Raw genomic sequence first — 72,089 nt, 5'->3', positions numbered from 1 at the left:
ATGTTTGTTTGCTGCCTTGAGCATTCTCTGGGAAATGTGGGATAGAAGCAGATGAAGCCACTTAAATGAGGCCAATCACATTGGGATGGCCTTTTGTAGCTGTGCTTTTTATGGCTACTTGATCTGCAGGAATGGGCAGGTGATGTTTATCTCCATGTTGTGAAGTTTCACCTGCTAATTCCTGCAGATCAAGTGGGAGAAAATGTTATCTGCTGAAATTTTGCCTTTAGCCAGGTGCTAAAGAATACTGGAACCCTGTTGAAAAAGGTTAGTACCCCCAATTCATGCAAAAACCTCTCAATCTATGGAAAGTTTGCAAAAGAGAGAGAAAAAAATTAGGCTTCAGTCCTCAGGTTGCTGGGAAAGGTGTTCCAGGAAATGTAGGACTAGGGGCTCCTCCACACTGAGCTTTTATCCTGTGATTGAGATTGCTCCTTCACGGATGTTTGCGGGCTCTTTACATGATGGTGTGATTATTCGAGGCGTCTCGTGCACTAAATGACCTTTACTTCATTTTTAAATAGATCGCAGGTAATGAGCTATCAAAATACCCCACTGTGTTCCGCTTCAGTTTCCTCAGTGAAAAGAGGAAAAGCAGCAAGAAGAGGAGCGAGAATAATGAAAGATAATGGAAGACTTCGATACGGGGAGAAGGAGGGGGAAGGGGGTGGTGGAGAAGGAAGCTCGTGAAAAAGGGAGTCGTTGTGATCCTGCATTTAAAATGGAAGCAGAAAGCCCCATGTTAAATGCAGGATTTTAGGCTGGTGTAGAGATGCCCTAGATCTCCCTCCAGAGGGAGGTGCACAGGCAGAGAGGGAGATCTGTTCTCACAAGCCTCCCTGTTGTGTGTGTGGAAACCTCTTCTGCCCTTGCTGCTCTGCTGTTGGTGCTCTGCCATTGGTAATGGCAAAACGGGAGTTTTCCAGGGGTGGATTGGGGGAAGCTTTGAATCCAACAAATCCAAAGCCCTTCCATTCCCCTGACATGCCCCTGAAACTGGGAGAACGTACACCAGCTAAAGAACCTTATTTTCTCTCCTGCTGCTCCCCACTTCCACCCTTCTGGTGCGAGCCTAGCAGGTTTTGGATTCCATGGATTCCTCCACCACGGATTCTCCCTCATTCCCACTAGACTGTTCCATAAGGGCTTAATCCAGTGACATAGTGCCCCACTATCTGAAGTGAGGTGGGTGGCTATCAGAGAGGGGGACTTCTCAGTAGTGGTGGCCCAGTTCTGGAATTCTGTACTCTGGTGCATACCATTTTTTGGTGCCAGGCCAAGACCGTTTTATTTTTACATTATTTGATTTTGGTCTTGCTGGTTGTTTTATGCCACTTTTGTGATTTTGTGGTGTGTGTGTGTGGTAATCTTTAGGTTAGATTACTGCAACGTGTTGTAAATTTGAAGATGGTTCAGGAACTGCAACTAGCGCAAAATTTGGCAGCCATGTTGTTGACTGGAGCTAGGCAATGTGAACATTCAGGATAGTATCCAATGTTAGTCCTATGTAGAGTAGACCCATTGAAATGAATGGGACCTAAGTTAGTCATGGCTAGCATTTTTCATTCCTTTCAATGGGTCTACTCTGTGTAGGCGTAACATTGGACACTACCCATAAGTCCGGTCCTGCCTTGCCTGCACTGGTTGCCAATTTGTTTCTGGGCCAAATTCAATATGCTGGTTTTAACCTATAAAGACCTACATGGCTTGGGGCCCCAGTACCTCAACGGCTGCCTCTCCCTGTTTGAACCTACCTGGTCCCTGAGGTTGGCTTCAGAGGCCGTTCTCTATGTGCCCCTGAGAGACTCTCGTGTGGTGGGGAGGTCCAGTTTGGGAACAGGTCTTTTCTGTGATAGCTCCATGTTTATGGAATGCTCTTTCTAAGGAAGCTTACCTGGAGTCAACACTGCCATCTTCTTGGCGCTAGGCAAAGACATACTTATTTTCCCAGTTGTTGTGGGTTGCATTTGTGGTGTTCATTCTATGTGGGGAGTAGGCGGGAGCGGGGGAGATTTTATGTATTGTGGATTAACACTTTTCATATTGTATTGTCTTTGGATTATGTTTTCATGGTGTTTATTTTTATTTGTATTATTGTGTTGATTATGGTTTATATAAATTTTTCTTTTTAACAGTAATTATGGATTTCTGTATTTGTGTGTATGTCATTTCAAGACTGCTTTCTGTGGTGGGAAGCGACACATAAATTGAATATATAATAACAACTAATAATAATAAAGGTGCTATTGCTGATTTTCTGACCTTCTGTACACATATGAAGCCCAAGGTGCGGTATTGGACTGGAAACCATCCATACCTTTCATCCTGCTTGTTCTACCTGTGCTGGATGGGAAAATTATTACGAAGTTATTATAAAGATCTTTATGAAGGGAAACAGATAGAAATAAAGCAGATTTTGGAATATCAAGACAAAACCATAATACCCTCACTAAAAGAAGAACAGAAGCAGTTATTAGAAGCTGAGATAGGAAAAGAGGAGATTACTGAATTAAAAGAATTAAAAAATAATAAATCACCAGGCTGCGATGGGTTTACGGGTGAATTTTATAGAGCATTTGTGGATGTGTTGGTGCCACAACTCAAGAAACTATATCGAGAAATACAAGAGGTGCCCCCACTCAAATTAATACCCAAATTAAACAAAGATAAATGTAACCTGGACTCCTACAGACCAATATCTCTACTGAATGTGGATTATTAGATATTTACTAAAATATGGGCAAAATGCCTAAAAGAAGTTATTAATGACTGTATAGGTTCAGATCAAAAAGGTTGTTTTAAAAATAGGCTTATTGCAGATCCATTTAGAAAAGTATTTAGTATGATCAATATTTGGAAGACAAGAAATATCCCAGTTGTAATAATGACACTTGATCTTTACAAGGCATTTGATACAGTTAACCCAAAATTTATATGGAGGGAGCAATCCTATGGCCGCTAGACAGAGGCTAGACAGCCATAGGATATGGTGTTTTCTGGGAACCGATCTCCCCCACTTCCACGCTGCCTTGGAGAAGATTGCGGAATGGCCAAAAAGTGGTGTGGCTGGGGGCGTTCCGGGGCGGGGAGGGTGGAAATGCCTGTATGTGTGTCGTACAGCAGCCTCCTTCCCCACTCCATCCTTCTGTGGCTAGACAGCCACAATCGGTTGTCTAGCCAGAAATGCAGAGCAGGAGAAATGTGGAGGGAATGATCCCCTCTGTGCTTCTCCTGCCCTGCTTTGGATAGGTGGTCACCTCTGAGTTTGGAGGTGGCCGCCTATTTGGATAGGATTGCGCCCTAAGTCTGCTAAGTAAGTATAATTTGGGGAATAAGTTTAAACATATAATAGAGGTGATATACATACAAACAACAGCAAAAATAAGGTACAATGGATTAGAGACAGAAGAAATAAGGCTTAATTCAGGGACAAGGCAGGGGTGCCCCCTTTCACCACTTTTGTTTACAATGGTAATTGCATTTCTGGCTGACAGAATCAGGGGAAATAAAGATATTAAAGAGATATTAAATATATTAATACAGACATTAAAGGGATACTCATAGGCAAGAGAGAATTTAAACTAAACCTATATGCGGATGACATTTTATTTACATTAGGAAATTCAGAAAAGGGAATACAGGAATTGATAAGAGAATTAATTTCAACAGGTGGCAGGACTGAAGCTAAATACAAAGAAATCTGATTTGATGTGTCTGAATATAGGACCACAGGAACAAATAGAAATTTCAAAAATGACAGCTATTCTCTTAGTAACAAAAGTATTTAGAGTGCAATCCTATGGCTGCTAGTCAGTGGCTAGACGGACATAGGATAGGTCAGTTCCCAGGTTCCCAGAGAACTGGTCTTTCCCCACTTCTGTGCTTCTTTGGAGGCAGCGTGGAACAGCCCCATGCTCTGTGAGAGGAGCGTGGAGTGGCTGAAATGGGACATTCCCGGGGGGCATTCTGGGGCGGGGAGGGCAGAAATGCCTGTATGACACATCCAGTGTGTTGAACGGCAGCCTCCTCCCCTGCTCTGCCCTCCTGTGGCTAGACAGCTGCAGTTGGCTGTCTAGCCGAAAGTGCAGGGCAGGTGAAGCGCAGAGGGAACAATCCCCTCTGTGCTTCTCTTGCCCTGCATTGGATAGGCGGTCGCCTCCGAGTTTGGAGGCGGCTGCCTATCTGCATAACATTGTGCCCTAAAACAACAAATAAGAAATAAAAGAAGTACAATAAAAGGATTATTAAAAGTATGGGACTTCAGGGAAGAGAAACTAATGCCAGGGGTTTCTCCATTAATACTGATTTGGGTGCACCCAGAGTTTGATATAAAAGGGAAAGCAGTGGGGAAAAATAAGTTGAAAGAAACAGGAGTGAGCCAAATGAGAAAGTTTTATGAACAGCAGAATCTTAAAATACAAGAAATATGGAACAATCGTGTACAAAGTATGGGAATGTCATGGTAAGTATGGCTGCAAATCAGTAACTTTATAAGAATTTGAAGGATAAGAAAGCAAAGTACAAGGGATTTAATAGAATGGGAAAAATTTGTAGATAATTATCAGTTAGGAGAAAAGGGTATAATAACCCCAATACATAGAATTTTGATAAAAGCAGGAGATGGGGGGAATGTAACACCAAAGCAGATATGGGAAAGAGATATTGATGAGGAGATAGAGGAAGAAGACTGGAAGCAAATTTTAGACAGATTTCCCTCTCAAGCAATATCCACCAAAATAAAAGGTGGATTGGTGCAGAAGTGGTATTTGACACCAGCGAAGTTAGCAAAAATGAATAAGAATCAATCACCTTGTGTTGGAGAGGATGTGGAATTAATTGTACTCAAATATGTGGTGGGAATGTAGGAGGATCAGAAAATTCTGGGACAAGATATTTCAAGAAATAGAGAGAAGTACTGATCAAGAGGTTTGTAAAATACCAGAATTAGCTTTATTGAATATGTTCGTAAAAGAAAATAGAGGAAAAAAAATTGGTTTCCTGTTGACAGTCATGAGGCAATTAATTGCAAGTAATTGGAAGACAGCCCGGATGCTAACAAATATCTATCTGGAAAAAGAAAATCTGGGACATAGCAATAAATGAAAAGTTTACACAGAAACTAAGAGCCCACAGAGGAATAAAGAGACACTTTCAAGAAGGATTGACAAAAATATATAGACTATATGAAAAAAGAGTCAAATGGAACAACCTTGATGGAAGCCTATAGAAATCTATGGGTCACATGAAAAGAAGAAGACAATAAAGGAATGATACAGGATGAATTAATATATTATCCTGGAACAGAAATAGAAAAAAAGGGAGAAGAAGAATCCTGAAATTGTTTGAGCTGGGGGAGGGATTTTGAATTAATATTAATGTGGCTTTTCGTTAGTTAATTTTTTATATTTTTTTTGGAAAAAAGAAGAGCCCTGCTGGATCAGACCAAGGGTCCATCTAGTCCAGCATCCTGTGGCCAACCAGCTGTCCATGGGAAACCCACAAGCAGGACATTAATGCATAGTATCATGTTATTATTTGTATGGAATGTTATTGTATTTTATAATTGGCTTTAAAGTGTTTTTATGCTGCCCTGACTGGTGTATGAGCATCAGAAAGGTGGGATATAAATAAATAAATAAATAAATATTTATTTATTTAAAACATTTTCTTTGCCTCCTTTCAGGGCAGAAGCCCTCCCAAGGCGGCTTGCAGCAATAAAATATATAAAACAGTTAAAATATTAAAAGTGATAAAAACACAAAAACAATTAAAGCCAACAAAAAAACCCAGCAACAGCAACAATGGCAGTAGCAGCAACAACAGCATTCATATCAAGAGAAGGCCATGGTAAAGTAATACGTTTCGAAGGCCTTCTTAAAAGCCTGCAGTGATGGAGCATGGTGGACTTCCGTTGGCAACTTGTTCCAATCGTGTGGGGCCACTGCAGAGAAGACCCTTTCACATGTGATCATGTGTGATTATCTGCCTTCTGACCAAATACAACAATAACAGCATTGCTATTGTGCTTCAGAGTGTTGAAAACATGCCACCCACATGAGCTCAGGAATCCTTACAACAATTCTGATAAGGTAAATCTGTATTATTATTTTCTTATTCCCACACTGTAGATACAATGCTGAGGCTGAGAGATAGTCGCTTGCCTAGGGCCATTCATGTGAGCTCATGTTCAAGGTTAAATTGGAATGAGGGATTTCAAAACTCACACTCTTAACCTACCTCCAGACAAACCTAGACTAGTGGTTCTCTCTAATGCACTGCTTGAGAACCTCCATGTATTGTGATTGCAAAGAGCTACCATAGCTCCTTCTCCTCCCTTGGCTGAATACTGCTGAACTTTGCCATCAAGGGTTATTCCATCTGTTTACCAAAGGGGCTAGCCCCTCTGGGATTTAGGGTGGAACCTTATGCACGTTTAGACAGAAAAAAGTCCAACAACTCCCAGCTGGCTTCCATGCTGGCTGGGGCATGCTGGGAGTTGTAGGGCTTTTTTCTGTCTAAACATGCATAGGATGGCATCCTTAGGCTCTCAATGAAGGTCTTCTATTGATTTATTACCTAGATTAACACATTTTTGGTGGTGGTGGCTGTAGCCTTCAAAGTTTTGGCAGTCACAGAAGGTTAATTTGGGGGTTTGTAGCCTGCCAGACCCCTAGAAACACAAATGGCAGCTAAATAATTACATTCTTGGAGGCTACAAATGGTATAGTGTGGCATAGCCTTCTGCTGGGGTAAGGCCACCTTACATGATCAGCTTGTGCTGATGAAAATAATCTTTCTATGATGGTACTTCATTGAATTATGATCTACAGGGGGTTGATTGTGCAATGTGTAGAAGACAAGAAAACCAAGGTACATCTGTTAATGAAGCTTTGTACGTTTTGCTAGGCACTTCCATCTTTTGATCCTAATATTCATAATTAATGAAGAGCACTACAGGAAATGTGTGTAGCTACTAGCTAACCCAGTCAAAATCAACTGTTGCAAGTGAAAGAAGGAAATCCACTGAAAATACCCATGTAATTTGTTAGCATCAGATATGCTTTCGCCTTGGTCTGGATAGTTGTTATATCTAAAGGGAATTACTTAAGTAAGAGACCTTTGGATTGACTCTTTTTTTTTTTTTTTTTTTTTACTATGGAGTAGTCTTCTTGGGAAGGAGAACAAACCCCATGCTTTCAGGTGCCTAAAAATAGGTCAGATGAAGCCCTTGGGACATGATCTTTTTATGGTGCAGTTTTCAGTCAATATAAGGCTGTAGTGAAGGTGGACTGAAAGAAAATAAAAGACAAGTATTTGGGGCAGTATCCAATACTGCTGTTGTGCTCATGCTGATTTCACTGTGCTCATGGGACTCACCACTTGTGCAATGAAAACTAGAGCTTCTGACAGTAATCCCAGAAACGGGCAAAAACACTATTTCCAGAACATGTCAGGTTAGCAGAACTTACAGAATGGAGATCTGCTGGACTGCCCCATCCTAGAAAACAGTGTTTTGCTCATTTCTAATTGCTGCAGCATCTGCTAGCTTCCTGTTATGCTAGCGTGTGGGCAGCATTGGATACTGCCCATTATTTTCAGTGGAGATTACCCAGCATAAATGTTTTTTGTATGTGATATCACACTAAAGCTTTAATTAGTTTACTACTGTCCACATGCTGTGATGCTCAGTTGACATGCCATGTACAATTTATTTATTTAGTTGTGACACGTGCATACTGCTAAATATAATAACCCCCCCCCAGCAGATTACATCAAATATTACGATCACATTTAAAGTACAGTATTAAAAACACAACATTAAAACACTTCCGACTACAATAAAAGCAATACAAGGAGCAGTAGATGGAGTGGTATGATTAATTTAATTATTGCCCAGGGGAAGCCTGGGTGAACAAGTGTATTTTCAGGAGGCGTTTAAAAGATGCTACATGTTCTGCCTCTCAAACTGCACAAGGGAGGGTTTTCCAAAGGCTGGGAGCCACTACTGAGAAGGCCCACCATCACGGTATTGCATGGTGACATTCCGTTAATTTCAGAGTGACCAGCAAGGCCTCCTTGGATGATCTTAATAATCATTTGGGTACGTGTCAGGGAAGGTGGTCTGCTAGATAGTACATTTGGTGCTGTGACTTGGCTGCACATTAGCTGTAAGGACCAAACTAGATATGGCCTTAATTGCATGCATACAATTTAATGTGTATGTTTTTTTTGTTAAGTAAATAAAAGCTGTGGGGGAACAGTGAGCAGCTTTGGGATTGTGCAAGTTGGGGGAAGGAGCTTAACTCTCTCTCCCTGCCATGTTCCCAACCAGAGTCACATCTTCGGAGCTATTTGCAATTCACTTGACATACCTGGCTCATTCTGCCTAGTGGTACAGTTGACCCTTTCTCTCAATCACCCCCCCCCCCTGTGGCTACCCCCCCCCCTTGCCTGCAGAGATTGGCCTTTTGATAGAAGATCTTTATGACTGTTCAGGAATAATGCCTTGTTGCAATGTCTGATGACTGCCATGCCTTGAAATTACCACACTGGGGCATAATTGGATGTAAAGTGAAGATGGCCTCAGTTGGCCTCAACTGCTGAAGAACCGCTTCAGTCTTTCAAACATTGCTGAGTGGGATTCCATTTGAAGTTCTCTGAAGTTCTTACCAGCCAGATGTAAACAACTGTTTAATAAACAGCAATTAGCCAGTCAAAGAGAGAGTTGGGGGAAATCACCCCCCCCCCCAGCCATCAAATCATGCGTGAGACATCTGCTAAGCAGAATCCAAACAGCCTCTGAGCCATATGCTGTGCATCCCTGGCACGCGAACAGCCGGATGCAACAGCACAGTGCACACTGGGAATAATACGCTTCCCAAGATCAATGCCACAATGCAAATGACTAGAGGGAAGGGAACTCTCCATTGTACCGAGCCTCACGCAGTACACATGCACATTCTCCCAGTAGGCAGGAATCTGATGTTGTTTTCAGCAGAATTTGAATGCTTCTTTATGCAAAAGCCTCCATTCAATCCTTTGGTTATACTGACACTAAAATTAATGACAGAAACTGGGGTTGCTTGTCTCACTGTTACCCTCTCACACACAGCAGGGCTACAAGTTCCTCACAGCTGGCCTAGGATAACATTAACAGTACTCAGCATCTGTAAGGTGTTTTTCCTGGGCATTCAAAGCATTTGTTCTCAGTAATCTTTACAGCAACCCTAAAAGGTAGGTCAATAGTATCCCCCCCCCCCATAACTGGAGAAATGAGAAGAATGGCCTTACCTAAAGGCACTTAGTAAATTTGTAGTCGAAGTGAGATTTGAACTGGGGCCTTCCTGGTTTATAGTTCATATTTGTAACCACTACTACACTGGAAATGATCCCTCAACATGAACAGGAAGGCATAATAGCTGAAGACATTAGTCTTTGTAGTGTATGAACACAAACTCAGAAATCTGACACATGCCATTGGTTGCTCATCGAAGCTGTTCCCACAGCTGCAAGTGTGTTAGTCTCTGCAGGAATATTATAGACACAAGATTGTTGTTGATGAGGGATCATCAAAAACACCTTACAGATGCTAAGTACTGTAAAGCCACCTTGAGTCCCAGTATTGGGAAAAAGCCGGAATAATAATAATAATAATAATAATAATAATAATAATAATAATATATTCCACTTTCTCATCACGTTGGTTCCCCACTTGGCTTTAATCAAAATAAATAAAACCGCAGCATAAAATCAGTCTGCTTGGCAAAATTTCCAATCTTACAACTAAAGCACTAGTTAAAAGACAGCATCATCATACTGAAAATCAGCAAGCTGGGAGTCTGCAGAAAGCTTTAGAGATAGCAGAGGAAGATTTAATTTGCTTTTTTCACTGCTCTGTTCTCTTCATTACCAATCTACCCAAAAAGAACATTGTGGCAGATATTTTGTTTCTCTTCCATTGTCTCTGATGGCATGTTTTCAGGGGCGGGTGTGGGTGGAGGACACATGCCACCATTTACCAAAAGATAGTTTACCACTGCCTAGTACACGTTACTACTTGGTAAACTTCTTGCCTTTTCACCGGAGATTGGCCATGTATCCTAGATTGGCAAAGGGAACATCAGGGCCTGCTCCAGTCAGACTGCACCTTGCAGCCCCAGCCCACTGGCACCAATTGCCCCCTGAGAAGGAACATCAGATACAGTCTCCTGCTCAAGTAGAGCTGGTTGTGTTGTTCAGCTTTGTTTTTTGAGCATGTGCTTCTGGCTCTGTCTGTTACATTTCATAAATATTGTAAGCCACTTTGACGACTTGAGTCAAAAAGTGGGACACAAATCTACTAAATAAACAAATGAATGGTCTACAGAGGACAGTCTATCTGAAGGGCTGTCCAGTCCAAGTGTGGTTTAGGTAGCCATCAGAACGGAGAACCTTGAGGTTGCCCATCACCTGGATAGCAGACGGAGCATGCAGGCATACAGGTCACCTGGTCACAGTCTTCCCCATCATGGTAAGATGTCTTCCACTTCTATTTAAATTATAGTAATTATTTCTACATTTGCATCTCTCTGTATAAATCAGTCCATGCACATTTTTATGCAAATCAGTATCCTGTTTTTCGGCGATGTATAAGCAGCCATCCTACCTTACCTTTGGTTGTCAAAGAGCTGCTGCCAGACTGTTGACTGGGGCTGGCTACAGGGAGCATACAACTCCCCTGCTAAAACAGCTTCACTGGCTTCCATTATGTTTCTGGGCACAATTCCAGGTGCTGGTCATGGTCTATAAAGCCCTATACGGCTTGGGTCCGGGTTATCTGAAAGACCGTATTCTCCCCTATGAGCCTGCTCATGCCCTGAGATCTTCAGGGGAGGCCCTTCTCACGGTTCCACCCCTATCACAGGCTTGCCTGATGGGAACGTGGGATAAGGCCTTCTTGGTGGCTGCCCCAAGGCTCTGGAATTCCTTTCCTAGGGAGGTGAGAGTGGCACTCTCCTTTTTTGTTCCAACAGGCCTTTGGGGATAGATAGTCTGGACCTGCAAGAATATGATGGATTGGTACTATTGTTTATATTGTTGTTTTTAAAATTCTGATATATTATAAAATTTTAATATTATTGATGATTTAAACTTTTATATATTTCTATTTATATGTTTTAACTGTATAAGTTTTGTTGTAAAGCCACCTTGAGTCCCAGTACTGGGAAAAAGGCAGAATAATAATAATAATAATAATAATAATAATAATAATAATAATAATCTGTATCATCCAGCTATGCAGGAAGGACGAATTTATCTCATGCCACATGCAGGTGCATGGTAAAATGGCTGTCTGTATGGACTATATAGGAATAGCCTGTGTGGCTATTGTCATTTGTGTGCCTTGGAATTGGCAAGATCTCAAATTCAGGAGTGGGTATTGTTGACCTACAACTTCCATCATCCCTGATTATCAGCCATGCTGGACAGGACTGATGGGATTTGGAGTCCAACAATATCTGAAGTTTTCCCACTTGTGCCCTAAAGCTTTGCACTAAGCTAGCATGATTCCGTCTGTCAACCGGGGTATGATTTCTCCCCCCATCTAAAAAGCATACAGCCAAACAACTTAGGCTGCAAAGAGGAACAAAAATGTTAAAGGAGTAAGTGAAGAATTAAGCTCATACTTGGGACCTCAGGGCAGTTCTGTGTTGCGTAAGTAACCATCATGTAACACACGTCTTAACATTCCCTGCAGGCCCAGAATGGCACACTTATTTTTTTCTTTCCTTTGTCCTGGGAATTTATAAGCCAGTTAAAATAATATTCATTCAGTATAACAGTGCACAACCATGACCAGACAGACAAGGTGGAAATAGAGGTTTGTTTATTTCTCTTGCCTGTATCTTAAAAAAAAGAAAGAAAAAAAGCCAAAGAAACAGCCCTTTCATATCAGGATTGTGCAACCAAGTGTTCCTTAAAGGAAAATGGTTTGTCATTCTACAAATGCCACTTAAGCTTTTCCTTATGGGCTACAAAGACCTGGGGGGTTGGGGGTGAATTAATAAAATTCCAAGCAAGCGCTAAAATTGCATCCACAAACATGACAGACTTGAGAAGCTGGGGGTAAACCTGGGAACAGCGAGAGCAAAAAAGAAAACAAACTTTCTCTAACCTACACTGGCCTTACAGATTTTTTTTCCTTCCCCCTTGGGAAAAATATTTCAGCAAGGGCCAAACTACAGGTTATGGCAAATGTATTACTGCATTTAACATGAGTGGTTTTTCAAACACAAACAGATGCTGGGAAAGGGCCCAGTCACTGTCAGGACTGTGGCAGGCAGGGAGAGGGTAATTCAACTCTTTCCCCCTGCTACATTCCTGATTAAGATTACTCCCCTCACCAAGCTACTAATTGCATTGAGAGGAAAGCTCCAATTGGTGCCTGTGGGAGCTTCCCTCTTGATGCAAATAGTAGCTTCCAGGGGGTGGGGAGGGGGGTTCCAGATACTTCTCTTCGTGCAGTTGCCCACCGTGGTGTGATGGGTGGCTACCAGGGAAAGAACCGTTTCTGTAGTGGCTCCCCATTTGTGGAGTGCCCTTCCCAGGGATATCTGCCTGTCATCTTCACTGTATACATTTAGATGCCAAGTTAATACCTTCCTTTTTCAGCAGGCATTTAAACTTTAACCTGATGCTCTGTTATTATCTGTAATATAATATTAACGGTTAATATTATACTACTTTGGTTATTTTGTTGGTGTTGTTTTGGTCTTTTATAATTGTAAACTGCCCCAAGTGTATTTGTCAGTTGGGTGGTGAGCAAATTTAACAGATAACTAAATCCTGGAGACTGTTGCCATCTTTCTGGGTTTAAAATAAACAACAGGTGGTGGCAATACCATCGTGGATTGAGGTACCAGCTTTAACATTGGTTAGGCTAGCCTGCTTTCAGCCTGTATAACATCATCCCAAGACTGTGCTTAACTATACACCTTCCTGCAATGAGTTCAGGGCCAAGGTGAGATTTGGACTGGTGGCTTCTCAGCTCACACTCGCAGTGCATAATGCTATGCATGTTTAGAGAGAGAGAAAAGTCCTACAACTCCCAGCATGCCCCAGCCAACACGGCTGGCTGGGGCATGCTGGGAGCTGTAGTCCTTTTCTCTCTCTTAACATGCATAAGCTTGCAACCTGAACCATTATATTACACCACAAGACAGCATATTTATTGTTACACATCAGCATTTATCCTAATGCTTAATGAGACAAATTTTGTGGAGTGGGAACTAAGTTTTTGTGCAGTTGGACAAACTGAGTTTAATAAGGAACTAGGCCATTTCTTAAAAACATGAGAACAAAAGAGGATTTAAAAAGAAATAGAAAATACAGATGACTACTATTTCTTTTCAATCTTCATAACCTTATGCTAATACTATATTAAAGGCTTCTCTTACCCCCCCCCCCATTCCTGGCAAAGTACCACCACATCCCTTTCTTCCTGACTTTTTCTTTCTCATTTCCCCATCTGGACTGAGTGGGCATGGATGTGGATGCTGAGAGATGGGCTCAGGGCCAGCTCCAGGTTTCTGGGGACCCTTGGACAAGCTCCCCTCCTCATAGGGATGGCAGAGAATTCCGCCACGGATCTTGGGGAGGCCGAATGCCAGTGCATTCGGCCTCCCAAAATCTGTGGCGGAACGGCCTGCCCCCCGCCCCCCCACGGATCCCCCCGGGACGAGACTTACCTGGGGCGGATCTTCCGGGTGGCGGCGGCTCCGGTGGCGGCTTCAGCAGCGGCGACTGCAGCAGCTGGTCTTCTGACTGGCTGCCGCCATTTGCGTTCTTTATTTTGGGCCATCTTGGTCTACATAAATAATTACGTTGACTAAGACAGTAAAAATAAGGGGAACGCAAATAGCGTCCACTACACTATTTGCGTTCCCCTTATTTTCGCCATCTTAGTCTACGTAATTATTTACATAGATTAAGATGTTAAAAATAAGGAACGCAAATGGCGGCGGCCGTAGCTGCTTCCATTTGCATACGCGTTCCCCCCCGCGAGCCCTCCGCAGCTGGAAATCCGGCTGCAGACAGCTCTGGCCTGGCTGGGCCTGTCCAGCTGCTCCGTGGAGCTGCCGCGGAGCACAGCCGGCTGTGGAGGATTCCGGGGGGGGAGGAATGGAGCGCCTCCCCCCCGTCCAGGATTCCGGGGGGAGGGACGGAACGCCTCCCCCTGTAGCAGCCATATCGGGGGTCAGACTAAGTAGCCTCATGCAGTCTCATGCTTCATGTTCTTGCTGAGCTCTTGCTCTCTGAAATATATGTGTGTAAGATGACGAGACACAGGAATTTCTTATCTTGTCAACAAAGGCTAAGGTCATAGAATTGTATATCTTGTTCTCTGCTGTTCTCTGCTTATCATGGCTACCCTATAACCCATTTCTTGTATTATAAACAATGGTGCTAGGAGAAGAAATGTTGAGGACTGCAACCCCACACGGGAGGGAGAGGAGGAGCCGTTTCCTACGTGTCACAATATCTATAAAAACAATGTGCTGATGTAAATCGGGGCTTCTGGCTCTTTGGAAGTGATTCCAGCCTTAAGCCCATGCGTTAAATAAAGAAACTCTTTTTCCTTCACTCCGTGGTCTCTCTGACTCTGAGTTCTGCAACATAAATGGTGCTGTGACTCGGATGTGGCAGGCTCTGAGACAGAGAGGTGGCAGTTGCCTGCTCTTTATCGCCGCACCGGGAGGGAGAGCTCGGCACATGCCTCCCTTTCTTGGCGCCACCGACCTTTTTGTCGGGTGAACGGGAGAAAGCCTGCGCCGGGACTGCCCAAACGGCAGCGAGCGGCAAGAGAACCTTGGGAAGCGGAGGAAGGAACTTGAGCCCTGCCCATGCTGCAGCTGCAATTGAGTTGAAACCCACATTGGAAGCCTTCAGGAGAAAGGCAAGTATATGGAGTAAAAAGAGGGCCCCGCCTTCGGGAGAAAGGCCACTGGGCAGAAAAAAAGAGGGCCCCGCCTTATGAAGAAGGTCAGTGTTACTATACGTATACAAAAGGTGACCCACCCGATTGGGGGTGGAGGGGGGACTTGATCACTCTCCCGAACAGGCACTAATACTCAGCAAGGTGCTGAGGAAATTGCTTCGCTCTAGTGGAAAAGTGGGAAAGTGGGTGGCAGGGACATATGAATGAAGTGATGAAATTGATGATTGTGTGAGTGGCTACTGCGGTTTCTGTTGCATACCGTCGACTGTCCGGGTGCCCAGGCCAGTAGCAAAGTGCGCGGTGTGAAATTCCTCTCGTGTCGGTCAGTGAGACCCCTTACTCACTGACCAATCCCCTTCCCTCTTTGTGTCCGTCTTCATCTTAGGAGGGAGGCTATGGGAGGTGGGAGAAGCAAGACTTGCACCCCCTTGAGATGTATGTTAAAAAAAAAGGAAAAAGATTTTTTTAAAAAGGATTCAGAATAGAGAGAGGAAACAGCAAAAAGCTCAAGGTCGAGCTGAGAGAAAAAAAAGAACAAGATCTGAGGCTGTTAATTAGAGAAATGTTGCAGGACAGCCCAGCTTTTAACGAAGCGTGGGAGTATGAGGCCGAAGAAGTAGCTGTTAGCCTAGCGTGCCGAGAGGGGGGGGCAGGAAAATTGCCCACAACGTTCTGAGTTGTGCAACATCATCACCTTGCCTAATTGAAATAAAATCCCTAAGAAATGGAAACTGAAAATGAAGACCCAGAAGATGAAGGCGCAAAATGGAGAATAAAAGTGAAGAATCAGCCCCCAGGGCACAGGCTAGACCCCTCTTCGAGTAGAAAGTGTGCCATAAGACTGTCCCAAGGCAGAATGAAGCGGAAAGACCACGATGAAGATCTCTGTCAAGGTAGCCGTGTTTAGCTTTGAACTGTCCTAGAATTTCATAGAGCCTGTAGACCATCAGCTATATGATTTCTGAAGAGCGTAACCGTTAAGCTTTTGCTGTGGGATTCCCTGCAATGAAGAAATCTCACTGATTTGAGTGTCCAGTGTTAGACTGCCTGAGTGTGTGTGCTGAAGAGACCGAGAAACCAGACAGCATGTTCCTGGCCAAGCCAAAATCATGCTACTACCATGCTCCTGGAGGCTGCAATAAACTGTGTAAGCTGGGAGACCCAACCTGATTGAGAAGAAAAGAAGATATTGGAGTAACTGTCTTAAAAAACAGTGAGATCTGTGTAGCTAGCTGGTTGATGCTGTCAGTGATGTTACAACTTTAAATTAAGACTGTTTTCCTGTTTGAGACCCCAGCGAAGAAAGCTGACCCGAGTTATTTGTTGCCCGTGCCAAAGCAAAAATTTAGCTGCCCTGTACCTCATCGTGTCCTGTTTTAAGCTTGGGATTTACAAATATAAACAAACTGAGAAGCTTGCCTTTGGAGTCCTGCAAATCACCCCACCGCCTCCCCGAAGAAGATTAATGGCTGCCTGAAAAATGCAAGTATAAGGCGATGCCCATCACCCCCCAGTGTCCTGAGTTTCGGCACTTTGCTGTCGTGTACCAAGTTAAAGGGGAAGAGAAGAAAAGAGGGGTGTGTGTGTGTGTGTGTGTGATATTGTAAATCCCTGGCTAGCTTGTCTAGTGATAGATAGCCCCGAGAGCTTTCCCCCCCTAATTGCTGGATCTGCTCCATCATGCCTTACCATGCAAAAAGTGTTTTCCATTCATTGTGTTAAATTGCAGAAACAAATTGCAGTTTGTTGTGTATATTTTATGATTTCTTAGATATCATAAAATATATGTGATATTTGCAGATTAGTGTTAGTTGCAACTCCAAATGATACTGAGTGTGGTTCCCAATGGATGACAAGAGAAAAGACAAAGACAAGTAGAGAAAGACAGAGGCAAGTAGAAAAAGACAGAGAAATAGAGAAAGTGGCAGACAGATAGAGAAGGGGGAAAAAAAGAAGAAAGAGAAGGCAAGAGGTAAAGAGAAAGAACATTTATAAAGAAGAAGCGTGGCCATAGTTGCCCCCAGGGTGAATTAGAAACAGCTGATTATATCTGGAGCTTATTACCTGGGGTAAAGTAGCTACAATAATGTAATAGTTTTTTAAAATAAGAAAATGTAACTAGAAAGAGAAGAAGAGCCTATCCCAAATGTGTGTCATTGGGACTAGTGTAAGGCAGAAAGGTTTAAGTAAGTGAGTTTAACTTGAAAAAAAGACAAATGAAGAGACAAGGCTGGTGAATAGAGGGGAAAGTTTTACGTAAAAAGTTTGAAACATGATCTGCAATACAGGCAGATCAGCAAGAAAAAGAAAGCAAAAGAAAGAGAGAGATTTCTCTTCCCATACTAATGAATGAAAGTGTTATCAAGCACTTTGTTTGGGAAGCGAAGTTTGTTTACAGAAAGCTGTGCCTGAGAACCAAACACTTCTAGCCTATGCTGAAAATGCTTGCTAGTGTTGTGCTGCCTCATGGGTAACATGTATGGTATAAAACCCATTTAGCCCAATAGCTCGTGGTTCAGAGAAGCTGTCTGATCCAACCATTAGGTACGCCTGTGTGCTGTAAGTTACCCAATAAAGTCTCCTTGTAAGTAACCCCCCCCCACCGCTGGAATCCCAAAACACAAGCGGGGCTAGAGCGCCTCACCCAGTATCAAACCCTGCTGTTAGAAGCCACGAAGGCAGGTATGAAAAAGTCAGTTAATATGACCAAAGTGTCTAAAGTGCTGCAAGGTGCCACCGAGGCCCCAGAGCATACTTGGAGAGTCTTTTAGATGCCTATCGCCAGTATACCCCCCTCGACCCAGAGGCCCAAGAAGACGTGGACGAAGAAAAATGAAAGAAGACCCAGCAGAAGCAGAAGCACAGTGTGCCCAGTGTGGACAAGATGGACATTGATGACATGAATGCCCAAATAAAATGAATCAAATACACAAAGAGAAAACCAAAGGGGCTAGAACGGGCGAGAGAGAAGACAGCTTGAGAGGGGCCGTGACATTGACTGTGAGGGGCCGTGACATTGATTTCATAATTGACACTGGAGCGGCATCAAGAGCAAGCAAACGTTAGCCTTAAACAAGAAGTCCAAACACTGGGCAAAGTTCTTCAAGCCCAGCGTCGCTTTGTCTTAGAAAATAAGCCCCCAATTCCCATCACAGAAGTTCATCCTTTCCAACCAGGAGTTAAAGTATGAGTTAAAGAGGGAAAAAATAACCCCTTAACTCCCAAATGGAGAAGACCAAAAACTGTCATACTTTCCACCCCCGCAGCTGTAAAAGCAGCTGGAGTTAAACCCTGGATACATTAGACACGAGTCAAGAGAGCGAGGGGGGGGGAGTAGACTGTAAACAAAAATCCTTTGAAAGGATTTCTTTCCTTTTCAAAAAATCCTTTAAAAATTATTCTGAAAAAGCAGTAAGAAAACTCAGGCTAGACCTTACTGTGGGCACACCGGGAGACTGTCCACCCTGCCTGCGTACAGTCAGACCTGCAACTGGAGAATTGTAGAAGGGGACTAGACCCTACTGCAGCTTGCCAGGTAAATAGCTGCCCAGCGTACGGTCAGATCCCTAAGAAGATCAAACATGCGTGTTGTAGTGTTAGTAGTGTTGCATTGTGTTTCCTTAATAAGGTGCGAAAAAGGGGGGTCTGCCCCTAGAGGAGAAAATCTGTCCCAGCGATTTGCTGATAATTACTGGCTTCACCTGGCTAACATCACTGGAGTAAAACATTTTTGTTTGCCAAGAGATATACCTGCAAACAGGTTTTTTTATCTTTTTCTCCTCCATCATTTAATTTGACTAATAATAGTAATGCTGTAGATGTTCAAATCAATAATCTGCATGCATAATATAGTAGCTAACATAACAATAAGAAAACAATTGGCTAAATTGGTTAACCCCTTGGCTTCCAGATCTTAGCTGGCTTAAGGCATTGTTCATCCTAATTCTACCAGTGTTGTTCATAGAGATACTGTTATGCCTTTGCATTCCTTGTCTTATGCGCTGTTTAACCAATCTGTTTTATGTCTTGGCTAGTAAAACTGCCGCCCTCTAAGCTCTAATAGCTCAACAAGATATTAGGTAAGAGGGTTGCTATAAGAGTCCTGTGCTATGCTTCGCAAACCAGAATGTCTATTTGTGTAATCAAATGCTATAATTGTAATGAAATTATGCATTTAAGGGGGGAATGTAGCAGCCATATCGGGGGTCAGACTAAGTAGCCTCATGCAGTCTCATGCTTCATGTTCTTGCTGAGCTCTTGCTCTCTGAAATATATGTGTGTAAGATGACGAGACACAGGAATTTCTTATCTTGTCAACAAAGGCTAAGGTCATAGAATTGTATATCTTGTTCTCTGCTGTTCTCTTCTGTTCTCTGCTTATCATGGCTACCCTATAACCCATTTCTTGTATTATAAACAATGGTGCTAGGAGAAGAAATGTTGAAGACTGCAACCCCACACGGGAGGGAGAGGAGGAGCCGTTTCCTATGTGTCACAATATCTATAAAAACAATGTGCTGATGTAAATCGGGGCTTCTGGCTCTTTGGAAGTGATTCCAGCCTTAAGCCCACGCGTTAAATAAAGAAACTCTTTTTCCTTCACTCCGTGGTCTCTCTGACTCTGAGTTCTGCAACACCCCCACCATAAACATAATCCGCGAACAGGTAAGTGATTTTTGTACATCCCTACTCCCTCAGGTACCTTCTCATGGCCACTGTCATCAGCTGCTATTGCTCCTCCTCCTTTTTCTCACCACTGCTACCACTTGCTTGCTTGATAGGCAGTGAGCAAGTGGCTAGTGGTATCTGCTCCTCCTCCTCCCGCCCCCACTGTTGTCTGGGCATGATCAAGAGGCAGGTGAACAAGCAGGTTCCAATGGTGAAAAGGAGGAGTAAGTCCCGGGAGTTTTTGCCCAACCCTGCCTACCTTTGGTAGGCCCTGGTCAGGTTTCCAGGCACACTCATGCCCCTACCACCATTTTAACTCTCATGGGAGTAAGCTGAATGCCAACATGGGGCTTTTGCGTCTATCACATAGCTCCAGGTCAATGTGAACAACAACAACACACACACACACACACACGGGCATCCGCTGGAATTTTTTGGTGTGTGTGTGTGTGTGCGCGCGTGCGCAAACCTGCACAGCAGTTAGTAGTTGTACTTTGCTCACATAGCACGTGCTGCTTCAATACACCTGTGTACTTTCTTTCTGCCTACATCTAGCAGTAGAAGGTTGTGGGAATTGAACAGCACTAATGCAGAACAGTGTTATATTCAAGAAGAACTCCAACAAAACTTTATTTGAAATGAGGGATGGATAAAAGAAAACACCTAGCAACAAGAGAAAAAAACCCCCAAATGCACAAACACGTTACAGCTATCTTAAGAATATATCATATATTTTATGGCATCACTGCCCTTATCATAACATCAACAACTTCACATGACTCATCTTAGAATGATTTCCTTCATCTTGGAAACATTGGTGAACACTCTCTAGAGCAGTCTTCCCTAACCTGGTGTCCTCCAGATGTTTTGGACTGCAACCCAGCATTCCAGACCATTGGCTATGCTAGCTGGGGCTGATTGGAGTTGAAGTCCAAAACATCTCAAGGGCACCAGGTTGGGGAAGGCTGCTCTACAGAGTAGCAGTGGAGTCTGTGGGGAATGCCTTTAGCAGAGGAAGAAGAAATGAGTATGCCTGATCAGGTTTTAAGGTTCTAGAGTAGCCTGGACTACTCTCTTTACTTTTCACATTGTTGTTGTTGTTGTTCAGTCGTTCAGTCGTGTCCGACTCTTCGTGACCCCATGGACCATAGCACGCCAGGCCTTCCTGTCCTGCGCTTTCTCCCTGAGTGTGCTCAAGTTCATATTCATTGCATCGGTGATGCTATCTAGCCATCCCATCCTCTGTCGTCCCCTTCTCCTTTTGCCTTCAGTCTTTCCCAGCATCAGGGTCTTTTCCAGAGAGTTTTCTCTTCGCATTAGGTGGCCAAAATATTGGAGCTTCAGCTTCAGTATCTGTCCTTCCAATGAGCACTCAGGGTTGATTTCCTTTAGGATGGACTGATTTGACCTCCTTGCAGTCCAGGGGACTCGTAAGAGTCTTCTCCAGCACCACAGTTCGAAAGCATCAATTCTTCAGCATTCAGCCTTCCTTATAGTCCAGCTCTCACAGCCATACATTACTACTGGGAAAACCATAGCTTTGATTAGACGGGGATAAAGTTTGCCATAGCTTTCCTCCCAAGGAGCAAGCATCTTTTAATTTCATGGCTACAGTCACCGTCTGCGGTGATCTTGGAGCCCAAGAAAGTAAAATCTGTCACTGCTTCCATTTCTTCCCCTTCTATATGCCAGGAAGTGATGGGGCCAGATGCCATGATCTTTGTTTTTTTAATGTTGAGTTTCAAAGCAGCTTTTGCACTCTCCTCTTTCACCCTCAACAAGAGGCTCTTTAGATCCTCTTCGCTTTCTGCCATTCGGGTGGTATCGTCTGCATATCGGAGGTTGTTGATAATTCTCCCGGCAATCTTAATTCTGACCTGTGACCTGTTCCAACCCAGCGTTTCTCATGATGTACTCTGCATATAAGTTAAATAAGCAGGGTGACAATATGCAGCCTTGTCGTACTCCTTTCCCAATTTTGAACCACTCAGTTGTTCCATGTCTGGTTCTTACTGTTGCTTCTTGACCCTCGTACAGGTTTCACATTGTTACCAGCCACTTTTTACATCTGCTAACAATGCAACGTTTGCTTGGCTTGAATTCTGAACAACAGCAATGTTCTTTTGGAATTTCATATTTTTCCTTGAACTGTACATTTTGTGTACGGTCGCAAAGTTTTAAAAAACCCTGTCAGCATCAGACAACTGATGCCAATACCCTTGGTAGATCTGGTGACTGAGCAGTGATAAGGCCTGGGTACCAGGTCTACCAAGATGGGTAGATCTAGCCTCTCAGATATTTCTATACTAGGTCTACTCCTCAGTTGTTTCTCAGTGGGTACACCTGGTGTCCAGACAATGTCTTTCCACCCACTGCTGAAACCCTCAGTTCTTTCCATGACTCCCTTTGTGCCAAAGGCCATTACAGGGTTGAAGGGCATGGTTAATATTGCGGTGGGGGTGGGATGATCTGGTCAGCTTGCAGCCCACTGCTAGGCTCTGCTTTGCAGACAATGCACAGTACATCAGGTACCTTCACAAGAGGTTTCTTTATTTCTACAGTACTTCAGAAAACACTATGGAGCTGCATGGTACACTGTCTCAGCTCCAAGGCCAACACTAAGGGCTTCCTCACATGGAGCTTTTATCCTGCTACTGAGATTGGTTACTCACAGAAGTTTGCAGGCCCTTTAGATGATATCATGAACTTCCAGGGCCTCTCCTGTACTAAGGGCACAATCCTATGGCTGCTAGTCAGTGGCTAGACGGCCACAGGATAGGTCAGTTCCCTGAGAACCAACCTTCAGCCCCTCCTGCGCTGCCTCATAGGCAGCACGGAACGGCCCTGTGCTCCACGCTTGGAAGAGGAGTGCGGAGCAGTGAAAACAGGGTGTTCCTGGGGGCCAGGCCAGGGCAAGGAGGGCTGAAGTGCCATTCCAATGCTTCCTATGTATCGGCTGGCATCTGCCCCCAAAATTGGCTGTCTAGCCACGAATGCAGGGCTGCTGAAGTGTGGAGGGGACGATCCCCTCCGTGCTGCTCCTGCCCTGCATTGGATAGGCGGTTGCCTCCGAGTTTGGAGGCAGCTGCCTATCCTGACAGGATTGTGCCCTAAATGACCTTTATTCCATTTTTTAAAAGATTAGAGATAATGAGCTATCAAATTATCGCACTTGAGTTCTGCTTCAGTTCCCTCTGTGCAAAAGGCAAAGCCACAATAAGTGGAGCTAGACCAATGAAACATATGGAAAACTCAGATAAGGGGGAAAAGGAGGGGGGAAAGGGCGGGGGTGGGGGCGGCGGAAGGAAGCACACATAAAGGGAGTCTTGTTGTGATCCTGCATTTAAAACAGAAGCAGAAAGCCCCATTTGAAATGTGGTATTTTAGGCTGGTGTTGAGATGGGGAGAGGTTCCATTTGGCCTTCTGCAAGAGCTAAAAATGGCAGGTTCTCTTAAAGCCATATATATGTATCACAACAACTCATTCTAACCCTTAATACATTTCACTGCTGCTACAATCAATTTCACAGCCCCATCTGCATTTCCCTAAAACACCAATAACACTGAACTACACTGCAGAGTTGTCATTTGCTACTCTAACATACACCCCATCCACAAAATAAGAACAACACTGGACTATTTTGTTGGACTTGTGTAACCCACACTTTCTCAGCCACAGCCCTGCCTCCTGCAATATGGGTATAATAATGTTGAACTTTATCTGCACACATTGTCAAGGTAATTTTTAAATGTTTATAAACTCAGGAAAAAATATCAACAAGAACCTGAGTTAGAAAGATCATGGACTCCTGTCTTTTCTGCTACCTTTTTGTGTTTTGGTAGGCACACTACTGTCCAAACCCAGTTACAGGATATTCCTGGATTTCTAAATTGTGTGTGTGTTTTTTTAATGAGGCTACAATTACTTCCTAACAGGGAAGACCCCTCCAAAAGGCTTAACACACCCAGAAGGGTTAACAACACATGCAGATTGGGTGTGTGTGTTAACCATTGCTGTGACTTCCTGCATTGGTTAAAAACACTAAAAGGTGGGAGCTGGCTAGTTTCTCACAAAATGAATAGGCAGAATAGCAGCTTCACATTTTGCCTCATATCTTGGGTTCTACAAGGGCTATAGACTTGCTTTTTTAAAAAAAAAGGAAAAAAGAAAGAAAGCTGGGAATCTGGAGATTATGGCTGATCCCCAGGGGATCAACTGCCCCTCCTCTGGATGTCCATGAACATGGATGAAATTTGGAACGGCTGTCCTCATAATGTGACAGTTAGCCATCTTTCCCGTTCCTTTATTTCCCCCCACCAGCACTTTCCGAATCTTTGTGGGTGAAAGCATAGGGTTTTAAGGTGCTTTCACATACTGACATTAACAGCCCAATCCTATGCATGTTTACAGGTGGGGACAGGGCGGGTTAAGCCACAAAAAGCTGGTGTACATAAGAAGTGCATCTTCCCATGTTATTCTGGGATTGGCAGGGATGGTTCTTCCAAGCAAATCCCCCCCCCCCCGCCGTCCCCACACTTCCCAGATGGACAACATTCCTGTGTTCTTCCCCCAACTCACCTCACCTGTGGGCTGGAAAGCAACTCATTGGTTCACTTTAAATTAAAGTGTACTTAGTTGGGGCCCATACCAGATGGAACAGCATAGGAAGTCAGTGATTTCTATAGTTGCAGTCAGTGAGGGATGCTTTACGAGGCAGGTGCTCCTGTAGGCTGCCAAACTGAAGGCCTAACAGGCTGTGGAGCTCCCTGGCTGGTCCTGCCAGAAAGCCGGCCCCACTGCCCCTTCCAGGCCCACGTTCTACTATTTGCATTGCAGCCACTCTCAAATGAGCTCACTTCACCTCCTCCCCAGGTTTAACTTACTGCCCTGCCCTGGATGGACCTCATTTGCCTGTGTTGCAGGGAACCGGAGACCAGAGATAGATGGGGCAGGCATGTGCAGCATGAGGTGCCGTTGCACTCTCAGAATGGAGCTTCTTTGGCATGGAGGAGCCTGGTCGTGCTGTTGCTTGATGCCACCTCTTTGCCTTACAAGGACACGCTCCAGCAGCACCAGTTAAACACCAGGGCATCCCCCACTCCTGTGTTTGATTTACTCTCCTCCTGTCCTGAGCCTTGCCTGCGTGGCTGGAAACTGAAAGCAGAGATAGATGGGGCAGGCACAGCACAAGTAGCCACTGTTGCTGCCCTCAGAAGGATGTCATCACTGGAATCCGGGGGGAGGGGCAGTTGCACCCCCTTGCCCCTATGAGCGGATGCCCATGTACACAAGTACGCTCCCATTTTCTCAAAACGTCTGATTCTCTCATTGTATTCCATGCTTTTGAGGGGCAGAATAGATTTTAAATCTGTGTCTAGCAGCTACATCTCTCCCCCCCCCACTTTTTACTCTAGTACAGGTGTGCAGGGCCCAAACCTGATCAGGACTCCAGGGCAGGGGTGAGGTTGGGAGGGCTTTAAAGGTTTGGATTGGGCCCCCTGCACCTACTCTAAAGATAACTAAAGTACCATTGATTTCAGTGGGTCTACTCTGTGACTAAATCTGGAGCCAACCTGAAGCTTATATTCTGCCATTGCACTGTCTCATTCACAGAATTTTACAATGTCATTTCCCATTGGCAACCCCTCTGTGTTTTCCCACCACTCCTTCCATTTGATTTTTCTTACCAGAAAAAAAAAAACCTGCTAAGGAGGAAAAGATGGAATATCTGCACAGTGCCTTCTGATGGGTTGACTGGTAGCGCGAGGAGGCCTCTATCTGGAAGCACTCCCAGATAAAGGAGATTCCTCTGCATAAGTTTTACAGAACTATTCCCAATTGCTAGTCACAAAGGAAATCAGTGCCGAGTGACTGTGAAGTAGTGTATGACTATTTAGACATAGATCCCAGTTGGCAACTCAATAAGTAAATTAAATAATGCTTAAGAAACCAGGCTTTGGGATTTTGAGGGCCCTTGTCCAAGAAACTGTCATTGAGCCTAGCAAGGGGCAGAGGGGTGCATGCAAACTGGGAACACGCCCAAGGTTCCTCTGCCAGATGACTTGTGCAAGCAAGCTGAGCCAAATGCCAAGGTTTATTTGGGGAAAATAACATCATCATCCAGCCTGTTGGTGTAACCAGCTTCACCATTCTCCACACCAGTGCTGTCTTTGAGTTACACAGAGTGTCAGTTCAGGCTAAGTGGAAGGTAAAGGCCACCTGAGGGTAGGGATGAATGAATCTGACCATTTTGGTTCCTCTCATTTTTCCAGGCTTCAGTTCACTTTGTCTCAAACTTTTTGGAATGTCTCTGCATTTTGTGTACATTTCTCCTTACATGCATTGTTTTATGCATTTTTGCCTAATACATACATGCTTTGCAAGCAATTTCCCTAACATGAGGTCTTTTGAATGTTATTTCCCCTATTATATGAATTTTTGTATACACATTTTGATTGGAGAATTCCATTGCAAAACTTGGAGAAGCACGAATTTTGATGGATGACAGTTTCGGGTTGAAAGTGCAAAAGTAGGTAAGGGTGCAATCTTATGCATGTTTAGACAGAACACAGTCCTACAACTCCCAGCATAGCTGGCTGGGGAATGCTGGGAGCTGTAGGACCTTCTTCTGTCTGAACATGCATAGGATTGCGCCCTAAGTTTGCATTAAAATGTGAACTGAACACATTTATCCCCCATCCCTACCTGATCCCAGTGTCTGACAGTTTTGTTCAGCCCGCACAGACTTCAATGCCCCATCTGACACCTGCCTCACCTTATCATCCTTTGGTGTTGTCCAAGCATTTCAGATTCCTTATGGAACAACTCTCTGGTGCTCCTCAAACTCAATCTCCTGCTATAATTTAATTTTTCAGACTCGGGCAGATCCAACACTAGTTACCAAGGGGAAGCCTGACTTTTCATGATGAAGTAGTGTGTCAAATTCTTGGCAAGAGCACAGAAACTTTTGGCTGGGTCTGTTCCTCTTTTCATGTAGCCTTGGGGAGAGCCTGCTTATTCTCTGTTCCACCTCAAAGGGAAAGAGGGCTGTCCAACAAAGTATCTTTTTTCAAGGGCAACACTCCTTATATCATGCTTTCACAGGTCGATGCCTCTTATGCTAGGTCTTAGCAGGATTCATATTTCCCATGTTTCATTTTTAGGTGTACACTTTAAAAAACATAACATACAAAAATAGAGGAGATAGGGCTCTGCTGCTCAGAAATAAAGGTTGAAGCCCCACTGCCAGTAGCAGGCCATAAGCATGAGTAAAAGGGGTTGCTGGATCATGACTAATGCATTTTCTTTACAAGCAAATGAAAAACACAAGAGAACTCATTTTCTTCATGAGATCCATTCACATACGTCTGCCTACACCACCAATGTAGAAAGGCCAAGAGTATTGAAAATGGGATGTAAAATCTGTAAAGTGATATCAGCCACTGGGCTATCTTTGATTAGTAAGGGCTTGGAAGAGATGTTGTGGGTGACCTTCCACTCCATCAAATGGAGTAGAAGGGCCAAAGGAAAGCTATCATGGATCATGAACAGTATACCCTAACTAGGATTTTGCTCTGAACTCGAGAAGTGTTTTTAAATTTCACCACTCATTTGCAGTAGGCTTTTATGTAGTGCTGTGCCAAAAATTTATCCCACATTTTTTTCGACCATTCTCATTCAATTTGAAAGAAGAAAAATTGCTTTTGGAAAGAAATTCAGTGGGGAAGAAATTTCGGAGGAATTTTCATGGGTTGGGTTTGGGTTTCTTTGGCTTACCTTACTTAAGAGGTGGCTGAGGAGTGAGCACAAATGCCCTGTTTTTCATTGTACAATAATCTCTTTGGGAGCCTGTGGCTTCCTCAGCTTCCTACACTTCAGTTAAAGCCCAGTGAAAGGCAACATAGGTAATGACTCCAATAGGGCTTTTTCTGATCAGGAAGTACAGGCAGCCTGGGAGGTTAGCTGTGATTAGGTAAGCTCAAAAACAGCACAAAAATAAATTATAAAACATCCTGAATGAAGCAGAACAATGGAAGCCTCTTTCATGGGGGGAGGAAATTGGAGGACAGATTTTGGCAGAGCACTAACCCCATCTCATCCCTGGAGTGAGACACAACACTGGCCCCACCTGCATTGCCGTGGATGCAAACTGGGGGCCAGCCTGCCAAGACAGTGGATGCTGTTGCAGCACGAAACCCCCCCTCCAAACCTTACCAAAGAAGAAAGAAGCTGTGCTACAAGCCCCGCCAATAGGGAGCCGTACCTGGGAGAAACTGTGGAGAACTTATCCTCCCCCTGGAGAAATGTGGTGAAATTGTCTCCCAAATTTCTCTTCCCACAAGTAAGGTGGAGAATTTCAAGAGGTCATTTGCACACAGCTCCACTTTTATGAGCTCCCAAAGTTTGTTTCCAGGCCTGTCTTGGGATAATTTTGCCAGCATTCCTACTCTTTTATACTTTAAGAAATACATACATACATTTATATATATAGCTCCCAAAATATACGATGATCATTTCAACATGGTGTGGTGCCAGGGCTTATGGAGGGGTAGCTAGTTGCTAGTGTGGAACTCCGATGTGGGGTGTGTGCGGGGGCACCAGCTGCTTCTTCCTCCTTTAATTCAGCCCTGGCAACTTAAGTAGTCTACCATGGGAGGTGACTTTAAGTTGTTCCTGGCAGGATCTCAGGAATTGGGATCACTCATGAACAGCTGCAGCTCCCAGGAAATGCCAGATGGGAAAGAGCCACTATGCTAGGCTATGCCCAGTGAGGAGAAAAAGAGCTCACCTCAGCTGCATGGGCGGCAGCGGCGAGGGAGGAAGGAGATGAGTCAGGATGCATGAAAGGGAGCCACAGCCAGTCCACCTGGTGGATGCAGCATTGGCATCCAGAGGTAACTGCAATCCTGAGAGCATCTGTACACCAGCCTAAAATCCAGCATTTAAAACAGGGCTTTCTGCTTCCATTTTAAATGCAGGATCACAATGGACTCCCTTTACAGGCGCTTCCTTTCCCCCCCTGCTTTCCCCCTCCTTCTCCCCCTTATCTGAGTCTCCCATATGTTTCATTGATCTAGCTCCTCTTGTGGCTTTTCCTCTTTTCTTGGAGGGAACACAAGTAGGGCAATTTGATAGCTCGTTATCTCTGATCTCTTTAAAAACGGAATAAAGGTCATTTAGTGCAGGAGACAGCCTGGAGGTTCATGACGTCATCTAAAGGGCCCGCAAACCTCCGTGAGTGAGCCATCTCCATAGCAGGATAAAAACTCCGTGTGAAGGATCCCCAAAATTCCCAGCTTGGGGAAAACTTGACTACTGCTTCCTAGCATGGAATGGCAGAGAGATCTTGCATGTTGGACTGAACAGGATCCCAAAGAAGAGAATTATCTCCTGTATTGTCATTTGTAAAGAGCTGTGCTTGCCAGTGTTTTCATTTGGATCGCTGATAAAAACCTGTCAGTTATCTACGTGGTTTTGCTGGAGAGTTTCCAAGGCACATGCTGTTAAACGTTGCCTCTCGTCTTTGCGTTAAGTCCTTGGCTGTGCTTTGGCACTGTGCTTGGCACCACAGCTCTGTTCGTTAAAGAACTAATTGGAAAGAAACCCAGGTGGACATGCGTGCCTGTGTTCAAAATAAAGAAGCAAGCACTGCATTTAGTGGTTGTTTCGGTCTCTCTGCGAAGGAGCATTCCCAACACTAGCCCAGAACCTGTAACAACAGAACTCAGTTCAAATCATTGCTCAGCCCTGAGGCTTGCTAGGTGATGCTCAACCAGTCATTATCCCTCAGTCTAGCCTACTATATAAGGTTATTGTGAGTATAAAGTATTGAGACATTCTGGCCAGAATCATAGCCTTTCTGGGGCTTGGCTCCTCCCTAAACTTTCAGTTTGTTTCCCTCTGTTTCAGGTTAGGGCAGTATCCTATTCAGCACAAACCAGTGGAGGCCAGTGGCTCCAATTTTGGTGGGGTTGTAAATCCATTCTGGGTTTCAATCAGAGCCAGCCAGAACTCTAAAGGAGATATCCAAGGTGCTGAACCCAGCCCCCCAAATAGGTTAAGAACCTTGAATAGCTCCTGTAGAGCTCTGGCTGGTTCTGACTGAAACCCAGAATGCATTTGCAGCCCCGCCAAAATCAGAGCCACCAGCCTTCACTGACACTAGCAGTAATGTAAATTACATTGGGTGAACATAAACTGCCCGTAGCATGTCAATAATGTTTGCTGGCATGACAGGTTCTCCCGAAAACTTGTTTTGCCAGCAAATGGTACTGATGTTGCATGAGGGGTAGCTTACGCTAGTGCAACATACTTTAGGTTAGTTCTAGTGCCAGTAGGATACTGCCCTCACTCTTTTTACTTGTGCAGATAAAAGGAAAGGTGTGCAGCAGGTCTGGCTTCAGGTTTGAAGGGGGCTGTTGGCAAAGTGGTTTATACCACAATAGCTTGGCAGTAGTAGCAGGATTTCCTGGTTACATGCTTAGCTGTTTTTGAGGGGTTTACGGCACCTGTGCTTTGTGTTTTCTGCACTCTCTCCTGTTCCCCAATCTCTCTATGGCATGTTCTTTTCTTTTCTTTTTTACTCTGTTAGCATGCATAGGTTTATATTTTGGTAAAATTGTCTCTCAAGATATAGGGTGGGTTTTGCTTGCCTTTCACAAACAATTGCATAACTATTTTAATGTATTTTATTGTTTTAATCAATTTAATCATGCCCATAAGCTGCTTTGCATGCCACTGGTTTTGGTAGGAAGGTAGGGTACAAATCAAATCAATCAGTCATGTGTAATTTAGCATGGTTGTTGGCCCTGGATGCATATTTAAAAAAAATATGGAAGCTGTCCTAGAAATGCTAGGCAACCAACTGGTTTTACTTGAGTCTGGGGTTATAGAGGCTTCAACATGGCATGCATCTTGGAGAAAGAACACTAACCCCAGGAGTATGTTCAGCCTGAGCCTCCTCCTGAACCTTTGACATGCAATTTAGTGAGGTCAGGAGGAGAGGTTGCAGAAGTTTATCAATAGTTGGGGCTTCCTCCTGCTCGCTGCTTCTCCGGTGCAAATGCCACCTCTTCCCATTTGGCACCTCAGAAGCAAATGCGGAATTAGGAATCCTGTGTTTGCCACCAAACATCTTCAGCATATTTGTTAGGCAAATAGGAGAAGTCATCCAGATTCTGAGAAAGGTTCTGGTGTGTGTGTGTGTGTGTGTGTGTTGGGGAGGCAGAGTTGAGGCAGAAGAACTGGAGAGACTGGGAGGGGAGGAAGCCAAGCAGGGCTGCAACAGATGTGGTTGAGAACAATAAGCCTGCGACATGATACTGGAAGACCTACAGAAAACCTTCCTGGAAGCAGTGGAGGCTGGTGGCTTCAGTGTCAGTGGGGCAATGAATCCTCTCTGTGTTTCAGAACCAGTCAGATTCACACCTTGGATAGCTCCTTTAGCGTTCTGACTGACACCTGGAGCGGATTTACAGCCCCACTGACATTGGAGCCACCGTCCTCCACTGCATAGAAGGACTTATGGTCCGCCATGGTAATGAAGGATCAATGCTAGAGCTGGATCTGGAGCTAGGGAGGGGAGAACTGGTCTATTTCTCATCTGTGTCACTTCCGCATGCATTCACCCCTAAGTCTGTTCTATCTGGTTTCTGCATTAACCTGCAAATAAAAGAGAAAAAACCCAGTCTGATGGAAATATGTATTTAAATATGATGTCAGAACATTTGGGAGATGTGAAAACCAATGGATAAATAGGCTCCAATCCACACATGAATCCAGGAGGTGCAGATCACCTCAGTTTTTACTGGAATGTGCAAAAAATGGAATCGCTCAGGCATCTCTAGACAGAGCTACCAGAGAGCTATGATGGTCTAAAATTTCTAGCTGGAGGAGGCCTTTTGAGCTCCTCTAGTTGGATGATTGGTATTAGCTTTCTTTACACTAGAGACAGGGAAGACAGGATCTCTCTCATTTTCTCATCGGACCCCTACAGCATTCCTAGAGATTCTACTAATTTGTCCCCCGCCTGCTTCACAACTCTTGACAACATGGCAAAGTGTTCCTTTACTAAAACTCACATATTCTTACATCAGCAGAGGGTTGTCTGACAAAAAATAACACTTCTATTTTGTACAGACAACAAAAAGACAACAGTCCGCAAAAAGGGCATCCCTTTGCTAGTTATAATGCATATGGGTTGGGGTGAGGCGGGAGATGGCGAATTCTGGATGTGACATATGTTTTTTGAGGAGATGGTGAATAAAAAAGGGTAAAAAAACCTTACATGTCATGTCTGCATTGGCCCCAAGTATGGTCATCAAATTTTGTGCCAGGAAAAGGGAAGAAAACAGCTAGAGGACTGCTAAGCAAGAACACAAGACTTATGTCTTGGACCTGGGTCCATCTATAACAGCCTTCCCAAACCTGCTCATTGGCCATGCTGACTGGGGATGATGGGAGCTGCAGTCCAACTTCTAACATCTGTAGGGCACCATCTTGGGGAAGGCTGATCTATAAATTTCAGACTAAAATTTTTGCCCATAGGCTAGTAGCAGGCATGTTAACATGGCTACGCACACTTTAATCCAGAAGGATCCAGTTACTTCCTCCAACTTATCAAAACAGGAATAACTTGCCTATATATGCCTGCCCGAGGAATGAGATCTGTTGGAGGGGCCCTCCTCTGCATCCCACCAGCGTGAGACATACACTATGGTGACATGTGGAAGACGGCCTTCTCTGCCGTGGCACCACGGTTGTGGAACGCCCTCCTCTTGGAGGCCCGATAGGTGCAGACATTGGTTTCATTTTGGGGCCAAGTTAAAACATGACTTTTTACCAAAGCCTTTGAGGGCTAATTGAATTCCCTAAAGTTGCACGCTGTTTAAACTATTTTATTGTTTTAGATTTATCAATTGGTATTAGCTTTTTAATGGTTTAATATGCTTTTAGCTATTTAAATTATTTATTGTTTTATACCGTTTCAGTGGATTTTATCTGTACACCGCCCTGAGATCTTAATGATATAGGGTGGGATACAAATGTTTGAAATAAACACATACATTGCTTTAAGGACCAATCCTAGGGAGCAATGGCCTTAGGGGACCATCAGAAATTTCAGATTCCTGGATCCAAGGTTGGAGACAGCGCTCTGACATTGGGCCCAGGAATCCGAGCTCTCCTCTCCCTTGCAGCTGGTGTGGAGAGAACCATGCTGGCTGCCTCTCTGAGCTTGCAAAAGTGACCTCAGAGAGGAGGGTAAGGGGATGTGCTGGTGGGCAGGGAGGGGCCTGGGGAGGCTGGCTTACAATGTACCCTCAGACCTCCCCAGCCTCCTTCCCTCCTGCTCTGATGCATCCCAGCTAAATGGGTGAACCCCCCCATCTAGCTAAAATACAGAGCGGGAGCAGTGCAGAGGTGAAGACTGCCTCCACTGCTCCTCCTGCTCTTCATTGGATGCCCAGAAGCCTACGAGTTCGGAGGCTTATGCCCATCCCGATAGGACTGAATCCTTAAGATGGGGAACACAGCTGGGTTATGCCCTTCATTAATTTGACTATCATCTTCAGTCTATAGAGAGCAAACAAACTCTAAAGGTGCAATCCTATGCATGTTTAGACAGAAAAAAAGGCCTACAACTCCCAGCATGCCCCAGCCAGCCATGGCTGGCTGGGGCATATTGGGAGTTGTAGGCCTTTTATTTTTCTGTCTAAACATACATAGGATTGTGCCCTTTGGGCTGGCTTTTGTTGGATACCAGCTCATGTTGGCATTACAGGGAATGAAATGGTGGATTGTACAGCAAAGCAGGCTTTAAATAGGGCCTTTATTGATGTGCAAGTACGTTTATGTCATAGTGAAATTAAGAGCTGCCTGCTATGGGAGTGTATTCAAAGATGGCAAAAAAAATTGGGAAGAGAGCAGTACTGGTCGCAAGGTTTTCTCCTTTTGCCCTAATTTGTGAGACTTTAAAATGTTTAATCAGCGAGGCTGAGCTCAGCAAGTTTGTGTCTTTCGAGTATTAACTGGAGACTGTGCAGTTCAAAGCAATCTCTTCAGTATTGGGCAGGTGGATTCAGATATTTGCGCAGCCTGTGGATTATCAGGGACAATTGATCACATTCTATGGGATTGTATAAAATGTCTAAGAGAATGGGAGCCCTTTCTCCATATGTGTCAGGGTGGACACTGAGCCCCTAGAATCCCAGAGTAGTTCTGATTCTGAGGAAGAGCAGTCGCTCCTGGGAGAGGAGCGCGCTCCTCTTTCCCCGGGCCAACAGCTGACGGAGATTCCTCCCACCAGCATTCCTAGCTTAGATAGCAGTCCAGGGAGTGACAGAGCGCAGACAGCAGACTTGGTGGACACGCGACACCGACGCAGAGAGCAGTGCCAAATGGAGGGCGCAGAAAGGAGGCGTAGTGCCCGGTTGGCGCTCAATCAATGGCTGCGCCCAGAGAATCCAAGGGAAAAGGGGAGGGACTCTCCCTAGTCCTTAAGTTCAGGGGTCTGCCAGTAATTCCCTTTCAAACGGGGACCAACTGTTCCAATTTAGGGCATAGGTACTCTGCTGCTCAGATCTAGTTGCAAACGGTAGAGTTGTTAAGTTGTAAAAGAAGAATAAAGTTTTGAAAGGAATCCCTTTGTCTGTGTCTGGACTTGGCTACTGGATTAGACTGAGGGAGGCCTCCAAGGAGCCCTTGACAATATGCTGAGGGATAGGAGAGCTCCCGTTGGGGATTTGGGTGCTCCCCTTAAGATCTGAGAGATTCAGTCTTCTGTGATCTCTGCCATCTGGCTGTTTATGCTTGATAGTAACTGAGCCAGGAGTTTGTGAGTTAACTTCCTGAGCTTATCTGACGTCAGTAGGTGGTGGTAATAGGGCCTTTAGGCCTTCCTTTGCCATAAACCTCCAGAAGAAGAAGATTGTGCCCTTATTAACAATTTAGGGGTGTGCAGATTAAACACACTCTACCAGTAGCCCTGCATGGTGTACACCACAGCCATCAAGGAATCAAACACATTCATAGAAAGAAAAAAATCCATTTAAAAAATAAATTACTCCACCATTTCCCCACTTGCAAATAGCCAGCTTGAATGTGTCACGTCTGCTCAGAGTGATATGCTTTTATATACCTTTATGCAATCGTTGAAGCTGTGTTTGCAGTGTTAATGTGGGGTCTGCACCCATTTTACCAAGCTATAAATTGTAGCAATGATTTAACTTCTTCTCATTTTTTCACCCTCTAAGTTCTAATTACCCTGGAAATTAATAAAGGCAGTCATTTCATCATCATCTTTAAGCTTTTCCAGCTTTAATGTGAATAGGAAATGACAGAACCCCTTCTCGGTCACAGGGCATTGCATTTTTATGGCAACCAGCCAGTATAATATTGTTGCCAAAGGTGTCAGCTCTTGCCTTTGGTAGCTGAACGCTCCACATTCTGTGCATGGTGGCCCTCACTTAACACATCATCTGCAGCCTGCGCTCAAAGTTAGCCCAATTCTCTCCATGCCTTGGAGTTGATTGTAAGGAAATCTGCAACATACAAACACATTTTGGCCCATAAACTACATATAACCCACCTAGTAGGGATATATTCTCTCCATTTATCCTGTTCATTCTATCGACTAGCTTTTTCCTAAGGAATTGCTTGCTTTTGAAAAAATAAGAAAGATTCCAAATGGTCTTTCCTTCTGGTAGCATTGTACATGTAGATTATGTCTTCCTTTATTGTGTTTAATGTGAACATGTGCAGGCAAGATGTGCTTGAAGACTTAAGAAAGGGGCATAGAACTGCCTTTCAGTGGCCAGGAAAAAGGATTTTTGTGTCCCGCACTGCACTCTTTCACCCACTGATATTTTCCCATTGATATTTTGTACTGCCCCTCCTCAAGCCCTGTTGGCCTTACATACATCACAAAAAGAAATACATTTTGCAGATACTCCCAATGTGTTATCACATGTGTTATTACATGTGGGTAGTACTATAAACATATTTAACAAATAAGGTTCCTCATAGAATAGTAGGGTTGGAAGGGGCCTATAAGACCATTGGGTCTAACCCCCTGCTCAATGCAGGAATCTAAGTCAAAGCATCGCTCTCTTAATATCACCTTCATTGTATTGTGGTTGCAATGGCAGAACCTTTGAAAATGATTAGCTGGACTGGTGTGAAGGCATGGAATACTCATGAACATTCCAACATGTCAGGGAACAAAGCTGTCAGATTCTTTGTGATCTGGCTTCTGTTAGAGAAGAGAAAGCTGTCCATTTACCTGGGCTTGAAATGTCATGCTTTCCCCTATGGGCAAGAGTAGCTATAGTGGGAGACAGAGGCTGAATGTTAGTTATGCTTTGAACTACTGAGCCAGTTCTTTGGCTGCAGGTGTCTAGTTGTTCTTAGTCATATGAAACTGCTTTAGAATGACTCTTAACATTGGTCCATCCAGTTCAGTACTGTCTACTGCAACTGACAGCTGCTCTTCATGGTCTCAGTCAGAGAGGTCTATCTTGGTCCTCCTGTCTGAAATAATTCAATTGGGTATGCCAAGGATTGAACCTGGGACCTTCTCTATCCAGAGCATGAGTTCTCTCCTAGAGCTATGGTCCCTTGACCAAATCTCAGTATAGTAAGACAGCTTTCTGCTTGTGGGCCTAGCCTTTCATCCATGCAAACTTTGCAGAGGAGGAAAAACAATTCCATATCTGCCAGATTCAGCCCAGATGCCCCCTCCCCACCCTTCATGCAGAAATAGGTGATTAGCTTCGGCAGAGGTGACAGGGCTTAATCTCTGTTCAGCTGTGCATCCCGTCAGGCTCACTGAAATTCCTTCCAATTTTAATTTAATTTTAATCCAAAATGAAATGATCACTCAGCTGCATAGCTAGTTGGAAAAAGCAAACTGCACTATGAAAGCTTCAACCTTTAAAAATCCATTTCAGCTTTCTTGTATGTTTGTGCCCCTTTCTCAACCATGCCTTCAAGTGGTATTTTTTTTAATATACGTATTCATCACTAGGTGGCAATGTAGCAACACCATTGGAGATCTGGCTGCCATAAACAGCAATAAAGCATAAGCCATTCACAGCCACAGTGAAAAATGCATTAATTATGTTAACTACTTATTCACAATAACATAGCCAAGTTAAACAAGATACACGGGGGCATAATTTTCTACCTCGCAGACCTGCTCCTGGGATTCCCTCTAATGGCTTCATCCTGTTTAACTTGGACTGTACGATGTCCAACCTTTTGGCTCCTTGGCTGATTTTGTAGCAATCACACCTCTGTACAACAAACAAGGATCTCTAAGAAACAGAAGTGTGCCCCAAAGTCCCCAGGTTGGGGAAAGTGACCCATCTTGCATAAGCCATAGCTTTGTGTCTGAAGTGCACCATGATATGGAAAAACAAAAAAAAGACAGTTGGCTCAGTTCAAAAATTCTACTTAAGTGGTTTGTTGGTGGCCTACTTTATTGTAGATTTTTGGAATTGAATTTCAAGCACACTGGGATCTGATCTTGGTAAGGAACCACAATGTGTGAATTAATATAACAAAAGATAATGTTTATAATCATTTCTGGTGTAGGTAACCCCAAATCAGTTCCGGGCTATATGTGCTTCTGTACCTTGGATGAGGACTCACATGTATAAATCAATGCTATATGATTCCCTCATCCACAGGTAGGCAACTTGTTGGGCCCATGGGCACACTTGGAAATTTGAGAAGCTCTCCTGGGCACAACCATAAAATGGCTGCCATGGGAAGGCATGCCTAGCCACAAAAGACAAGTAACCTGCCCAGAGGTATTCCTGGGAAATTAAGATAGCAGCAATCAGAGGCCCCCACTTCACTTTGAAGCAATTCCAACTGTCAGTAAGAAAATATGAAAATATTTTTAAAATAAAAATTGGGAGGAGTAGGGTGTCTCAGTGGGCACCAAAGAAGGTGTCTGGTGGCGCACTAATGTCCTCGGACACCACATTGCCTACTTCTGCCCTAGTCTGATGCAGTAGGTGGAGCTGTGCAAGCACAGAGCCAGTTGTTCAGAAGGAAGAGTGGGGGACTCCATTTAGTGCCCCTTCCCCACCAAGCAGCTGATCAACCTAACTGCAGCTTATCTGACAGGGCTGTGTGCTCTAAGTCCTGGCAGCTGCTGCACATGCATACACCTGGATCAAGACCAATGTGCTCAGCATCCTGATCCTAAGCATGTTTATTTGGAACAAAATCCCACATTTCAATGAGACGTCCTTTCAGGTAAGTATGCATCAGATTGCACTCTTACACTCTGTCGTGTATGGAACCTCATAACAACCTCGAGAACCAGTGTATTGTAGTGGATAAAGTGCCAGACCTGAGCTCAAATCCCCACTTAGCCAGAAAGCTCATGATAGTGACCTTTGTCCAGTCGCTATCTCTCATAAGAACATAAGAAGGTCCATGCTGGTCAGCCCCAAAGCTAATCTCATCAAGCTTCCTGTTTTCCACAAATGCCAACCAGAACCTAACCTAATCTAACAACACGAATTGGGATTGGGGGAAGAACAATGTACTGAGCTTCTTGGCTCAAAGGTGGGAGAAAATGTAATATTTTAATTTTTTGGTTTGCCAGAAAGATAGCCTGATGTTAAGCCAAAAGACAAGGGTTCACCCATGGCTGCTTCATGTACCTAAGCAGATATTTTAATCAATGACTGCCATGCCAGAGGTGGACGTAATCATTGACCTTGTGGAAAGCTGTGGGAAGAATGAGCTCAACATTTATTGAGATTGGGAAGCAGTGCCCGTTCCAGGTTTTTGCGGGCCCTTGGGACCCTCAATTATTATTACATTTATATTATTACATTTGTTATTATTACATTTATGCTATTATTACATTTACAAAATGTACATTACAAAAACATACATTACAAAAATGTTATTATTACATTTATAGCCTACCTTTCTTCCATCATGGAACTCAAGGTGGCTACATGTGGTTCCCAGGTGGTCTCCCTTCCAAGCACTGACCAGACCCAAACCTCCTTAGCTTCAGCAAGGTGGCTGCCTCAAGTGCCTTCAGACTATGCCCTGGGACCTCAATGGGCCCCCCTCCCTCAGTGAGTCTACCTTCTCAGCACCATTGTCACCAGCTGCTATTGTTCTTCATTCTCTCTCATCACTGCTACCACTTGCTTGCTTGACAGGCAGAGAGCCAAGGAGCAAGTAGACAGTGGCATCCTTCTGACCATCACCATTGTCTGGGCCAGAGCAAGAGGCAGGTGAACAAGCAGGTTGCCATGGTGAAGAGGAGCAACTCCAGGGGGCTCTTGTCAGTGGGCCCTCAGCATGTGCCCCGCCATGCCTACTCTTGACACTGGCCCTGTTGGAAAGCTTCCTTCACCTGCATGGTACTGTAATGCATTTACTGGTCATGATGACTTTGAATGGGTCTATCACTCTGGTTTTGCCTAAATAGATGCCTGATTAGAATCCAGAATTTGACCCCACCCACCCAAGAGGCGAGTGTTCTTTAAGGACAACAGATGTTTCTCCACTTGCAGCAGTGGGGAGGAGAGGCCAGGGACTGTAAGATAATGTGTGTGAAAAATGCCAGTTTTGAATTTGGGGACAGAGAGCTGCGAGTTGGTGGAAGGTGAAGCAACTTGGGGTGCAGAGCCAATTTCTCAGGATCTGATGCAGATTAGTAGATGTACTGCCCCACTCATGCTTTACCTGTATATTTGTAAGTAGAGCAAATTTTATTTAAAAATCTCCAGCATTCTCTAATCCAAGGAAACTAAACTGGCAGTGCTGTCTGTGGAACTTCTCAGTACTCAGGGCAGTGAGGAGTTCATAAGAGTATACAAGACTTCAGTCTCTCATCTTTGCTTCCAGATGATTTGCTACCTTGCCTGATCCCTGATGATCCTGAACACCTGTATCCCACATACCTGTGTGGATGTGATGTAGTTTGAGGCCCTGAAGCGGAGGCAGGAAAGAGAAGGAATTGTGATAGAAGAGTCATGAACACCCCCACGCTATGCCCGAGGTTTTTAAAATGTTTCCCCATGTGATTCTCTAAGGTTCATTCTGATTTCTGAAATGCCTTTCCTCCACCTCAATGACTATTCCCTGTTTTTCTTACTATCTCTGTGCAAGTTTGCTCCTGTTACTTCATCTTCTGCCCTGCAGACTCCACTTATCCATGAACTGGGACAGAACATCTGTTTTCTATCCCTTTGGTCTCTGTTAAGGTCATTAACTTCAAACTCCACTCAGGTTTCTCAGTCCTGTGGAGGTCTCGACTATGTACAAGATTTCAGAATTAAGGTTTGAATTTATGCACCTGTTCGGCAGGTTGAATGGTGCTTCTTGCTGCAATCTTCCTCTCAGGAAGAAAAGAAAAGCCCTTGTGGCCATGTTATGTGCTTAGGGAAAAGAAGCAAACTGAAGCAGGAAAGTGAACAATCATGCTAGAACAGTGTGTCTCTCCATCAGTCTCTTCCCTACTTCATCACTTTCAACAGGATTGTCCTGCGATGGCTGGTCGGGCTCAGCCCTGGGGCAAACTAGGAGCAAAGCTATTTAGCAAAGTCAGTAGGCAATCAAAGGTAAAAAAAAAAAATGCAGTATTACCAGTCCAGAAAAAGGCCAGTCCAAAAGCAGGGTCTTATCAAGTGTCCAGGACTCAGCAGCACAAGAGATCAGTCCAAGAGGAAATAATGTTTCAAGGTACTGGGAGCTGAAATAAGGTCTGGATCCAACAAGCAGCAGGTCTTCACTTATAAACTGGAGTTCCTAGAGCTCCACCCAGGATTCAGGTTCAGCTCATCAGAGGCACTTTGTCAGAAGTCTACTTGCAACCAGGGCTTTGCTCATGAGGAAGCCTTTACCCTTGAGGTGATAACCTTAACAAGTAGGCACTCCCTCACCTGGCCACTGTCCTAGCCTGAATCTAAAGGCACCAGCATTCTTGGGGGCTAGGTGAGGGCTCAGTATCCCTCTCTGCCTCAGAAGCTGAGCTCTCTGTCTCTTGTGGAGGCAGATCTGAAGGTATCGCCCCTGAGGTGTCAGGACCATCTTGGGTAGTACTGGGGGCTTCTGAGGTGGCCTGTTCCCTAAGGACATCTAGCTCCAAAGATTCAGACTTCTCCAATACATGTGGTTAGAGCTGGAGAGGTGAAAGTCATGAGGTGCTGGTGGGGAAAGAAACTGCCAGGACACTGGCAAGGCATGGAATGTCAGCACAGTTATCTGGGCAATGGGGATGCATGGAAAAACATTCAAAAGAGTGGAAGGAAGGCTTTTTTTCCATGAACGTTACCATACACCCTCCCCCAATGGCAACTTTTGTGGTGAAAATTGAACTTGATAAAAAAATTTCCTATAAAGAGCAACCTAGGCACTCCAAGAGAGCTGATCCGAGGGATATATCCAGGGGAATATTGAGAGGTGATATGCTGAGGTCCATATCCTATTAACCTGGCCGTGATCTACAGAATGGCTACTTCCATGTGAGCAGTACAGCTTTCTTCCCCTGCCTGAACAGCAACCAGCCTGTGTTGTATCACACAAGTAACTTCTATAACTGGAGGAGTTTCAAAAACAGCTTGCAATTCAGCAGAGGGGAGGGAATGTTGGAATGCATCTTTAAGCCTTTTCTCAGCTCCTGGATATTTTCATGGCCAGCGGCTAGAATGCCTGGATTCCTCTGGAGTCTTCTGTCTACAAATCTTACACCTCCAAGTTTCCATTAGGAATCATGGTCTATATGATGTTTCTTTTGTTCGCGATTATTTTGGACTGCAGTGCTCTAACTGTTTTGTGCAGTTGTAATTTTATTAGCCTCCTTGAGCCCAATGGAAAGGGTGGATACCAAACTAAAAACTAAGCTAAACTGTGACCAGGATGACTGCATGCAGATCCAACTTCACACAAAAATGGTGTTGACTGGAGAAAATCAGCAGGGGTTTCAATAACCCTGGATACAATCCTGTTGAAGCCCAGGGACTGGATTGTGGGTTTACACTGGTACCAAGAGGAGGAGAATTTGGCTTAGAGTAGAGTCTAACACTTTTGCTTCCAGTATTGCCTCTCTCCCCAGGTGCTTTCATCTCATTGTTACCAAGAAACTGATGAACTAGGGAGAGAGGCTAAACCTGTGGTTTGTGGGTCTTTTTTTTTTTTTTTTTCATTCTCCCTCCAGTGGGATTAATCTGTTTGCCTTATAGTTCATGCATAGTTTCTGCTAGCCAGAAATGAACATCATGTACTGCAATTTTCTTTGCGCTGATCCCTCTTCCCCCGGCCTTAACAAGGGACATTTTATATTCTGTTCACTTACTCCACAGCCAATTCCTCAGGATCACATGAGCAGAGAGAAGCCTGGAATTTGTCAGAATGCTTTATTAGAGGGATATTTCTATGGATGTGAAGAAACAGACATCTCCAGCTGCTCTGTGTTTATAAGCATGTTGAGAATGTGGTTTATTTGCTAAGAGGAACAACACATTTCCAGTGAATAGGAGGTCCTTCAAGTTCAAAGGAATTTGCTGGAAAACAGATGCTGGGGTGTGTGTGTGTGTGTGTGTGTGTGTGTGTGTGTGTGATGCTAAAACAGGATTTAGACTCTAGAAGGAATGTGTAGATGGTTGTCAGCAGCTGAAATTTGGGGCGAATGCCCAAAATAGATAGCAAGTACCATGAAAAATCAGGCAAGAATGGGTGATTTCCAAAGGTTCTGCTATGATGAGAACCACTGTGCCAGAACAGAAGAAACCTCTATGGCTTGTAGGTGAAGATTCTGGCTTATTTACATCCTTGGAAATTGGAGGGTGCTGATTTGTGGGCAAGACCCACCCAATCAGCCCTTTTACTTACATCATTTAGATGCAAGCCTCAGGTAAGCTGCTCTCATTTGGCTGGGAGAACGTTTAAAGGGCATTAGGGTCTGGGCAAGATTGATATAAGAGAACCAGGACCCCTAGGATGATGGTCCTGGGGGATCTCAACTTCCATGCTGAGGCCGCTGTATCCGGGGCGGCTCAGGACTTCATGGCCGCCATGACAACCATGGGGCTGTCCCAACATGTCATCGGTCCAACGCATATAAAAGGACATACGCTTGATCTGGTTTTCTCTACTGGGCAGGAGGATGGTGATCTGAAAGTGGAGGAATTAACATCTGTCCCTTTGTCATGGTCAGATCACTTCCTGCTGAGGTTTAAACTCCTGGCAGCCTTCCCCCTCTGCAAGGGTGGGGGACCTATTAAAATGGTCCGCCCCCGGAGATTAATGGATTCCGATGGATTCCAGAGGGCTCTGGGGGATTTTCCTGCTGGTATGGCTGGTGCTCCTGTCGAAGCCCAGGTCGCTCTGTGGAATGCAGAAATGACTCGGGCGGTTGACACGATCGCACCCAAGTGCCCTCTCCCTCTGAGCAGAGCCCGGCCAGCTCCTTGGTATACACCTGAGCTGAGCGCAATGAAGCAAGAGGGGAGACGGCTAGAACGCAGGTGGAGGAAAACTCGTGACCGAAGTCTGACCGAACACAGGTAAGAGCCCACTATCGAGCCTACTCTGTGTCGGTGAGGGTGGCAAACAGACAGTTCTTTTCCACCAGCATTGCATCTTCTCAGTGTTGTCCAGCGGAGCTTTTCCGAGTGGTTCGCGGCCTGTTACATTCTGGGCCAGGGAGAGAGACAGTGGAACCCTCGGTAGCACACTGTGATGAGTTTGCACGGCACTTTGAGGATAAAGTCGCTCAGATTCGTCATGAATTGGACACCACCATTAATGCAGTTCCATTGGTAAAGGCGTTCAGAGCACCGTCTGGTCCAGTTTTATTGGATGAGTTTCAGTTACTGAGGCCTGAGGATGCGGACAAGGTGCTTGGCCAAGTCCAATTGACCACTTGTGTGCTTGACCCTTGCCCTTCATGGCTTATTAAATCAAACAAGGAGGGGATGTCTGGCTGGGTCCAGGAGGTTGTAAATTCCTCCTTGAGAGAGGGAGTGCTGCCTGCTGCTTTAAAAGAGGCAGTAATTAGACCACTCCTGAAAAAGCCTAACCTGGACCCAGAGGATGTTAACAATTTTAGGCCAGTGGCCAACATCCCCTTCCTGGGCAAGGTGCTTGAGCGGGTGGTTGTAGGACAGCTCCAGGCACTGTTGAATGAAACGGATTATCTAGATCCATTTCAATCGGGCTTCAGGCCTGGTTTTGGAACGGAAACAGCCTTGGTCGCCCTGTGGGATGACCTCTGCTGGGAGGAGGGACAGGGGGAGTGTGACCCTGTTGATTCTCCTGGACCTCTCAGCGGCTTTCAATACCATCGACCATGGTATCCTTCTGGATAGGTTGTCTGGGTTAGGAGTTGGAGGCACTGCACTACAGTGGTTCTGCTCCTACTTGGATGGCTGATTCCAGAAGGTGGTGCTGGGGGATTATTGCTCTGTGCCATGGCAATTGTGCCATGGGGTTCCACAGGGCTCTATTTTATCCCCCATGCTGTTCAACATCTACATGAAACCGCTGGGGGAGGTTATCCAGAGGTGTGGGCTGAGGTGCCATCAATATGCAGATGACACCCAGCTCTACCTCTCTTTCTCATCAAACCCAGGTGAGGCAGTGGCTGTTCTGAATCAGTGCCTGGGCACGGTAATGGACTGGATGAGGGCTAATAAACTGAAACTCAATCCAGACAAGACAGAGGTACTGTTAGTGGGTGGTTTGTCTGCCCGGCTAGGTGATATTCAACCTGTTCTGGAGGGGGTTGCACTCCCCCTAAAGGATCAGGTTCGTAGTTTGGGGGTGCTCTTGGATCCAGAACTGTCACTTGAGGCACAGGTGAACTCAGTGGCACGGAGCACTTTTTATCAGCTTAGGCTGGTATACCAACTACGCCCTTATCTGGACAGAGATAGCCTAGCTACAGTTATCCATGCTCTGATAACTTCTCGTCTGGATTACTGCAATGTGTTATACGTGGGGCTGCCTTTGAAAACGGTCCGGAAACTTCAGCTGGTCCAAAACAGGGCAGCAAGATTGTTAACAGGGACTGGCCTGTGAGCTCATATTATGCCAGTACTTTTCCAGCTGCACTGGCTGCCAGTCCATTTCTGGGCCCGATTCAAAGTGCTGGTGTTAACATTCAAAGCCCTTAACGGCTTGGGGCCAGGTTACCTGAAGGATCGCCTCCTCCCATATGTGCCTGCCCAGACCTTAAGATCATCCTCAGCGGCCCTTCTCCATGAGCCCCTGCCAAAGGAAGTGAGGCAGGTGGCTACTAGGAGGAGCACTTTTTCTGCTGTGGCACCCCGGCTCTGGAATGAGCTCCCTAGTGAGGTTCGCCTGGCACCTACATTGTATTCCTTTCGGCGCCAGGTGAAGACCTTTTTATTTTCCCAGGCATTTTAGCATTTTAGCTTTCTAGACTTTTAGCTTTGCTGTTTTAAATCTGTATTTTAAACTCCTGCACTGCTGCTAGGTTTTATTGTGGTTGTATTGTTATATTGTGGTTTTAATGTTCTATATATTTTAAATTGTTTTACTGTGTGTTGTTTGGTTTTAATTTTTGTGAACCGCCCAGAGAGCTTTGGCTATTGGGTGGTATAGAAATGAAATAAATAAATAAATAAAACCATCAGTGAAATGTAGGGATGCTGAAAAAATTTGAGACAGATTAAATGAGTTCAGATTTCTAAGAATCCGACCTGCGGAATCTGCTGTGGACTAGCCTCCTCAGGCCATGCGGAGTCTGTGGACTTTTGGATCTTTTTTTTTTTTTTTTAACTTTCTCAAAATTTACACAAATTTATTCATAGGAAAATATGCAAGTTTCTGCTGAGATTGGTAAATATACATGGGGAAAAGTTGAATAGAATGGGGGACAATACGCTAAATATTACTTACTAATGTAAATTACGTAAACTGTTCCGAACTCCTTTATGGAATTATTTGTATATTTTTCTGCATAATGAAAAAAATTGAATCCATTGGTGAATGGACACCAGAACGAATGACACTAGACAATCCATGAAACATACACGGGATGGATTTCTCAAAATCCCGACATCCCTAGTGAAATGCTTTGGAGCAGGTATATGTATCAGTAGAGCACAAGCCAGATAAAGTTAGGTATATGTCAGCTCAAACTGAAATCAGTGGATCTTCAGTGTACAGTTGTCTACTTATTTATCAGATTTATGTACCTCTTTTCGTAATGTTTCAAAACAGCGAACATACAATGTTATACTATCAAGTTGACAATAAAACATAACATTAAAACTACACAATCATAAAAATGCTAATCAGTTCTAAAACTATACACTCCACTGTACACTACAGACTGTAGCTGGCTGGGTCACACTTTAGGGAATGCCTGTGTGAAGAGACAGTTCTTGAGAAGATGTCTAAGGGTGCAATCCTATGGCTGCTAGTCAGTGGCTAGATGGCCATAGGATAGGTTGGTTCCCAGGAACCCCCCCCCCCACTGCCTCATAGGCAGCGTGGATTGGCCCTATGCTCCACGCTCATAAGAGCAGTGTGGAAGGGTGAAAACAGGCTGGGCCGGGGCGATGAGGTCAGAAATGCTGGTATGACACATCGTATGTGTCATCTGGCCACCACTTCTCACACTCCGAAGTCCCAAAATCGGCTGTCTAGCCATGAAAGCAGGGCGGGGGGAGCAAGGAGGAGATCCACTCCTCCTGCCCTGCACTGAATAGGCAGTCAACCCTGGGGTTGGAGGCGATTGATCCACATACTATTGCTCCTTCCATGTCAGAACAATGGGGGCCTATCTAATGGCAGTTGGTAACGCATTGCAGAGGCTGGCTGCTGCGATGCTAACCTGAGGCAAACCTCAGGAGCATATGGCATCCTTGGGTGCGCTTCCTCCGATGACTGCAAAGATGAGGCATGGACAGAAGAGGTGAGTCGATACCTAAGATAACCTGGTTCCAAGTTGTTTAGGGCTTTATATTGTATTTATTCATTTCATTTCTGTGCTGCCCAATTGCCAGAGCTTTCTGGGTGCTTCACAAAAATTAAAATCACAAAGTGCAGCATAAGATCTTTGTTAGCAACAGCACCTTAAACTTGGCCCAGTAGCTTGTTGGCAGCTAGTGCCATTCTTTTAGTGTAACTTGCTGTCAGAAAGAGGCCCCAGTTAGCAGCCTCACCACCCCATTCTGTACTAGCACAGGTTCCGGACCAAACCCAAGGGCCACCTCACACAGAGTGCATTACATAATCCAGCCTTGATCACTAAGCTAGCACGGTCCAGGAGTGGCCATGGCTGGCCTGGCATACCAGCGGAAGATGGCAAAAGGCAGTTCTAGCCACTGAGGCCATCTGAACCTCCAGTGACAAAGATGAATCTAAGAGTACTCCCAACTATACACCTGTTCCTTCAGGGAAAGAGCAACCTCATCCCAAACAGGCAACTAACCTATTTCCTTGCCATGTGACCCACCTACCCACAGTACTTCCATTTTGCCAGGATTCAAACTCAGTTTACTGGTCTTCATCCAACTCAGCACTGTATCCAAGCATCTATTTCCAAAGGAGTAGATATGTTGGTGGCACCTTAAACAGCAACAGATTTGCTTTTGCTGCAGTATATTGGTTAGTCTTTAAGAAGCCCTTTGCTAATTAAGTGCCAATGGCTGCAATCGTTCATGGATGGGGAAAGCATGGTTTTCCTCTGAGGCTTCACCAATGTATTCAATGGGACTAACATCTCCTTCACTTTGGCTGGATCATGCCCTTGGTGTGTAAGCTCAGCAACCACAGACCAGTGAAGGCTGGTGGCTCCCATGTCAGTGGGGCAGTGAATCCGCTCTGGGTTTCAGTCAGAACCAGTTAGAACTCTAAAGGAGCTCTGGCTCCTTTAGAGTTCTAACTGGTTCTGACAGAAACCCGGAGCGGATTCAATGCCCCACTGACATCGGAGCCACCAGCCTCTAGTGCCACAGACCCATTTTCTCAGTGCTCTGTGTGGTGCCTAACAGTAAGTAAACCTTTTATGCCAAAAAAGGTCTTCAACAGCAGCACAAAAGAGCTACATTCCTTTCAAATCTGAGTCCAGCTTTATGATCTTCTGCCAATGATAGCCTGTGTTTTGAGGTCTTATACTAAACATGAAAGCAGGCAAGCCCTGTATCACTTGGGGTTTTGACACACACAGTTTGCATAGTTCTTTTACTTACATTAAGAACACTGCTTCCAGGAAGCCATCTGGGCTGGATGTGTCCAGCAGCTGTTGTTTGCAACGGAACGTATTCCAACGATCCCTCAGCTAATAGAGAAACACTTATTGGCTGTGCATCTGGAGTCCAATCAATCCACAGAAGTAGATCAGCATCTGGAAATATTAACTGTTTGGGATGAAGAAAAACAGGTGGATGAAGCCAAGGGAAAGTTTCTAATTACACAAACGCACAAAAGTCACCAAACAGCTGAGAGTTATATGCTTATAAACTTCTCTGGGGGTGATATAATGAACCATAAATGTATGGTTTGAGTTGACTGGAGTTGCATGAGATTCATAAGGGTTGCTTCCTCCCACCCCGAACTGTCAAATTAGATTTTGCTCTCTTAGTCTCTCTTATGAAAATGTAGGCTAAATTCAATGTTGGTGAAAAGGGAGATGGAATGTGTACAGTAGGACTGCTTGAATGGGAAGCCAGGATGGTCCATATCACAGTTAAGTAGATGCTAACACCAGATACCCCTTCATGGATCACTGCCTTGTTGTGGCGAAGGGGCTTGCATAACTCAGTGAAGCCATAAGCTATGCCGTGCAGAGCCACCCAAGATGGCAGAGAGTTCTGCCAAAATGTGGTCCACTGGAGAAGGAAATGGCAACCCACTCCAGTATTCTTGCCAAGAAAACCCCATGGAACCTATCACAAAGCTAAAAGATATGACGCCGGAAGATGAGCACGCTCTGGGAAAGAGCGCAGGACAGGAAGGCCTGGCGTGCTATGGTCCATGGGGTCACGAAGAGTCGGACATGACTGAACAATAACACCACCACCACCAGATAAGTAGATGCCAGCATGTCAGGGATTGGTGCTCCAGTTGTATGTTAAGTTAATGCTGCCTGTGTAGGTGCAGTGACCTGATTTAGCTGTCACCCACTCACCTCAGATTAACTTAGATATGATGTGGGGTTCTCCCCCCAAATCAGGAAGAACTCGGAGCATTCCCGCAAGCCAAGCCTCAGATAAATGAAGCATGCAAAACCATTAGCCCTTTCTGACCTGAGAAGCCCTCTTTGCCAACTACACTCCCCCCGCCCCCAAACACTACCACATTCCTGTTCCTCACCTGGCAAGGTGAGAACAGCAGCAATGGGAGGAGAGGAGGTTAGTCTATACACCCACTTGTCTTAGTGTACTGAGTAGTAGCATGGTGGTCATAATGCCAGGGGCCCATGGGAGAAGTAGTTCTCTTGAGGGTTACTGCAATTGCCACCACTGCTGAAAGGTGGGGAGAGGTTGGGGGAGGGTTTTAGGGGGGATGGGCTGATGGGGAGGAAAGAATTGGGGGGGCTTTAACGCTTGCCTCTCATTTGAAGTGGACTTTTGCGAGCCCCTGAAGTTCTTCCCCAAGCCTAGCTTAGGAGAACTTCACTGACAACTCTAGTTCAGACATGATGTAGCAGCATAAGTAAGTTCTTTTACATGCCCGACGTCTTGTTGAAATGGGCCGCCAGCCAATTGGATGAGGTGAATCATTGTGAGCAAGCACAAACAGCATAAGAACTAAATTAGGGGAGGCATACTGAAAAGTGCAAAGGGAAGAGTGGGAGGAAGTTTTGTTTTGCATCCAGTATTGGTTACTTTTTGCTTCCAGGATGCTCTTTCAGCAAAGAAGAGTCACCAATCATCAAATATGTCATTTAAGCAGCTATTGGGCTTAGTTTTTCTTGGTTAAGGATTCTTTCACTTCACCCTCATAAGAACATAAGAAGAGCCATGCAGGATCAGATGAATGACCTACCTAGTCCAGCATTCCGTTTGCACAGTGGCCAACTAGATGCCCATGGGAAGCCCACAAGTAGTACAGGAGTGAAACAGCACCCTCCCACTCATATTCCTAATAACTGGCATACAGAGACATACCTCTCATGACACTGGTGACAATATATAGTCATGGATTTCAATTTACCCAGGAGCAGTTGATCAGGCTGAGAAGTTTGGGATCTTATGACATGGAGAAGAACACGCACTCAACCAATATAGATGAAAGAAAAGGAGATTTATCGAAATAAAAGAAATAAGCAAAAGTAGAACCTTCCCAGAGAGTTGCACACTCTCTGAGGCTGAAGAGGTTACACACTTCTCAAGTACAAACTTACTTACAAAGACATCTCAAAGAATTTCAGGCTCTCTGAAGCTTAAGAGGTTGCACATTGTATTGCCACAGTGATTTGGTTCTTGATTTTACCTCATATAAGGCAGATCAAGCCAGGCAGCTGTCCTAAGGCTTTATTAGCCAACATAAATATTATAAAATAGACCCACTGGGTTTTATCCATGGCATATATGAACACCTGCCATTCATTCAACTGGTCCCAAATTATGGTGCATCCCCCCGGCAAAGGCATGATACCTTCTTTCCCTTGGTGGGCTGGGTCTCTTTCCAGGTTGTAGTCACAGCACCTCTCCAGCTTCAGTGGTCTGGAATCCTAGAGGCAAAAAGGACAGAGGCAGCAGTAAGGTCAGCAGCTTTTGGTCATGGACTCTCACACCAGGCATCTGCTAGCAACCTTCCTTCCTGTTTCTCCAGCTGTCTTTTATAGTCCATTAGCAGGGCCTTGCATGCAGTCTGTCCTGAAGGCTTAGTCCATCCCAACTGTGCTGATTGCCTAGACTTGTGGGAAATGCAGCATCACCACCCAGTCCTAGCAGTCTCTGCTTAAAGGGATATTCCCATGGTTGTTCATAGCAAGCAGCCCTATAGCTTGGCAGCTTCTAGGAGCTGCTGTGTCCAAGCTTTTTCCTCGGGAGTAAAGGCATGAAGGGAAGCTGTGACAGGTCACACCTGACTCCTCGAAGTACAATTCATCTTCTGGTAGGTTCCCAATACACACACTTCTTAGATAAGAGCCTAAAACTAACAATCCTCAAGAAGTTGCATCCTTCTCTGAGGTTTAAGAGGCTGCATGCCTCTTAGGTAGAAACTTAGTTACCCAAATGTGGTGCATTAAATGACTAAGTATACAGTTAGCCCCTGTTTGTTGCTCAGCTCCAATTGGTCCACTGCTGCAAATGGCCCACTGAGGCAACGGTGATACAGTGTCAGCCAGGCCCAAGCCTAAGCCTGCTGTCTTATATCCTAAACCCAAACAGTGAGTATGACAGAACAAAGATAACTGCACCTTATCTAAGCCCTGCACAGTAAAATCCTTTCCCTAAATTTTACCCAACACATACCACAATGCTGTCAAGTACTTGGCCAGAGCACTTAATACGTGTCCCGTGGATCAAGGGTACTGTTGGTTTGTGCACATACAAATGATCCAGATGCAAGCATGCCCCTCCTGAACAATGGCAGATTCAGGGGTTTTATACTCTTTTTCCCTCGTTGGGGCTCATGAGATCAAAGAGGGGTTCAGTATGTTCTTTGTTGATAATACAACATGTTCCCAATTCCCATGACTGACATTTGTTGTAGACAGCCAGGCACCTCCTTCCGACTCCCCAACATCTCTATAAAGTGCCATCCTTGTTATCAGAACATCTGCAGATACCCTTCTCTTATTGGCCCATGTCCATCTTCTGTAACCGATGCTTTGGCAATCTTCAGCACATACCAGAGCACCTTCATCTGGCCCTCCTGCAATAAAACCATTCATTCTCCATTCACACCTCCCCTTCCTGATCTGGGCTATTCACATGACATGGACTGGTTTAGAATGTTGACCTTTTTACATTTCATAGTGCTCTAATTTTAAACTCAGATACCTTGGATTACAAAATACTTTTCAGTATATTTACAATTCAGGCTTGTATTCAGGGTCAAACTTTGCATTCTATTTCTTTTCACACCAGATTTGTTACATTGCAAAGAAAACAAGAGTACATTGTGGAGCCTGAAGTCTACAAGATTATCTACTAGGAGCAGAAAGAGAAGTTATAGAAAGTACAATCTTTATTGACAAAAATCAAGTAAATGTGGATTTAAGAAATAAGAGAAATTAGTAAAAGTGATAATATAAGATATATGGGAAATATAAGTGGATATGAGGAGACATTAGAAAGACAACTTGAAGAAAAATAGGAAAATAAAATCACACTGTGTCAATGACTAGTAGCCATTGATAGCCATATCCTCCACCTCTGTTTTGGTTACATGTTTCAGGAGTGAATCAGGCTGTGTAGCTGACAGGGAAAAACCTAAGGCAAAATCTTGCCTTTCATCCCAGTATAGCTGGCCATCTAAACATACTAGTGTTGATATGTAGAGGTGAATTGAATTCTCCTGAGAGAAAGGGAAAAGGCTAGATCCAGATTTAGTCATAGTTAGAGCAGATTGATTGAAATCAATGGGACTTAAATTAGTTATGAGATGTGGCCAGCAAGGGTGTGTCACTGAGAGCACAATCCTATGCATGTTTACTCAGAAGTAAAGTGTATATGTGTATTACTCCTAGGTAAGTATTAAAGGGGCATGGGAGTGTGGTGAGTCACCAAAAAAGAAAAAGAATTCTGCCATTATAACCTTCATAATTCTTCTGCTTATACAAATGACACCTGTTGAGCTAATAACATGAAACTTGGCATCCATGATCTACCTGATTAAGTCCACAATTGTGCCAATTTCCAAATAAATCCAATCCAAATTACTACAGGTACAGCAAGTAAAAAAGTGCTGAAAATTGACACATTTGTCTTTTTACTTCAAAATGTGGATCGATGTATTGTATATTTCCTTCAAGCTCACTTGTTCCACCCCTTCCTTCAGCATTCTCATCACTTTCTACTTGTGGAGGGTGACTGTCTGCAGCCTCCTCTATCCTGATCTTTGAAATGAAATCATGATTATTGTTAGTTAAGTATTTATAATCCCATGGATCATATAGAGCAGATTCAAATACATTGAGGGTGGGGGTAGGATTGTCAACAGGGCAATTGTACATTTCTTTTTCAAAAACCAGGCAAATTCAATGATTAAAAAAACCTAATGGTTTAAGACCAGAATTAAGGCAATCCTATGTTGTTGACTCAAGCTCCACAAAGCCAGGAAATTGGAAGCTAAGGTTGATGCCTTAACTGACATGCCCCGTGATCAATGTTGATGCTGTGCTATGTCAGAAATTGTACTTGCTTACAATTTACCATCCATGTACCCACACTTTTTTCCTGTCTTTCAGGCCCAAATCCAAATGGGGAGATTGGAGTGATTGGGACCAGGAGAGATGCCCCATGTTGTCCTGGTATTTCCTTATGAAGCATCTGAGCCTTACAGTTCTGCTAGAGGAATCCGCCTGTGGGTTGACCCATGCCAGTTTGTTGCTTACACCAGTAGCTGGCAGGATGGGAGCCCACTTAGAGGGAGCCCTCTTCTAGCAGCAAGGCTAGATGTTTCATAAGGCAATACATGACCAGGACAACATGGGACACCTTTGCTGACCAAGGAAAACTGGCAAGTTTTTTTTATAACTGAATAGATTTGTAACTTAAAGCATCTAAGAATGCCCTGGCCATGTAAACAGTGTTGTTGTTGTTGTTGTTGTTTTAAATCTCAACAGTTTCTAAGCCCTTTCACTCTGTCAATAAATCTGATGTTGCTGTCCTAGAAAATGGTGGATCTAGCAAGATCTTGATCCTCATACAGTTTTACCCCAAAGCATGAGAACAGCAAAACTAAAGTTGCAATCCTAGGCACAATTACTTGAAGCCACTGGGCTTGATCTCTGAGTGAATGTGCATAGGATTGAGCTCCAGGCTGACCATCCGAAGCACACTTACTCAGGAGCACTAGTGACTTCCATGGAATTTACTTCCAAATAAATATGCTCAGGCTGGGGCTGTAAACGTTATGTGGTAAAGTTTGGAGGCCATTGATTTCAACAGCATGAGGCCAATCTCAGTTGTGAATTCTTTTCAAATTAGCACCGCACAGGCACTGCAGAATTGCAGAATTGCAGCTTTGCAACTGCAATTCCCTCATTAATTGGTTATTTCTTTAGTTTGCAGTTCATTACTTCACAATACAAGCTTCCCATTAACTGGAATAGGATGGGAATAAGCACTAGAGCATCTTCTCAGGTAATCAATGGGCATTTTGTATTCTCTAAGTAGATTCTTTCATCCTAGCTTACTTCACCCAAGCCAGGAATAGCTTTCAGTTGATTGAAAGAGCTCTGTGATGTAGCCTAAAAGCTAATCTGATTATATTCATGTTCTGGAGACTTTTCATTAACTGTAGATTCTCTGGTGCTGTTTACATGTTTAAATCTTCCAAAAAGGTCAGAACAGCATACATAGTTTTCTCCCCCATTTTCTCCTCACATCAATCCCATGTGGTAGGTTAGGCCAAGAGCAAGTGACTGGCCCAAGGTCATCCAGCAGCCTTCATGGCTGCATGGGCATTTGAACCCAGGTCTCCATGGTGCTAGCCCAATACTTTAACCACCAGTGGAGGCTGGTGGCTCCATTTCAGTGAGGCTGTGAATCCATTCTGGGTTTCAGTCAGAGCCAGCCAGAACTTTACAGGAGCTATCCAAGGTTCTGAACCCCATTCCAAAAATAAGTTCAGCACCTTGGATGGCTCCTTTAAAGTTCTGGCTGGTTCTGACAAACCCAGAATGGATTCATAGCCCCACTGAAATCAGAGCCACCAGCCTCTACTGCTAACCACTGCTGTTGTTGTTCAGTCGTTAAGTCATGTGCGACTCTTCGTGACCCCATGGACCATAGCACGCCAGGCCTTCCTGTCCTCGGCTCTCTCCCGGAGTGAATCCCCAATCCCTTCATACTAGTGAGAGTTTTGCATTGTAAATAACAAATCATATATAATTGCACGTAATGAACTCGATGCACTATCAGTTCACAAATATGTTTAGACCAATCCCTTGGGCTGGACATAAGTAGGAGAAGCAGAGGATGAACATAAGGCATCAGTTAGTTCAGGCAATAGCATTAATCATCATGGTCATTATCATCCTTAAGACATTTTCAAAAAATATTTGTTTATTACATTTCTATACTGCCCAGTTGGGGCCGCGGTGGCTTAGTGGTTAAGACGCTGAACTGCAGACTGGAAGGTTAGCAGGTCAGCAGGTCAAGACCCGAGTGCTGCATGACGGAGTGAGCTCCCGTCTTCAGTCCCAGCTTCTGCCAACCTAGCAGTTCGAAAGCAAGAAATTGCAGGTAGATAAATAGGTACCCCCTCGGCAGGAAAGGTAACAGCGTTCCGTGCACCTCGGTGTTCAGTCATGCCGGCCACATGACCATGGAAGCGTCTTCGGACAGTGCTGGCTCTTCGGCTTAGAAACGGGGATGAGCACCGCACCCTAGAGTCGGACACGACTGGTTGGGGACACCTTTACCTTTTTTTATACTGCCCAATAGCCAAAGAACTCTGGCCAGTTCACAAAATAAAACTTAAAACCATAAAATACAACAAAACAGAAAAGCCTAATATAAAAACCTTAATTTTAAAAGAATTTAAAAAGGCATTTGATTAAAACCCCAGGTTTTTGGGCTGAAACCTTAACTGGAAGGAAAACATCTCATAGACAGGTTGATAGTTACCTCGATTAGCAAAGAACAGATGGAAGACTGGCGCCTGCTGGCAAAGAAGTCAGCTACCAGGAGGTATAGCAGGAGGTGAGCTAAAGTGGCAATCCGTTTCCAAAATGGATTAGAGATGGCCAGTTCTCTTAGCCCCAGCAAGGAATGGAAAATGCATTATCATGCAGAATGTGTCAGCCAAGAATCCTGACATCCATCCCCCAATATAGTCCATGCTTGTCCATGGCTTCTTTGCTTTCAGCATCTTTGCCCACACCTAATGAAATTTAATAGGTTCTAATTTCCATGAAACCAGAGGCTTGGCTGAAGGCACAGAGGATAGGTAAGAGCAAGTTTTAAAAATGGTCTATTACAAATTTATTACAACACCTAGGACAAAATCTGAGTCTGTTCATGTGCCTGTGGGGTCCATCATTGGTATAACAAGGAGCTAGCAATTAAAAAAGCAACCAGAAAATAGCTGGTCAGCAGGATGTGCAGAAGAAAGCTCCACTGACCTTCCCAAGCCAGAAACAAACATTTCTGCTTGTTCCCGAGGTTGCTTTTTGAACTGCTAGCTTTCTGTTATATGTGAGCAATGAGTTCTGCAGTGGCAGTATTGGACAATGTCCCATGTCTCTACTTTTCTAATTGGATTCTGTCATCTTTTGTGCTTGCATTATATAAAGAAGGGGTGCAGAGCTTCCAGCCCATAAACCTAGTCTGGTCCATAGAGCACCCCAATCTGGCCCAATCTGGCCACCTCTTGGGGTTCCTATAGGGGGTGGGGCTTAGGCTCCAAGCCACATCCCCTGGAGGAAACCCCTTAGAGGACATCCCCACAGCTATCTCTGATCCCTTCCCTGCATGGGTGAGTCCTGCCTCCTCTTGTACATTTTTTCACTCCTGTTGCCCCACTCAGGTATCTTATGCCTCCCTAGGCTCAGGTGCAACAACTCTGAAATCAGAAGCTACATTGTTTGGCAAAAGTGCTCTGCTGGTACCAGCTCATACCTGGTGCAAGGGAAAGGTTTAAGATTAAATTGGTCAACCAACAGAATCTCTGAGGTAGCAGGAAGACAGGGGAACACTAACACTAGAGTGTAAATTGGGCAGAAATATGAAAGAGCTAGAAAGTATCCTTCCCAAACTCAAGGCAGCAAACCTAGCTGCAAAAGAAACTAGATCACAAATGGGAGAAAATTCAATGGAGTGTACAATATCGCCATCAGGAAATTGACTCTAGAAGGGTGAGGATAAGTAAAAACACAAGTGGAAAACATCTGTTTATATAGGTGCTTGGATGCTTTAGATGACTGGCTTTGGGTTGGGCAGTTGCCAGATTGAGTCTTGAGCCACTCTGGGGTAATCCTTCGAGTTTTGTGTACTGATCGGCTAAAAAGTTTTGAACTATTTACAACAGCAAAGCATTAAAACAACACAACACAAGCACAATCTAAGATGATTTGGGTTAGGTTTTATTGTCATCCAGTTGACTGCTTGACCCTCCCTGAGTTCCTTCCTAAGCTTCAGAAGTAAATATAGCCACTCTGGAAGTACTGAATGCATTATAATCATACAGTGAATCCTTAGTCTTATCAATATCATTAACTCCCCTAACATGAAACAAACAAATGTCCAAGCCCTTTCTTCCTTGGGAAATCATAGATGGGATACGCCATTAATTGTGACAAGGTATGAGATAACACTGTCTTTCTCCAGAAAGTTTGTCCTGATCACTCCAGAGTAATCCATTGATTCCCAAAGCTTCACTTAATTAATGTTTTCTTGCTTTATTTTAATAGTACCCTCCTTGCATCTTCAATTTCATCTCCTGCCATGTGGAATAGTATGGAATAAAATGGGAGAATATCAGAAGATCCAGAATGATGATCAAGATAGCTACTAGGCCATCAAGAATTGGGATGATGATATAAAAGGGTACTGCCAAAGCAGTGTTTGTGTATACATGGTATGCAATTGAAACTGCCTGATCACAATTAATTGGCTATAGTATAATGTGTGAACCAGCCACAGCTTTCTCCTCTTCTGCAAAAGGTATAAATGATCATCACCTATCTAGCTGGCTTTAAGAGGAGATTAGACAAAGTCATGAAGGAAAAGGGTATCAGTGGCTAATAGTACCAGAGGCTTGGGAACATGAGTAGAAAGATGCTATTCTGCTCATGTCCTGCTTGTGGGATTCCTTTAGCTATCTGGTTGGCCACTGTGGAAACAAAAAGCTGGTCTAAATGGGCCTTTGGTGTGATCCAATATTGCTCTTATGTTCTTAAATGACATCCCACTGAAGTTAATAGCAAAACTCCCATTCATTTCCATGGATATGTACTCTTTATATGGAATGTAGCATAAAGCATCATAATGTAAGGATACAACCCCAGGCTGGCTGGCTGGTTGATTTGCTGGGAAAGAGGTGGGACTGAACGCCCAAGCACAGACATTCTTGTGTCTTCCTTCCTTAACTGAAGGATTAATAGATAAGATTGATTAATAAATAAGGTACTTATTAGAATGAGACATTCTTGGAAGTGATACTGCTTTGACTTTGCATTCTTGTCCAAGGACTTGCAGTCTGGATTCAAATGAGCATCTTAGTGAGCCTCATCCATACACCTAATACCTTTGACTTCAAAGCAATGCCAGAGTCACTGTCCTTAGTGCTGGTGATTTTTCACACTGACACGGCATTGTGCTGCCTTCTCCTTGATCAAAGTAACATTTCATCTTTTGGCTTTTCCCCATAAAAAATCCTCCCTGCATTCTGATAAAGGAGACTACCATTAACATTAATTTCCATCTTCTCTCCCAGCTTTTTCCAGGATGGCGTTTAAAGACTCTGGGTGAAGAGGAAAGTTTTCTGATATAATTTGTTTACTTAAAATCACTTAGAAAATCTACCTTTCAATTAAATATTTTCAAGGTGGAGTATAAACTAAAGCAATGATAAAACTAGATATGTCATTCATTAATTTATTACATTTCTATACCACCCAATAGCCAAATCTCTCTGGGCGGTTTACAGCATGATAACATCAATTTCAAAACACACTATACAAGTGTTAAGGATTACAGAAAATGTAACAATAAACCAATAAAGCAGGAAAGAAATAAAGTAGTGGAAATAAAAACAGCCAGCAGAAATAAAACATCATGATGTGTGGTTTTGAAAAAGCATGGGGTGAATAAAATTATTTTAACTGTGCCTAAAACTCATGAGAGTAGCTGCCATTACCTAGAAGGCCCAATCTCTGATCATCATCTGCAGGTGGGTACACCTGAAGAAGGGCTAGGGATGTACAGATTTTGTAAAATTTGTTCCGTTTGCATTTCATGGATTGTCAGGTACCTGTCATTCCGTTATCTGCTCATTGTCGGAATCATTTTTTTTTAAATTCTCGAATTTGCACAAAATTCACATTTGCTCAAATTCACAGTAGCACTAATTCGCAGTTGTGAAAATGTAAAAATCCCCTCCCTCCATATGCATTTTCATGCTTTAGCCAATGGGGGGGGGGAATGCACATTTTCAGCTGGTATTGTTTTATTTTACATATTTTTCTACAACTAAATTTGTGTAAAATTCAGAAAGTAAAAAAAAGTGGTCCGCAAGTCAGCAGAACCAATGCAACTTGGGAAAAACTGGTCCACTGTGGAATCTGCGGGTTGCATTCATAGAAATCCAAACATTTGATTCCGTTGCAGATTTCTCTGACTTCCCTAAGAAGGGCCTCTTCAGATGATCTCAGTGAATGAGCAGGCTTGCATGGGAGCAAGTGGTCATTGAGACCAGGGTTCTTTGATTTCACTGTATTGATTTCACATAATACATATTAGGGGTGAGCAACTGTCTTTCTGTTGAGGGTCACATTCTCTCCTAGGTAATCTGCTGGGGGCTACATGTCCTTGATGGGCGGGACCAAAGCCATAAATGGGCGGATCACCCATTTTCTCTTTCTGCCACTCCCTTTTATCTCTCAAACTCTTCCTTCCCATGTAGCAGGCTGTCAGGGAAGGGACAGATTGCTCTTGTTGAGGTCTGAACTGATCACATGGAGAGGGCTTCTGAAATTAGTCTGAGGGCTGCAGGTTAACCACCCTTGATATTTTATACTGGAACAAAAGTTTTCTCCAGAGCTTTGGCTGGTGGGTGTCAAGTTGGAGCTGTTTAATGAAAAGGGAACCATAACATTAGTCAAGGATTTTCTAATCAAAACAAACACACATACACACAAAACACAAACAAAAAACCCTTCCCACTTGCTCTCTTAGCAGAAACAAAATTCCCATGCAATGACTTCAATTAACATTTTTTAATTTCCCAAAGCATTTCACAAAGTGGTTCCTTGACATGTTCTTATATTCCTTTCAGCATCCTCTCTTTGGGAAATAAGAGCACAGATGTGATAAAACAGCACATCATGCATGAAATATGCCCCAACAGGCAACAATACCCAGCTCAGCTCCCAGTCTGGTGGACCGGAACTTGTGTAATATATGGGAAGAAAAAAGAAACCCAAGACTATTACAGAGAATCCTAGAAGTGAGCAGCAGAGTTAAGGGAGGAGTGGATCAAGCGAAATACCAGCTTCTATGAGGTAGAATTGCTGACAAAGAGCCTGTTCCACCTCCAGCAAACATTGGCCCATACCAGTCAAGGGAAGTGGAGGAGAATCACTTACTAAGACCAGTTCTCGTGAGGCTCTGGTCTCCATAGGCCTTGAGCAAGTGTCAGAATCGCTACAGCTCCAGTAACTGGGAAGGCAGGAAGAGTTGTAAACACAGTCTCTTCTAAGAGAGTGCAACAGAAAGATAGAACAGCAGCAAAAGGCAATTTCTCAAACGTCTGACAAAGCAAACCATTAGGTTCACTTGAGAACTGGCTCCAGGGAACGATGGAAATAACTGTTGCCAGGAAAGACAATCTCCTTAGTGCTGAGCGGGAGGTTGACAAGCTTTTTTGTGCCCCACAAAAAAACTCTGCCCCATTTTCTCTCCCCCCCCGAATGCTTGAAAAAGGATTTTTTTTTTAAAGTCCAGGCATTCATGCAAAATAATGGGGCTTTAAAAAAGAATCACTTAGTGAGCCTTTGCATGAGGATTAACTTTCATCTATGGGACTGACAATGTTCTTTTAAGTAAAAGAAATGGCTCTGAGGCGTTCTTTGGAGAAGCATTTCAACCTTTTAGAATGGCAAAAAACCTGCACAAAAGCCAGGAAACAACCAGATGATAGGTGGTTGGATGAAAGGGGGTGGAGCCAGTAGAAGGGGGTGTGGCCATCTGGGGAGTCCCAGAGGGCCAGATTGGGACTCCAAGTGAGCTGAATTTGCCCTCAGTCACAAAGCTACTTCATAGATATAGTTGGAATAAACAGCCAAGTCCCAGGTCTGTTTTCGATAGATCCTGGAGTAATTTCTTTTGTAATAAACGCATAGGGACTCTTCCTTAGCTGCTTTGCAGTGTCCATAAACATAACATAGGAGATAATAAACCCATTTTTTTTAAAGCACAACCATGTAAAAGAGACCATGGGTGGAGGGGGGAGATTGGAACCAGACCATAGTTAGCCCTGCTGGAGGAAGAAGACAAGTACTTGCCTTGTGCATGTTGTTTTCTCCAGTAGGGTTAATAGCAGCATTGGCGGTGGGGGTGGGATTTCAATTGGGAAAGTGATGCACGGGGAAGAGTTAAATACTCCTCCCCTGATGCCACTACCCCAGTCCAATTCAGGGCTCTCACGGCTGCTTTTAATTTTTTTAAAAGAGCAGGAGACTCAAATCACATATCTCCCACAGCTGTTTCGGCCCTTAGATTGTGTAGCTCTACTGATCCACTACTGATCATTGTGCTTGTACTTAGTGCTGGCTCTTCAAAGAGGGTTAATGCAAACACCCTGTAAAAAGAATATCTGGAAAGCAGTTCAGAGATGCCTAAACACCAACCAACACTGGCATGCACAGTGCCTACACTGGAAATTTGCGTGTGATTGTCCAATACTGCAAATTATTATGGGGAACTATTGCTATTTTTCAATTTCTGATTGAACATTGGGATTAGCCAGAAGTGTAGTATTCAGGTACCATGTCATGTGCTTCTTTTAATTATCTGGAGATATTATTATGGGAGCAGATGCTCCAAGGGCCACCACTTTCAAAGAAAGGCCCAATTCTACCACTAGGCAGTAGTAGGCAGCTGCCTAGGGTAGCTCCAGAGCTAGATTCTGTGTCTCTGGGTACAACACCTAGAGCAATTTATTTATGAGGCATTTAATATATAAACAAACAAATAAATAAATGACTCTCAGATCCTGTGTTGCCAGGAGAGCAAATTCTCCCACCATTTTTTGCATGTGTCCTGTCACTGAGCTCCTTTGCTTTTCATGTTGGATTGCTCAGTAAAGAAAAACTAAGCAGGAACTTGCTTGCGTAGGGCAAAATCCAGATCTAATTGTAAGGTTCCTGCCAAAAGGTTCTCTAAGGATATGGACAAGGGAGTGGTCCCAACAACTACTCCTCTCCAGAGGTTGTAAATGCCCAGCCTGCTTCCATGCCTAATGTAACCAAGTTTCTCTACACCTGGGCTAGCCTCAACTGAACATCTGTTGAATTGATTTTGAGAGCACTTAGAAGTAAAAGCATGAATTATTATGTTGTTGCTTATTCGTTCAGTCGCTTCCGACTCTTCGTGACTTCATGGACCAGCCCACGCCAGAGCTTCCTGTCGGCCGTCGCCACCCACAGCTCCCCCAAGGTCGAGTCCATCACCTCCAGAATATTATCCATCCATCTTGCCCTTGGTTGGCCCCTCTTCCTTTTGCCTTCCACTTTCCCTAGCATCAGAATCTTCTCCAGGGTATCCTGTCTTCTCATGATGTGGCCAAAGTACTTCAGTTTTGCCTTTAAGATCATTCCCTCAAGTGAGCAGTCTGGCTTGATTTCCTGGAGTATGGACTGGTTTGATCTTCTTGCAGTCCAAGGCACTCTCAGAATTTTCCTCCAACACCACAGTTCCAAAGCATCTATCTTCCTTCACTCAGCCTTCCTTATGGTCCAGCTCTTGCAGCCATAGGTTACTACGGGGAATACCATTGCTTGAACTATGCGGGACTTTGTTGTCAGTGTGATGTCTCTGCTCTTCAGTATTTTATCAAGATTTGTCATTGCTCTCCTCCCAAGAAGTAAACGTTTTCTGATTTCCTGGCTGCAGTCAGCGTCTGCAGTAACCTTTGCACCTAGCAATACAAAGTCTGTCAGTGCCTCCACGTTTTCTCCCTCTATTTGCCAGTTATCAATCAAGCTGGTTGCCATAATCTTGGAGTTTTTTGAGGTTTAACTGCAACCCAGCTTTTGCACTTTCTTCTTTCACCTTCATCATAAAGTTCCTCAGTTCCTCCTCGCTTTCAGGCATCAAAGTGGTATCATCTGCATATCTGAGGTTGTTAATGTTTCTTCCAGTGATTTTAACTCCAGCCTTGGCTTCATCAAGCCCAACATGTCACATGATGTGTTCTGCATACAGGCTGAATAGGTAGGGTGAGAGTATACAACCCTGCCATACTCCTTTCCCAATCTTAAACCAGTCCGTTGTTCCGTGGTCTGTTCATACCGTTGCTACTTGGTCGTTATACAGATTCCTCAGGAGGCAGACAAGATGATGTGGTATCCCCATACCACCAAAAACGTGCCACAATTTGTTATGATCCACACAGTCAAAGGCTTTAGAATAGTCAATAAAACAGAAATAGATGCTTTTCTGAAACTCCCTGGCTTTCTCCATTATCCAGCAGATATTGGCAATTTGGTCTCTAGTTCCTCTGCCTTTTCTAAACCCAGCTTGTACATCTGGCAATTCTCGTTCCATGAATTGCTGGAGTCTACCTTGCAAGATCTTGAGCATTACCTTACTGGCATGTGAAATAAGTGCCACTGTTCGATAGTTTGAACATTCTTTAGTGTTTCCCTTTTTTGGTATGGGGATATAAGTTGATTTTTTCCAATCTGATGGCCATTCTTGTGTTTTCCAAATTTGCTAGCATATGGCATGCATCACCTTGACAGCATCATCTTGCAAGATTTTAAACCGTTCAACTGGGATACCATCATCTCCTGCTACCTTGTTATTAGCAATGCTTCTTAAGGCCCAATCAACCTCACTCTTCAGGATGTCTGGCTCTAGCTCACTGACCACACAGTCAAATCTATCCCTGATATTATCATCCTTCCTATACAGATCTTCCGTATAGTCTTGCCACCTTTTCTTGATCTCTTCTGCTTCTGTTAGATCCTTGCCATCTTTGTTTTTGATCATACCCATTTTTGCCTGGAATTTACCTCCGATGTTCCTAATTTTCTGCAAGAGGTCTCTTGTCCTTCCTATTCTATTATCTTCTTCCACTTCCGCACATTGGTTATTTAAAAATAATTCCTTATCTCTTCTGGCTAACCTCTGGAATTTTGCATTTAATTGGGCATATCTCCCCCTTTCACTGTTGCCTTTTGCTTTCCTTCTTTCTTCGGCTACTTCCAGTGTCTCAGCAGACAGCCATCTTGCCTTCTTGGTTTTCTTTTTCTTTGGGACGTTTTTTGTTGCCGCCTCCTGAACAATGTTGCGAACTTCTGTCCATAGTTCTTCCGAGACCCTATCTACTAAATCTAGTCCCGTAAATCTATTCTTCACCTCCACTGCATATTCATGAGGAATATTAGTGAGCTCATATCTAATTGCTCTGTGGGTCTTCCCTATTCTCTTTAGTCTGATTCGAAATTGTGCAATAAGAAGTTCGTGATCTGAACTACAGTCAGCTCCAGGTCTTGTTATTACTGACTGTATAGATGTCTACCACCTTTGACTACAAAGGATGTAGTCAATCCGATTTTGGTGTTGACCATCTGGTGAAGTCCATGTATAAAGTCGTTGCTTAGGTTGTTGGAAGAGAGTGTTTGTTATGCACCATGAGTTGTCTTGACAAAATTCTATCAGCCTATGTCCCGCTTCATTTTGTTCTCCCAGACAATGCTTGCCTGTAATTCCAGGTGTCGTTTGACTACCCACCTCAGCATTCCAGTCTCCTGTAATGAAAATAACATCTCTTTTTGATGTACTATCCAGTAGGTGCTGCAGATCCTCATAGAACTGATCTACTTCTCTGCTTCTTCAGCATCTATGGTTGGGGCGTATATTTGGATCACTGTGATGTTAAATGGCTTACCCTGAATTCGAATTGAGATCATTCTGTTGTTTTTTGGATTGTATCCAAGCACTGCTTTAGCCACTTGATTATTAATTATGAAGGCTACTCCATTTCTTCTGTGGTCCTCTTGTCCACAGTAGTAGATCTGGTGGTCATCTGATGTGAAGTGGCCCATTCCAGTCCATTTCACTTCACTGACACCCAAAATGTCTATATTGAACCTTGACATCTCCCCAATAACCACATCCAATTTGCCCTGGCTCATAGATCTTACATTCCAGGTTCCTATGGTGTTTTGATCTTTAGAACATCGGATTCGTCGTTCACCACCAGCACCGTCGGCCGCTAGCTGTCCTTTCGGCTTTGAGCTAGCTGCGTCATCACATCTGGGGCTAGTTGAACTTATCTTCTGTTCCTCCCCGGTAGCATTTTGACCATCTTCTGACCTGGGAGTCCCATCTTCCGATGGCATACTCACATATCTCTGGTTGTACTGATCCATTTAGTTTTCATGGCAAGAATACTGGGGTGGGTTGCCGTTACCTTCCCCAGGGATCGTATTTAGTCTGACCTCTCTGCCATGACCTTCCTGTCTTGGGTGTCCCTTCACAGTTTAGCTCATGGCATCATTGAGGTGCTCAAGCTCCAGCACCACGACAAGGAAACATCTCCTTTGCTGGAGATGAATTATTATACCTAGTGTAAAAACCCAAGAAGTAACATACCACCTCATTTGCTAATCAGTCTTGAGGACCACTGTCTTCTTTTGTTTTGTGCCTGGGAAATACTGCTGCAACTTTCCCCTTCCCTCTTCCACCTTTGAAACCATACTACACAGCCATGTAAACTCCCAACCCCCATCTTCTTTCTTTCTGGGAAGCTTCACAGCTAATTTTTTACCTGCTGTTTTATTATAATATTTAATTAAAACTTTATTTTCTGGAAAAGCTCTGATTCATCTCTGTTCCTCCCTGAATACCTTATGAGGGCACTCCTCTTCCCAGACTTAATGATCCCAGTTAGGCATGCATGGCACAGTGTGTTTTTGTTAAAGGTGCTAGTTTTGGACTGACTTTACTGGACAGACAGCAGCTGTCCCATGACAAAATAAAGCCAGGGTCACAGTGGAAACAATTTCCCCTAGCACAACAACATTTGGGCTAAAGTTCCCCAGAATTCATGTTCCAGAAGGGCTTATTTCTGGAACGTGGAGAAATGGTTTGCAGACATGTTTAGAGACATGTGTCCCAGGTATGACAACACTCGGAAGGATTTCAGGATGTTTCTGCTATGTCTGATACTCTTGTGGCTGGCCCATCACTGGTAGCTGCCATTTTAAAAAAAATGAACGGGGAGACATATGCACAGCTTCCCTATTACGTTTAGTTTGGCCCCAACTTTTCAAAGCAACCTTAGTACATTTTTAATTGGGGTGGGGATGCTCTGAAATAAGGAACAATGGTCCAGTGTCAAAGAGTCTTAGAATAGCTACATTTCTACCAAGTGATAGCCAAAGACTGTGCAGTGCTGCTGATCATGCACTGTGCAGTGTTGGGATATATGAAGAGATAAAACCGAGAAGGCCTTAGGGCCTTTCCTGGACATTTGAGATTAGAGAGAAAGAGTGGCAGGGCCCAAAGGTGAGACCATCCACAGACTTTAAAAACATAAGACATGTCTTACTGGATCTGACTGAGAATCCATCCATTCCAGCACTGTTTCCAACAGATGCTTTTGGGAAGCTTACAAGGAGAGCATAAAGGTAACAACAGCCCATTCCTGTCCTTTGTCCTCAGCATACAGAGGCCTACTGCTCCTGAACATGGAGGTTCTACTTTCCCAGGGATGTTATCCTGCAATGATTTATCCCTTCACTATTCTATAAGCCCATAACCACCTTGCCAACTACGCAGAAGGGAGTTGATGAGCAGTGCATAACACAGAGCACAATTTGCTTCTCTCCATCTATCTTACTACTGCTAATTCAGGCAGAGAGCTGAATTAGGTGGTACAGAGCTGTCATCGTACAGAGGGAGCTAGCTGATATGGCAGCCACTAAGCACAGTTTGACGCTGGCTGATTAATTTTTCATCATTCCAGCATTTATAAATCCTCTTCTCACTGTGAGTTAGTTAAGTCTTAACTTTTCCCACAAGGAACCAAGTAAGAATAAATGGCTGCATGTCTAGCATTCCTTGCCTGGGGGCAGGATCTCTTTGATCATGGCTATTAGTGCTGAAAATGTTTTGAACCAACATTGAGTGCTCTGGTTGTTCTTTGTGATGCTTGAGTTAAACAGTCTGCTAAAAATACACAATTAGAAACAAATAAACCAGCTTAATATAGCCTCTGATACACACTGGGGATTCGAAGGTGTTTAAAACAGGCCCAGTACTCCAGAGGTCGTTCTGAAGCAGAGGCAGCGGCATGTTGTCCTTCATTTAATGAAACCTTTTAGTTACCATAGGGACATCACAGCTACATCCCACAGCAGCACTCAGATCTGACAACTGAAGGAAACCGAGAAAGCCAATCTTGGCACCTTTCAGCTCTGTGCAATATGAGATATTTCTGTGGGTTCTACGGCATGTTTTAGATTGAGGTAAATGTCTCCAAACACATTTCTAAAAACAGTTTCATACCCAAAGCACCAAATGTCACAGAGATATGACAAAAATGTAGTCTTGTGGGCAGAACATGTTTAACACTGCATGGCAAAGCTTGACGCAGCAGGCCAGGCCAGGAGGTGAAGGAAAAAATATACTACACAATTTGCAGTCAAGCAGGAGTTGTGCTAGACAGACGTGGTGAGATGGCATCCATACTTGCAGGCTCATACTGTCCAGAAGTTCCATGACATCTTTTAAGAGACACAACTGGTTAAGGCTCCCATGTCATTGCTGAGACAAAAAAATGACACATTCAGTATCTTGGGTCTGAGAGAGGACAGCAGACTTAGTGCTATCCCAGGAGAAGTTACAGTATGTGTGAGCCCTCCGCCCCTTCAACTAACCCTGAAAACCAGTGGGACCTTTTGAGCTTTCCCAAACCGCAATCGGTAGAGCCCTGATTGGTTGAGCCAAGTGCTAGGAAACCCTGATTGATTGACCCAGAGTGTTTCCTTTCCCTATTAGTAAAAAATTACAAGCCCCATGATCCCTAGCAGGAAATGATGCTCCACACATAATTTCCAGCTAGGGAGAGATCTTGCAGGATCTAGCTTCAGCCTCCTGTGGACAATTCACCCTTCTCCCAAGGTAAGGAAGGGAACTGGGGGGGGGAATGTTTAGGAGGAGCATCTGAATCTTAATTTGAGTTAGGCCCAGCTAAAAGGGAGCTGGACCAGACTCAATATGAGGCCAGACCTTTTGAGCAGGGGAAGTTTGCATTTTGAGCTCCCTGCCTTCAGAGTGTCACACCATCCCTATCCAAGCATATGAGGTTGGAAGGTTCTGATTTATTATGGCTATTGGACACTTGTAATTGGTCATGCTAATCACTTGGGAGGATGTGATATCAAAACCAGGAAGCTATCTAATAATATTCCCTTCCCCCACCCCCTGTCCCTTCCCTGAACAGAGGCAGGTGGGTGGGTTGGAAGGAACCAGGCCCAGCGTCACCATGCAGTAATTAAGGCAACTGCTGAGACCCCAGCATTGCTGAACCTACCCCATGCCCCCTCTTAAAAAAAAAAAAATCTGATGGGGCCCAACCATTTTTATTTATCATAATACCCCTGACATGGCACTTCCCCAAGGCATTGTGGGAAATTAAAATGGCAGCCACCCAGCACAGATCAGAGAAACATCACCACTGCTAAGTCAACCCACTGGAGGGGGCAATGGTGTAGAAGGGCCCAAACAGAGAGCAATATGCAAGAATCCCCTAAAGCCTACTGTCAGGGTGGAAACTGAGCCCATAGAGCCCCAGAGCAGCTCTGATTCTGAGGAAGAACAGCAATCCGTGGGAGAGGAGCTCGCTCATCTCTGACAAGCACAGCAGCTGGCAGAGATTCCTCCTGCCAGCATTCCTGGGAGAGATAGTGACCCTGGCAGTGAGAGAGCGCTGGAGGGGGGCTTGCTGGATGCTCAGCGCAGACGCAGGGAGCGGCAACAGATGGAGGGCGCTGAAAGGAGGTGCTCTGCTCGTTTGGCGCTAAAACAACAGTCGCAAGTAGTGTTGCCCTTATTTTCGCCGTAGTCTACGTAAATGTTTATGTAGACTACACGTGCCAAAATAAGGAATGCAAATGGCGGCGCCCATGGGCGCCGCCATTTGCGTACGTGCTTTTTTTTTTTTTAAGTCAGCCGTGATAGGCTACGTAAACATTTACGTAGCCTATCACGGCTGACTGCAGGGACGCAAACGGCGGCGGCTATGGCCGCTGCCATTTGCGTCCCGGCAGGAGACGACGTTTCGCGGCCGGAGGGACGGGGCGCCTCCCCCTGGCCAGAATTTCGGGGGGAGGGACGGGGCGCCTCCCCCCCACCAGAATTTCAGGGGGAGGGTCGGAGTGCCTCCCCCCCACCGCAAAGCAAGCTTCGGGATCAGGTAAGTGACTTTCGTCCATCCCTACCTTAGGGTCTCATTTCGGATGGGGGTCCCAATTCACTGCCCATTTGTGGAGGGAGCTACTTGGGCTTCTCCATGTGATGCTCCGTCTTTCCTCTGCCCACCATCCCCAGACGGACGGTCAGACCAAGCACACCAATGCGACTCTGGAGCAATATTTGCACTGTTATGTCAATTACCAGCAAGATGACTGGTTTTCCTTGCTGCCTCTCACAGAATTTGCTTATAACAATGCCTGCCATGCTTCCACCCACCAAACTCCATTTTTTGCCAATTTTGGTTACCACCCCAGGGCTTTCCCGTCCACCCTAGCTCCCTCTTTGGTGCCTGCGGCCCATGAGTTTTTAGACGAGTTGTGAGCGGTACACCACCTCTTACGGGACTTCCTCGAGCAAGCCAAGACAGCCTACAAGGCCTCTGCGGACCGGCGGTGCCAGCCGGGTCCGTCTCTGTAACTGGGGGACTGGGTTTGGTTGTCCACCCAATACCTCCCCTCTCACTCACCCGCAAAGAAGCTCGCGCCTCATCGCACGGGGCCTTTCCAGGTTACGGCACAGATTAACCCTGTTGCTTTTTGCCTGGCTCTCCCCCCCTCCATGAAGATCCATCCTATTTTTCATTGGTTCTTATTGTCCCCCGTGGTTTCTGGCAACCTTCATCGCTCAGCCGGCTCCCCCCCGCCGCCAGTGCTGGTGGAGGGGGAGGAGGAATTTGAAGTCGCGGAGATTCTGGACTCCTGCCTTTCTTGTGGCCACCTGCAATATATGGTGGACTGGAAGGGGTATGGGCCAGATGAGCGATCCTGGGAACCCACAGAAAATGTGCATGCTCCATTGCTGCTGAGGTGTTTCCACCAGCTGTACCCCCACAAACCCGGCCCCCCAGGGGAGGAGCACAAGGGGGGGGCCTCATGGGAGCGGGGATGATGTCAGGGTGGAAACTGAGCCCATAGAGCCGCAGAGCAGCTCTGATTCTGAGGAAGAACAGCAATCCGTGGGAGAGGAGCTCGCTCATCTCTGACAAGCACAGCAGATTCCTGCTGCCAGCATTCCTGGGAGAGATAGTGACCCTGGCAGTGAGAGAGTGGTGGAGGGGGGCTTGCTGGACGCTCAGCGCAGACGCAGGGAGCGGCAACAGATGGAGGGCACCGAAAGGAGGCGCTCTGCTCGTTTGGCGCTAAAACAACGGTCGCGTCCCGAGGACCCAAGGGTAAGAGGGAGGATCTCTCCATAGCCCATAAGTTCAGAGTCTTCCCGTGTTTCTCCTTCAAACGGGGACCAACTGCCTTACCTGGAGCTTAGGCTATTTTGTTAACTACCCCAGTGCAGTTCCTTGCTTAGTCTTTAGTGATTAGTATTTGTAAGAGTCATTAAGTAATAAAGGAATAAAGCCTTGGAAAAAATCCTCGTCGTCTGTGTCTTGAGTTGGCTATTGGAGGGGACTGTAAGAGGCAGCTAGGGCGCTCCTGACACCTATAGCCCAAAACCAGTAGAAAAATGCCTGTGAAAATAGCAATAGCACATTGCCCTGGAGAGAAAAGGAGAGGGTTTCAGGCTCCTTTGGACTACAAGAAAGCTGTACGTGGCAGGAAAACTATCGAGCAACCCCTTAGCATGGCTACAAGGGGCCAAAATGCAACATGATGAGGTCCTTGTACACTCATTTCATTGTGAGGTAACCAGGAGGAAAAGAAGGCCTAAGCTGACTCCCAGCAAATGCCAAACCCACCCCCATAGTCTTACCTCAGCTTTTGGTATGCCAACAGAGAAGACATGCAAAATGCAGGTTAACGAGATGCAAACTGAGAAATAATAACTATAATTTAAATAGAAATGCAAGAAATTCCACCATAGTGAGGGAGACTGTGACCAGGTGACCTCTGTGCCTGTCCAGGCTTCTGTTGGAGTGCTGGCTGTTGAGGAATACCTTAATGGCCCCTGCTTTCCCTTCTTATGGTTCTTGATCTTTAAACCAGACCTAAACTGGACGGCTCTTCAAACAGAAGACATCTTCAAATAGTGGAATGTCCTCTATGCAGTCAGACACACAGCCACCCTAGTTAGCACAAAAGCCAAATTTGATTCATTGTGGTGGATGGGGGTGGGTTCACCAACAGGGCTCAGCTAGGAATGAAGGTGAGTTGGCTTTTGCCCTGGCAATCTTCTGCTAAAATAATGATGAGAACAGGGCCAAGGTGGCTTCCAATTGTACTTGCTAGAATTGCTGTTTGGTACTGATTTTTCTAGTGGAGGCTGGTGGCTCCAATTTTGGTGGGGTTGTAAATCCACTTTTGGTTTCAGTCAAAACCAGCCAGAACTCTAAAGGAATGATCCAAGGTGTTGAAACACATGCCCCAAATAGGTTCAGCACCTTTGATAGTTCCTTTAGAGTTCTGGCTGGTTCTGACAAACCCAGAATGGATTTACAGCCTCACCAAAACCGGAGCCACCAGCCTCCACTGGATTTTTCCTTGCAAATCACAGATACTTGTATCTGTCTAGATCCAAACCATAATTTCCTCCTGTGAAAGGTGGCTTTTTCCTATAAGCTTCTGTGGATTTGAGCTCGAATAGATCACATTACAGCAAAGGCTCACTCCATTAGTGATTTTCAAATACCAAACCTACGGAAAAGGTTACCATTTATTTCAAACCAGATTTGCATCCCAGGTTTCATATATTTTCACTAATTTCCTGTAGGCCCCATATATATTATAATTGCCAAAGCTGTCAGCCTCTGTCAAACTTTTACTATCTATCTATCCATCCAGAATCCTGGTAGGGGGATAAGATGCTTGAACAGTTTTTCCACATAAAAATGCCCTGCACACAAAACAAGTGACCATGTCAGGGTGAAAGTACTAGCCTAGGTGCTAGTTTTGAATGTGCAGGAAATCTACAAATAAATAAACCCGAGGGA

Source organism: Heloderma suspectum, chromosome 1 (genome assembly GCF_057233095.1).
Source record: "Heloderma suspectum isolate Gila_16-S chromosome 1, 16-S_ref, whole genome shotgun sequence".
NCBI classification, from domain to species: domain Eukaryota; kingdom Metazoa; phylum Chordata; class Lepidosauria; order Squamata; family Helodermatidae; genus Heloderma; species Heloderma suspectum.
The sequence above is the reverse complement of the archived record's forward strand: the minus strand, read 5'-3'. Positions refer to the sequence as shown.